This window comes from Arachis ipaensis, chromosome B8 (genome assembly GCF_059453495.1).
Source record: "Arachis ipaensis isolate K30076 ecotype BB chromosome B8, ASM5945349v1, whole genome shotgun sequence".
NCBI classification, from domain to species: domain Eukaryota; kingdom Viridiplantae; phylum Streptophyta; class Magnoliopsida; order Fabales; family Fabaceae; genus Arachis; species Arachis ipaensis.
In genome coordinates, this window is record NC_142443.1 from 30,228,915 (window position 1) to 30,300,000 (window position 71,086).

The window sequence follows — 71,086 nt, forward strand, 5'->3', positions numbered from 1 at the left end:
CATGGTGGCATGTGTGGCTCCTTCCAACGTTAGTGACAATGTTGGGTGTCACTAACGTTGGCGATCACCTTCTTTCTTCACGTTAGCTTCCACGTTAACTAGGTTAACGTGGGAGTCAACGTGGCTCATTGGGGGCTTGTGTTCTTCCAACGTTAGTGACAATGTTGGGTGTCACTAACGTTGTCGACCACTTTGTTCCTTCACGTTAGCTTCCACGTTAACTAGGTTAACGTGGGAGTTAACGTGGCTTAATGTGCTTTGGCCAACGTTAGTGACAATGTTGAGTGTCACTAACGTTGGCTCCCCCCCCCCTTTCTTCTTAACGTTAGAGGTCATGTTAACTAAGTTAACGTGGACTCTAACGTGGCCACTCATGATCTTGGTTCAACGTTAGTGATAATGTTAAGTGTCACTAACGTTGGCTCCATTTCTTTACTTTCACGTTAAGAGTCACGTTAACTAAGTTCACGTTAACTTAGTTAACGTGACTCTTAACGTGGGCAATGATGGCTTCGAGAGCGTTATTGACAATCACTTTTTTTATTAACTTTGTAAGTTACTCCCATTCCACGTTAGTGTTAACGTTAGTGTAACTAACGTAGCCACTAATGTGGTTCTTCTTTGCTTCCTTTGTCCTGAAATCAGGCAATAACATGCATCAAAGTTCTAGTCCAAGTCATGGGAAATGCAACATCCAATTTTGTCCTTAAATTCATACAAAATCCTCATGAAATCATGTAAAGTGCATAATATATGCTTGAATCAAGATGTAAGTGAATATCTACCCAAAACTAGCTTATTTCCTAAGAAAATGCATGAAACTACCCTAAAAACAGTAAAGAAAAGGTCAGTGAAACTGATCAAAATGCCCTGGCATCACCTAGAAAGCATTTGACAAGAGATATACTGACTTTTCTGCTGATCCATATAATGTTCGCTTAGCCTTGGCCAATGATGACTAAATACAAACTCACTTTTACATAAAAATAATTTTTATAAAATTATGATAATTCAAACTTTAATGTGACAAACAATTAACAATCCAAATACACACTAATATGAAATGTTTTAGCAAAAAATATTTTGCTATTAAGCAAAGTAGAGTGTATTGACTCTCTACATTGTCTTTAGTGTAAGCGTCATTTTAACATTTTTAGATATATTAGAATTTTTATATTTAAATAAATAAATACATTAAAACTGCGAGAGTATTTTTCTCTTTTTAAAATTGTCTATTTTTTATGACCTCAATGGTTGAGATTATCTAATTTCATAACTAATGAATCATAAAAGACTGAATTTTTGGGTGAAATACAGTTGAGAAAGAACTCCACTGACACGTGTTAAGTTAGTCTTGTACACGTGTCACTAATTAGTAGTGGTTTAAGCAAAAAAATAAAAAATAAAAACTAACACGTGTTAAGTTGGTCTTGTACACGTGTCACTAATGAGTAGCAGTGGTTTAAGCAAAAAAACAAAAATAAAAAAATATACGTGTTAAGTTGGTCTTGTACACGAGTCACTAATTAGTAGCAGTGGTTTAAGCAAAAAAACAAAAGTAAAAACTCTGATGATCTAATGAATTACATAAAATTTTGAGCTTTTCAGTAGAATACAGTTCACAAAGAACTGGATATAGATACATGTATAAACTTGGTCTTGTACATGTGTCATTAATTAGCTGTAAAAATAAAAATAAAAATTCAAATCTAATATATCATACAAGGACTTTGAGATTTTCAGTAGAATACAGTTCCAAGAGAACTTGACTAACATATGTGTCAACTTGGTGTCACTAATTAATCGTAGTAATTTAAGTAAAAGAACAAAAATAAAAATTCTAATGATCTAATGAATCACTAAAAAAATACATTCAGATCCTTCAAAAGTTTTAATCTTTAATTTGGTCACTTTTTCTGGTGATCGTAAATATGATTTTGTGTTTAAATTTACGGTTCATAGTAAACAATAAATTTTAATTTTTGTTTTCACTAGTTAACGTTCAGTCATTAAATTCTAAAAGTTTTTTTCTTCTATCAATTCTATCTTTTTAATTATTTACTGTTCTATATCTTTTTAGTTTGATATTGTACATTTTTATAATTGTAGTTCTTGTGTATTATATTTTTTATTATTTTTTTTATAATATGATTTATAATTTTATTAGATAGAATAAATTAAAAAAATAATCATAAATAATAATACTAGTAAAAAAATTCAGCATATTAAAAAAATAGTACACAGAATATTAAAAAATATATTATATAAAAAATATTAGAAAAATATCAAAAATTAAACATGTATAAAAAATAACATTATAATTTAATGTCATATTTCTTTTAATAATTATCTATCTAATAGTGATTTTAACTGATATTATTATTCAAATAATATTTATTTTATTAAAATTAATTTTAGTATAGAATTGTCAAATATAAATTATGTTAATACAAATTCACTTTTACATAAAAATAATTTTTATAAGATTATGATAATTCAAACTATGACAAACAAGTGAACAACTAACAATCCAAATACACATTAATATGAAATATTTTAGTAAAAAATATTTTACTATTAAGCAAAGTAGAGTGTATTAACTCTCTACAGTGTCTTTAGTGTAAGTGTCATTTTAACATTTTTAGATATATTAAAATTTTTATATTTAAATAAATAAATACATTAAAACTGTGAGAGTATTTTTTTTTCTTTAAAAATTGTCTATTTTTATGACTTCAATGGTGAGATTATCCATTTTTGTAACTAATGAATCCTAAAAGACTGAATTTTTGGGTGAAATACAGTTGAGGTCCACTAACACGTATTAAGTTGGTCTTTTACACGTGTCACTAATTAGTAGTGGTTTAAGCAAAAAAATAAAAATAAAAATTGACACGTGTTAAGTTGGTCTTGTACACGTGTCAATAATGAGTAGCAGTGGTTTAAGAAAAAAAAACAAAAATAAAAATTTATACGTGTTAAGTTGATCTTGTACACGTGTCACTAATTAGTAACGGTGGTTTAAGAAAAAAAAACAAAAATAAAAATTCTGAAGATCTAATGAATTACATAAAATTTTGAGCTTTTCGATAGAATACAGTTCACAAAGATATGGATACATGTATTAACTTAGTCTTGTACAGGTGTCATTAATTAGTTGTAAAAATAAAAACTCAAATATAATATATCATACAAGGACTTTGAGCTTTTCAATAGAATACAATTTCAGGAGAACTTGACCAACACATGTGTCAACTTGGTGCCAGTAGTTAATCGTAATAGTTTAAGTAAAAGAACAAAAATAAAAACTCTAATGATCTAATGAATCACTAAAAAAATATGTTCAAATCCCTTAAAAGTTTTAATTTTTAATTTATTTGGTCACTTTTTCTGGTGATTGTAAATATGATTTTGTGTTTAAATTTACGGTTCATAGTAAACAATAAATTTTAGCTTTTGTTTTCACTAGTTAATGTTCTGTCATTAAATTCTAAATTTTTTTTTCTTCTATCAATTCTATCTTTTTTATTATTTACTCTTTTATATCTTTTTAGTTTGATATTATATATTTTTATAATTGTAATTCTTGTGTATTATATTTTTTATTATTTTTTTATAATATGATTTACTAAATTTATTAGATAGAATTAATTAAATAAAAAATTAATCATAAATAATAATACTGGTAAAAATTTTCAGCATATTAAAAAAAATAGTACTAAGAATATTAAAAAAATATTATATAAAAAATTCTAGAATAATATCAAAAAATTAAACATGTATGAAAAGATATTATAATTTAATATCATATTTCTTTTAGTAATTTTCTATCTAAAAGTGATTTTAACTGATATTATTATTTAAATAATATTTATTTTATTAAAATTAATTTTAGTATATTATTGTCAAATATAAATTGTTAATACAAACTCACTTTTACATAAAAATAATTTTTATAAAATTATGATAATTCAAACTCTAATGTGACAAACAACTAACAATCTAAATACACACTAATATGAAATGTTTTAGCAAAAAATATTTTACTATTAAGTAAAGTAGAGTATATTGATTCTCTACATTGTCTTTAGTGTAAGTGTCATTTTAACATTTTTAGATATATTAAAATTTTCATATTTAAATAAATAAATACATTAAAACTGTGGGAGTATTTTTTTCTTTTTAAAATTGTCTATTTTTTATGATCTCAATGGTTGAGATTATCCAATTTCATAACTAATGAATCATAAAAGACTGAATTTTTGGGTGAAATACAGTTGAAGAAGAACTCCACTGGCACGTGTTAAGTTGGTTTGTACATGTGTCACTAATTAGTAGTGGTCTAAACAAAAAAAAAAAACAAAAATAAAAACTTACACGTGTTAAGTTGGTCTTGTACACGTGTCACTAATGGATAGCAGTTGTAACACCCTCTCTATCAGAAATCACGCTTCCGGCTGCGCTACTCTGATAGCAAGAAGTATATTGCGACTACTTTACATACTAAATATTAAAATAGGAGCCTGTGATTCGACACTGTATCGTTGATTTTTTTTTTAATACCGGAAATAAATACTTTATCTTAAGAAAAATACAAGCAGGCATAGATTCATATACAAGACTCCTTATATAATATCTCATAATATAATATACATATAAAACATACAACTCTTATCCCTCTTACAAACTTGTAATAACAAAGACGATGGAAGAAAATAATCTAATTAACACAACAACATATAAACCAAACGCAGTACAACTCTTCTTAATGCTTCTTCATCCGATTCCTGAAAAGGTAAAGTTGTAGGGGGGTGAGAACCTAACCACACGGTCTCACCACGAAGTTTCAAAGTTGTCATAAGAAGATATTTAATAAGAAAACTATTTTCAAACTCAGTGATTATCGTAGCCTTATGGATCTTTTAAAAACCTATAGGTAATCGATCAAAACCTTTTCAAAGAAACAATGTTTAATCAATTAGAAATCCGAAACATTTCCTTTCTTATAAGAAAATCTCAATCAAAAACCAACCACGCAATCAAACAACACAATCATTAATTCAGCACCAAAGTTCAATCTCAAATGTAGCACGTCAGGACAAACACAGGCAAGGCAGACAAGGAAAGCACAAGTAGGTAGCAGTTACAGCAATTAGTTCAAGTAGCAGTTAAGAACAGTTTAGCAATTAGGCAAACCAAAACAAGTTCAAACCCAAGCAAAGCATACAAATTCATATGATGCATGCCTGTCCTATGGCTGATGAGGCTCATCTGTCGGTTATCCAGCTAACCCGACAAGTCTGAATTGTCCTTAGACTGTCCCCCGACGTGCATCCCCAAGAGCCTATGCATAGCTTTTTCTCAAATAATCAATATTGCTCAATGGGGGTAACATTCCCAGGAATTTATATAGTGCCCGGTCACACTTACGTCGTAGGGCCAACAGAGTATCAAGTTTTCAACCTGGTACACGTGGTGGCAAGCCACGGCACTTAATCCAGGAACCTCGTATCTCAGATATTTCAAATTCATAAGTCATATGAATAATTCAAAGATCATATCTCAACATTCTCAACATCATAATCATTCATCAATCCAAATATCATTTCCAAATTCATTCAAAAACCATATTTCAAAGAAAATTCTCATCAATCCTCATCATCCTTCTTTCCATCCCGTTCATTAACAATCCCTATTCAAAACACAATTCTTTCTTTGATAAATAAATCAATCTTAAAACATATAATGTTTAAAAACAAATATTTCTGATTAGTTACTTCAAATAAAACTTCCAATTTTTATAAAATTTTGGTAGCATCTCCTCTAAAACTTGGACACTATCACCCTTTTCGGGTCCCAACCAAACCAAACCAAACCAAACACCTGTTACTCACTCAAATCATTTCCAATAACCATTATCACAACACTCAATCCAAGAAAATTGCAAAATCCAGAATTCAATTAACCAATCCTATAAATCGCAATTTAAACCGACTTCAACCAACAGCATCAATCAATAGTTAAGAATTCTCAATCTTCTCAAACAGTTTCAAACTAAACCATTCCTCAAACACTTTTTGAATCATTTCCAAAATAGCAAATCATTCTCAATAAATAACCCGTTTTCAAATATCAAGTCCTTTTCAAATTTATTTTAAAATCAAATTCCGATATCAAATCGGGTTTAATATCAAATCAAATTTCAATATTAAATCTTTTTTAATAATTCAAGAAAAACCACTTTAACAACATCAATCAACTAATCCAAATATCCAACTTTCTCAATTGATCAATTTATCAATCAAACTAATAATCTCATTCAACCAAAACAACTCAATTCAATTCATAAGACTCACAAAATCACAAAAATATATTTTACACGTTAATATCAATTTATAACAACCCTGTAATGTAAAATAGATTTAAGAAAAACCCTACCTCAAAGTCGAAACTCGCAAAACCAAACTGCGTCAAAAATCACTTTTCCTCGGCCAGCGACAGCAGCAGCCGTAATTTCATCTTTATCCACTATCCGTAGCAGCAACCGCAACTCTAAGCGCGACACACAACAACTGGAACTCGAACCTACGTTACCAACATCTCAGAATCTTTATCAAATTCATAACAAAGCGGATATATACTAGCGGTGAAGGTTTTGAAAAAGATATGCTTACTTAACAAAGGAGAAACATGGAGACGAAGCAATGGCAGCAATTCCAAACTGTCCCCACAGCGGCTCCAGTGATGGTGGAAAACCTCAGTGGCAGCTGCAATAACATTGCAGTGATAACCATATCCCTAGAAATTGAAAGGATGGGAACCGAAAGCAAGAATACTCTTTACCAATGGCAGTGGCGGCAGCTAAGAACTCCGACAATGGCTGCGGCAGCTCAGAAGTGACTCTGTCGGTTCAGCAGCAGCAGCAACTCTAATAGCTCGTTAATACCATTAATATTATCACCTATGATAATTCCATTAGCAAATAGGGAAGGCAGAGCAGCAGTGTTAAACAGAAGCATTGGTTTTCCTTACTCAGAACAGAAAAGACTATGAAACAAAAATGGGAGCAGAGTAAGGGTTAAAGCTTACAGGTTCAAGAACAAGAGAATCGAAACCAGAAGAAGAAGGTTGGTGCTATCTTCGACTCTGATGGTGGTGCATGACTCACCGGTAACCGTGGCGGCAACGGCAAGGACGGTGGCTCCTCTGGCTTGCACGGTTCTGTCTCCTTCTCTCCCTCGCGTCGTTCTTTTCTCCACGGTGGAATCCAACAGGGACCGGCAGCGATGAAAACCCCTTCTCCTGCGTCACTCTCGCTTGTTTTCCCCTTTTCTGGCGACGGCGACGACTTCCAACAACAACAGCAGCAGCAAATTGACGGCGGTTGAGGCACAGCAGTGACAGCTCAACCCTTCTCCGTGACGGTCCTGCCCTCCAACAGCAGCAATGGATGCAAACTCTCCCTCTCTTCCCGATCCCCCTCTTCGTGGCAACCTAGCGACAGCGACCATGGAGGCTGGAAGACAAAGCAACTCGGCGATGAAGATGCTTCCAGCGGCGGCGTGCAGTTCTGACGGCGATAGAAGCGCGAACGGCGGCGGAGCAGCGTCGTGGCACCGCGGTGATGACTGGATGTGGTCCCCTCTCTCTATATATATATTATATATATATTTTTTTTTTTTCTTTCTTTCTATCCTATTGCTGTTAGGTTTGGTCAGAGAAGGGAAACACTGGCGGTGGTTAGGGTTAAGTTAGAAGGGGTTAGGGTCTTTGGGGTTTAATTTGGGAATTAGGGTTTAATTTGGGACAAAAAGTAAAATTAAGAATTTTGGGTAAATTGGGGTTTGGTCAATTTTAATAAAATTAAAGTATATTATATAAATTTAAAATCTAATTTGATCTCTTAAAATTACTTTAAAAAAATACTATTTAATTATCAATTTACTAATTAACTTTTAATCAAATATTCTAATTTAAAATTAGAAATAATATAATTTATTTTCTGTTTATAAAATTAAAATATTAAATTCTAGAATCTCTATTATTTAACTAAATTGTATAAAATTCTTATTCTTTTACAACTGTTAAGCTGTATAATTTAAATATAGAAAATTATTCAATAACTTTAAAATTAAGTAAAATTTCTAATTTAATTGTCCAAACTTTATTTAATTACTTTTAATAAAATAATTTCTAAAAATAAAGTCTTTAATGAATAAATAAATTGAAATTAACTCATAATAATATTTTTTCGAAAATTATGGGTCTTACAGCAATGGTTTAAGAAAAAAGACAAAAATAAAAACTGACACGTGTTATGTTGGTCTTGTACACATATCACTAATTAATGACAGTGGTTTTAGAATAAAAAATAAAAATAAAAACTCTGATAATCTAATGAATTACATAAATTTTTGAACTTTTTCGTTAGAATACAAATTTTTGAACTTTTTCGTTAGAATACAGTTCACAAAGAACTGGATATGGATACATATATTAACTTGGTCTTGTACAGGTGTCATTAATTAGTTGTAAAAATAAAAAATCAAATCTAATATATCATACCAGAACTTTTAGCTTTTTAGTAGAATACAGATCCAAAAAAACATGACCAACACATGTGTCAACTTGGTGTCACTAATTAATTCGTAGTAGTTTAAGTAAAAGAACAAAAATAAAAATTCTAATGATCTAATAAATTACTAAAAAAAATACGTTTAGATCCCTCAAAATTTTAATTTTTTATTTGATCACATTTTTTGGTGATAGTAAATTTGATTTTGTGCTTAAATTTACAGTTTACGGTAAGCAATAAATTTTAGCTTTTGTTTTCATAGTCATTAAACTTTAAAAAAAATTCTACCAATTCTATCATTTTTATTATTTACTGTTTTATATTTTTTTAGTTTTATATTATACATTTTTTTAATAGTAATTTTTTTATATTATATTTATTATTATATTTTTTTATAATATGGTTTACTAATTTTATTAGATAGAATAAATTAAATAAAAAATTAATCATAAATAACAATTATAATACAAAATTTTAATATGTTAAAAAATAGTACTAAGAATACTAAAAAAATATTATATAAAAAATACTAAAAAATATCAAAAAATTAAATATGCATGAAAAGATAACATTATAATTTAATATCATAATTTTTTTTAATAATTATCTATTTAAAAGTGATTTTAACTAATATTATTATTTAAATAATATTTATTTTATCAAAATTAATTTTAGTATAAAATTATCAAATATAAATTATGTTGACACAAACTAATTTTTACACTAAAATAATTTTTATAAAATTATAATAATCCAAATTCTAATGTGACAAACAACTAACAATCCAAATACACACTAATATGAAATGTTTTAGCCAAAAAAAATTTTCTATTGAACAAAAAAAAGTGTATTGACTCTCTACAATATATTTAGTGTAATTATCATTTTAACATTTTTAGATATATTAAAATTTTTTATATTTAAATAAATAAATACATTAAAATTGTGACAGTATTTTTATCCTTTTAAAATTGTTTATGTTTTATGACCTCAATAGTTGAGATTATCCAATTTCATAACTAATGAATCATAAAAGACTGAATTTTTCGAGAAAATACAATTGAGGGAGAACTCCACTAGCATATATAAAACAAAAATAATTAGTAACAGTGATTTAAGCAAAAAAACAAAAATAAAAACTCTAATGATCTAATGAATTACATACAATTTTAAACTTTTTGGTAGAATACAATTTAAGCAAAAAAAAACAAAAATAAAAATTTTGATGATTTAATGAATTACATAAAATTTTGATTTTTTCCGTAAAATACAATTTAAAAAGAACTGAATATATGTATTAACTTGGTCTTATATAAATGTCATTAATTAGTTGTAAAAACAAAAATTCGAATATAATAAATTATAAGAAGACTTTGAGTTTTTCAGTAGAATACAATTTTAAAAACATTTAGACTATCACATATGTCAATTTAGTGTCATTAATTAATCATAATAATTTAAATAAAAAATAAAAATAAAAATTTTGATAATCTAATGAATTATAAAAAAACTTTGAACTTTTTGGTGGAATACAATTTCGAAAAAACTCGATATATGTATTAATTTAGTCTTGCATAAGTTCATGAATTAGTCGTAATGTTTTCTACAAAAGAATCAAAATAAAACCCTGAAAATTGAACTAGGAATTTCAAAAACAATAGCATATACTTTGAGCTACGTGGATTACAGTTTTCTTTTAGTCCTTTTCATTTGCAGTCCATATATTAAAAATCCGTAAATGGTTATCTTCAAAAATGTCATTTAATTTTGGTGGGTTACTTAGTTCTTATTTGTTTCTGATCTCTAGTTATCATAATTTAATTGAAAAAAATATATATTAGAATAATCTAAAATTATTTTTAAAAATTTGTGAGTTTAATAATCAAATTAATATCATATATATTATCTTTTAAAGGTTAATTTGATTATATGCTGATATTTTTTTATGCAAATTAATTTGTGGCGAGTTAAAATATTACATTTGCTTTGTGAAAAATTTGATATGATATAAATTTGTGATTATATTCTTTTGTATTGCATGGAATATGATTTAATTATTATATCCATATTTTTTGGAGGGTTAAAATAACAAATTATTATTTATAGTACACTACTACATTTTGAAGATTTAGTAACATTTCTCTTTTAACATTTGTTAAAGTATTAGTAATGGTCATAAAATTAAATATTAAGTAACATTTATTTATAAATATTAGTAAATATATTTAATTTTTTAAAAAATGTTACCTTTTCCTAATCACGTATTCACATTTATAGAAACAAGCAAAACTCACTGCTCACAAAATCAAAATCTATCACTCCTCAGATCCAAATCTTGCTCACAAAATCAAAATCTCTCACTCCTCAGATCCAAATCTTGCTCACAAAATCAAAATCTCTCACTCCTCAGATCCAAATCTCGCTCACTGTTCAATCTAATCACCTATTCCTTCGTGCGTTTGCTTCAATATCGATTTCACTGAATTTCAATCTCAATCTGGCTCTTGTTCGATCTGCTCTTGCTCTCTTCTCAATCTCGTTCTAACCCGATTTCGATTCTTGATATCTCTCTGGTGAGGCTGCAATCTTTGAACTCTCTTGATTCTCCTAAGTCATCACTGCTCTTCTGTCCTCCTCGTTGTAAGTGTCTCTGATTGTCGCTTGCAGTCGTTGTCGCCGTCGTCCTGCAGGTAGGTCATTCTTCGATCCTCAATGTGTTAATTTATGTTACGAATTCGTGGTCAACCCCTAATTTAGTGCTTTTTAATTCTAGAATATGTTAATATATGCATTGATTTTGATTATAAATTATGATTACTACAGTTGATTTTCAGGAAATTAAATTCCCTATGTTTAGCACTATAGAATTCAGACAAATTTTAGTCTAAGACTTCTGATCTCTCCGTTTTTCATTCCTCAATTCTTTCAAGGACTTCGATTCACTTTTTTTGGGAGAGATTTTCTAGGGCTTCTTACTCTGAAACTATTGGAAGATGTGGTTTCGATTCTTCGAATAAAGTTAAAAGAATTGTTTCTTCGAATAAATTAATTTATGCATTAACATTTGGGAATCTTTGACGAGCCTTGCAGGAGATACAGAGAGTGCAAAAACTACTTCTAAAGGTGGTTGTAGTCATTGACAATTTTGTTGACAATTTTGCATTTTTTTCTGAATATTTCAGAATTTATTTGATTTATGTATACTACTATGAAGTTTAAATTTTAGCTCGTCTTTTCTTCTAAATCTTGAAAATTGTCAGTGTTCTTATTCTGTTAATTGGTTTTTAAATGAGAGGTATGGTTTAAAATAATTGTTGCTTCACAATTTTCACTAGTTTTGTGCCCTTGCATAGTTTTTGAATGGTAAACCAATGTAAACTCTTGCTTTGAGCAACCCTGGGGACTTTTTATGCTTGCTACTTTCTTAGAAGCATCAGTTTTTAGCTCTCAATTATTTCTTTCTAAATTTTTTAAAACTGGAAGACTGTTGAAATTTGATTAACTTGTTTTGACTGAAAGAAAAAATTTGGAGTTTCATGTTTAAATAGGCCAAATATATCAGATAGTTAAATTTGTTAGCTCTAATGTAACACCTTCACTACCAGAATGTCATGCTTCCGGCTGCGCCACTCTGATTGGAAGAAGTATTATGACTACTTTATATACTTAATATTAAAATAGGAGCCCTTTGACTCGATACCGTATCGCTGAATTCTTTGAAAATCGGAAATAAATACTTTATCTTAAAAAAACAAACAAGCATAGATTCATATACAAGACTTCTTACATAATAGCTTATAATGTGATATACACATACAAAACAAACAACTTCTATCCCTCTTACAAGACTGTAATAACAAAGACAAGGGAAAAAAAATTATCTAATCAATACAATATCATATAATTCAAAACGCAGTATAACTCTTCATAATGCTCCTTTATCCGATTCCTGAAAAGGTAAAGCTGTAGGGGGTGAGAACCTAACTACACGTCTCACCACGGAGTTTTAGAATTGTCATAAGATACTTAATAAGAGAACTATTTTCAAGCTCAGTGATTATCATTGCCTTATGAATCCATTTAAAAACCAATAACTAATCGTTCAAAACCTTTTCAATGAAACAATGGTTAACCTTTCAGAAATCCAAAACCTTTCTTTTCTTATAAGAAAATCTCAATCAGAAACCAACCACGCAATCAATCAACACAATCATCAATTCAGCACCAAAGTTCATTCTCGAATGTAGCACACCAGGACAAACACAGGCATGACAGACAAGGAAAGCACATGTTTAGGTAGCAGTTACAGCAAATAGTTCAGGTAGCAGTTAAGAACAGTTTAACAATTAGACAACCAAAACAGAATTCAAACCCAAGCAAAGCATACAAATGCATATGATGTATGCCTGTCCTATGGCTAATGAGCTCATCTGTCGGTTATCCATCCAACCCGACAAGTCTGAAAACCTTAGACTGTCTCCCGTCGCGCATCCCCATGAGTCTATGCATAGCTTTTTCTCATATTCAAATATCAATTGCTCAATGGGGGTACCATTCCCGGGAATTTATACGTGCGCGGTCACCCTTACGACGTAGGGTCAACAGAGTATCGAATCTCAACCTGGAGCAAGTTGTGGCAAGCCACTACGTCTACCCAGGAAAACTCGTGTCTCAGATAATTCGAATTCATAAGCCACATGAATAATTCAAAGATCATATCTCAACATTCTCAATCCATATCTCAATATTCTCAACATTCTCAACATCATCATCATTCATCAATTCATATCTCGTTTCCAAATTCATTCAAAAATCATATTTCAAAGAAAATCCATATCATCCTTCTTTCCATTCTGTTCATTATAAATCAAACTTAAAACATATAATGTTTAAAATCAAATCTTTTTAAATAATTACTTCAAATGAAACTTCCAATTTTATAAAATTTCGGCAGCATTTCCTCTAAAACTCGGACGCCGCCACCCTTTCTAGGTCCCAACAAAACCATCTCTCAAACTCCTTTCAACTCAATTTCAAAATCAGAACAGTTTCAATATCTCAAACCATTTTTAATTTAAATTCTTTTTTTTTCAACAAATCAAGCTCATTTCCAATATTATAACCCTTTCCAAAGTCCAATTTATTTCCAACAAAGTCAACTAACATTTTCTCAAACTCTTTCCAACGATTTCAAACCCAAGTCACTTACAAATCTCAAATCGTTTTCCGAAGCCAAACTAATTCTAACATCAAATTATTTTCCAATTCTCAAATTATACTTGATAAACATTCGAATTAGATTTTCAAACTATTCTTTCATTCATTATCTCAATACCAACTCAATATTCAGAACTAGCCACAGTCAAGCAAGCAATCACATTCATTCAAAGCAATTCAGTTCAATTCATAAGACTCCATAATCACCAAAAATATTTATTTGCTTAAATATCAATTTATAACAATTCTTAAGAATAAAAATGAGTTTAATGAAAATGCCCCTACCTCGAAAAGTCGAAACCCGAAAGCCAAACACATCAACTGAACTCTTTTCTCTCAGTCTGAAATCTGCGGCAGCCGCAATTACAGCAACTCTAATCACGGCAAGTAAGGACCGAAACTCAAACCTAAAGCATTAATGTTGCAAGGACTTAGAAACATATAACCGAGCAACGACTGAGAGAATTTGGAATAGGAAGCAGCTTACCGAACTTACGAATAGCCGAGAAAACTGAATGGCGGTGACTCCGTTGGCGACGCGGCAGCTCGATGTCGCATGCACGACTACTAGACTCAGCATGCGAGAACCACAACTCGGCCCTACGTTACCATCATCAGAGTTACTATAATAGGATATGACGGAAAACTAATTTCAAAGGTTTCAAAGACAATAACGCTTACCAAGGGAGAAAGGGACTTCAGTGACAGTTTCCGGCGGTGATGTGGCGTGGTGCGACGCGACGGACGATGGCGGATCTGCCGCGGTGAAAGGCAGTGGAGGCACGGCCGCGTGAACAGTAACCCCCTCCGTCAATCTCTCTCTCTCCTCGAGCTTCTCTCTCTTCGAATCTTGCCGGCGGCAGCCATGGGAGCTCGGCGATGGCAACAGCACGTGGCGGCGCAGTTTCGCGCAGCGGGTCACTCTCCTCCTCGCAGCACCAGCCCGCGTCTTCCTCCCTCAGCATCGCACGGTCTTTCTCTCTTTTGAGCTCCTTCCTCGGCAACGGCGATGGCGGCTACAGCACAGGCTCCTCACACGCAACAGTTCGGCGGCAACTCCATAGGACGGCGGCGACACGGTTGGGCAGCGGCAGCAGCGCAGTCTCCTTCCCTCTGTTCCTGTTTAGCTCTCTCTCGGGTCTCACTCTCTCTTCCCCTCTTCCCCGATCAGCTTCCCCCTTTCTCTCTTCCCTTTCTTTTCTTTTCTGTTCCTGAAGTGGGTATGTGAATGGCAGTGGTAAGGAGGGCAAAAGTGAGGGTTTTGGGTTGGGATGAGTGGCGGTGATGGTTAGGATAAAAATTAGGGTTTTGTTTTATTAGAATTAGGATTGGATTTGGGAATTTTGAATAAAATTAGAGTTTGGTAATTTTAATAAAATTAGGGTATATTATATTAATTTAAAATTTAATTTAATTTTTTAAAATTATTTTAAAAATATTATTTATTATATTAAATTACTAATTGGTCTTCAATAAAGTACTCTAATTTAAAATATACAATAACATAATTAATTTTTTATTAACAAGATTTAAAATTTAAAATATTAAATTTCAAAATCTCAATTACCTAAATCAAATCATATAAAATTCTTACTATTTTACAACTACTAAACTTTATAGTTTAAATGTAAAAAATTATCCAGTAATTATAAAATTAAATAAAATTTTTAATTTAATTATCGAAACTTGATTTAATTATTTTTAATAAAATAATTTCTAAAAATAAAGTCTTTAATGAATAAATAAATTAAAATTGACTGATAATAAACATTTATAAAAAAATCATGGATCTTACAAATCTAAATTAAATCGCTCATTCAATTTAATTCAAACAAAAAATCAATTAAAATCGCACTAATTCGAATTTGATTGGATTCTATTTTTGTAAACTGTTGGATCGAATCGGATTTTGGATCTATTTTTCATAATCCGATATAATCTAATCTAAACCCCACAATGTGCTATAATATTATTACTTTATTATATTTATAATTATACTTATAAGTTATAACATGTTCAATTTGTTATATATTTTTATATTATTCATACATTATAATTATTTAATAAATATTTTATGTTCAAAATGTAATTTATTTATTTATTTTAACTAACCTATAATTTTATTTTTATTATTATGTTATTATTGGCTTTTTAAGATATTATTGAGATTTATTATATCATTAATGATTATTTAAATTTGACATTGAGACTTGTTATATGTATTTAATTTTTTTAAGTGGCCTGCTACACATACAAGTAAAAAGGCCGTACAAGTTTTACAAGTTATCAGCCCAAACTTCATTAATACGCGCATTAACTCATTTTGAATGGAGCGTAACTACACGCGCCCCACTCAAACGGTTCCTCTTCGTCTTCTTCTTCTTCTTCTTCTTCTCTTCTTCTTCTTCTTCTTCTTCGTCTTCCTCTTCCTCTTCCTCTTCCTCTTCCTCTTCTTCTTCTTCATTTTTTTTTCGATTTTCATGGTTTCTAAAATTCTTTTTCTTCTTCTTGCTGCACGTTCTTCTTCCTCTTACTCTTCTTCTTCTCCTTTTCTTTCGTTTCTGCACGTTCTTCTTCCTCGTTTTCCTCTTTTTCTTCTTCTTCATTTACGTCTTTTCTCTCTGTTTTCTCTTTTTTTTCGATTTTTCATGGTAAAATCGTTTTTGAAGAAGAAGAAGAAGCAGCAGAAGATGAGGAGGAGAAAGAGAAAGAGTTCTGAATTATGCATAATCGTTTGGGTGAATTCTTGTAACCGTTTGGGTGTATTTTCTGTAATCCTTTGGGTGTATTTCTGTAATCATTTGGGTGTATTTGAGTGATATCTGACTGATATCTATGGGTGTATCTTACTGATATCTATGGGTGTATTTTTCATTTCAGAAAAAATGACAGGCAGAAACCAAGCTGAAAAAAATGTAAGAACAAATATATGTCTTCGATCAAATCAGTTTTTCATAATAGAAATATATCTAACTCTAATTTTGCTTTGTTTACAGCAAATCAAGGACCTAAAGTGTGCAACCCATCTGTTGAGTGAGAAATTCAGAAATATGAGCGAGGAGAAGTGATGCAATAAGACTGTCCAGGCCATCCTCATTGTTATTGAGTCCATTTTGTCAGATAGATTCTAATGATATTGTCACTGATTAATGTAACTGTTATATACTCTTGTAAGAAATTGAACACATGGTGTAAATATATTTGATCCAATTATAAGTAAATTTTTTTTTCCATAATTAAACTCTCTCTGGTGTATTCAAAATGTCTGATTTACAGGTACTATAATATGAAGTGGTGATCCAGATAGATTGGAACCCATATATGACGGTCTGCATAGAGATCTGCATAATACACCCAAACACAGACTATAAATACACCCGATAAAAAATTAAATTTACACCTCTACTGCAGATTTTAACCCAACACTACCTGAAAGCCACTTGTTGTCCAGAAGACCAAAATTAATTAAACTCTCTCTGGTGTATTCAAAATGTCTGATTTACAGGTACTATAATATGAAGTGGTGATCCAGATAGATTGGAACCCATATATGACGGTCTGCATAGAGATCTGCATAATACACCCAAACACAGACTATAAATACACCCGATAAAAAATTAAATTTACACCTCTGCTGCAGATTTTAATCCAACACTACCAGAAAGCCACTTGTTGTCCACAAGACCAAAATTAATTAAACTCTCTCTGGTGTATTCAAAATGTCTGATTTATAGATACTATAATATGAAGTGGTGATCCAGATAGATTGGAACCCATATATGACGGTCTGCATAGAGATCTGCATAATACACCCAAACACAGACTATAAATACACCCGATAAAAAATTAAATTTACACCTCTGCTGCAGATTTTAACCCAACACTACCTGAAAGCCACTTGTTGTCCACAAGACCAAAATTAATTAAACTCTCTCTGGTGTATTCAAAATGTCTGATTTACAGGTACTATAATATGAAGTGGTGATCCAGAATTCCAAATAGATTGGAACCCATATATGACGGTCTGCATAGAGATCTGCATAATACACCCAAACACAGACTATAAATACACCCGATAAAAAATTAAATTTATACCTCTGCTGCAGATTTTAACCCAACACTACCTGAAAGCCACTTGCTGTCCACAAGACCAAATTTTAGCAGAAAATCATTCCAATTCCTATCAAATGAGTCTTTGCTATGAGGGTTTTATTTTTCCTCTTTGCTACATGTAATCAATTGATTCTTAATCTCGTTTTCCTTCCTATTTGTGCTCCACTTCGCCCTGATTCAACTGACAATCTGAGGTTGAATCATCTATTATCTTCAAAACGAGTTCAAACTTTGATTTCAGAAACCAGAAAATCGAAAAGAAAACGAAGCTGGAGTTACAGAGAGAAGAACTAACGTCAATGACGAAGAACAAACCAATGAGAAAGGAGAAGAAAAGAACGATCGAAAAACCAGGGGAAGACGCGCGAGAAGAAGAACGATGAAATTTGGAAAGAAGGAAAACAAAGAAGGAAACAAATCTTTTAAATTTGGTAGTTATACAAACGCGGGATCTTTGTATAGCGCGTGTAAGTGACGTAGGAGTTGCAACGCGTTTTAGTGGATTAGGCGTTAATGAACTTGTAATAGTTACAAGCCCTAATCGCTTGTATACTGAGCTTTTCCCATTTTTTAATTCACAAAACCGCAAATTTAATCCAATCCAAACCGTTTGAAATTGAATCGAATCGGATCGGATCGGATTTTTTAAAAAAATATATCTAATTTAAACTGCCACGGTGTCCATGGTGGGGGAATCGCTTCGAAACATGATTGAAAACGGTATCACCTCACCATCTTCTTCCTCTACTTCTACCCCACCACCAAGTGCCTACAATTCTGAGGGCAACAACGACGATGTCTCCTAAGACCACTACTACAACATTTCATTCTACATATACCTGTGGCTTATACCAATGTTTTTGCTGGTTGAGCAAACCACACTTTTATTTTGTTTTCTCTTTTATTTTATAAAATTAATGGTCTTGTTAAGTTTTTATATAAACAGGTCCTGCTGGAACTCTGCTAGTTTAGTTTGTCTTTGTATATTTTAGAAATAGATCGAGGACCTAGCATCTTCTATATTATCTTTGGTATACCCTTGCTGTAATCCTTCTTCTTTTCCCTTTAAGATTTAACGTCATCATATATGTGTTTTACCTTGTATATGAAATATGATATACTACTACAGTTTGTGTTGTTATATGATCCAAAAGAATAAACTATTTTTGTTGGTTCTTTATTCTAATAATCTCGCTGTTCTGATCAATTTTGAATATACATAAACAGTAGTGTAATCTTCAAAATTGTTTGGAAAATTTAAGAAGGTATGATATATCTTATTATGATTCGATTTTCTGTATGTAGTCTTCAATTGATAATTGCAAGTTAATTCGGTACGTAGTATATATATATATATGGACACAGAATAATCCATCGGTTGAAAATAAAAATTGACCCATCGTCATTCATGAATCATTACTAGGTTGATTATTGGGGAAAATTTTAATTAAATATAAAATAAGAATGGACATTATATATCTTGCGTTAATCAACTAATAATAAGCTTTTCATATAGAAGGTGATATAGAATATATTTTCTTTGTCTATAATTGTAGATTAATTTTGACAAAGAAAATATTGAATACTTAACATGTAATTATATATAGTTGACAAGAGAAGAGAATAACCTAAAATGTTGGACATGAGAGGATTATTACCACCAGTAATCTTGAAATCAATTCACCTTTATTTAAATGATGGTTGACTTTCTGTATTTATCCTTGTATTAGTGTCAGTGAGAACGAGGACCACAGTATGACGGTATGAAGTAGCATTTATTCTATCAAATGCTCATGTACCCTAGACCCGTTCTCTCTTTCATGTGTCACTGTGCAAGCCGACAATTTATACAACAACACGAGCTAAAAAAAATACACTATTTATTTTGTGGTTATTTGTTTAAAGATGCCAAATTAGACTATTTTATAATTTGAAAATATTATTGGTGTTTTTAATAAAAATAAGTGTATTTGGTGTATTTATATATTAGTGGACATAGGGAAGGTGTACTAATTCAGCATGTGGGGGCGGGGATGTCTATGTATCTATTTTGATTTGTTGGTGATGCAACATGTGATCTACGAGTTGAGTGCTTTTCTTTTTTTTAACCAAAATAGGAGATTTGAACTCGCAACCTCTTAATTGAGTATGGAGAGACTATGCCATTTGAGCTATTATTCATTGGTTTAAAATTTGAAAAGATAGGAGACTCGAATCCGCAACCTCTTAATTGAGTATGGGGAGTTTATGCCATTTGAGCTATTACTCATTGGCTTAAAAATTTGGAAAGATAGGAGACTCGAACCCGCAACCTCTTAAAAATTAGACTATTTTTTTATTAATGTTGTAAGTGTGATTTATTAATGTTGTAAGTGTGAAGAGTGCATAAAGTTAGTTTCACATCAAATAAAACAAGAAAAAATGAGAAATTTATAAGATAAGAGACTCATTCACTTAACAATTGAATGTTGATGTCATACATGTATTGTATATAATTTATAATTTTTTTCTTTTTTTTTTAATTTCTGTTAAACGTCTTTTAAGATGTATTTTTTTTATTAGACATTCCGTTTAATTATAAACTTTTTTGTTATTTTAAATAATTTAAAAAGAAGTATATGATTTGAAGTAAAATTAAACCTATAATATATATAACATAACAAACTTTATTTTTCACGGTTAACAACATTGTATGTTAAAAAATTTCAACAAAATTCTTACTTGCCTGTGCAGATCAATAAGGGCTTACTTGTTTTGTTTTTGTGAATTTAGTGATCCATTTGATTATATGTTTGTAAATTATAAGATCTTATGTTCTTCTTTTTTTTAAAAAAATAAAGCTTTTTCGTTAAACAAAGAGGTTTATATGCTTTATTCTAGTAGTAATTACAAATAATTAATGAAAGAGTTTATATATATAAAAAGAGTTCATATATATATATATATATATATATATATATATATATATATATATATAGTAACCACTATACACATCAACGAAATTATAGATATAGAAATTTAGACATAGATTAACTTAATCTCAATTGTTAAGGTGATAATATATAGTACCAATAATATATTTTTGAATTGTAATATGTTGTAGTATTTTTCTAAAATGTGAGATGATTTAATTTAGAGAGTACAAATCGGATCGTCCAATTTTTAAGAGATACAAAAATTGAACTGTTCGATTTTTATATTTAGACTCTCCTATTTGTATTTAAAAATTTTTAAAATTTGGAGTGTCTAATTTGTGTACTCCAAATTTTTTCAATTTTTTAAACACAAATCAGAGGGTCTAATTTGTATATCTCTCATAATTTTAAAAAATATCAAAAATTACAATAATAAAATATATCACTCATCTTCCTTTCATATCTAAATTTTTTAATTTTTAAGATAACACCGAATAAAATTATTTTAATTTTTCCATATATAAGAATGTAAACGAATCTAGCAGCAACCATTCAAAGGAATTTTGGGTGTGACAAGTGACTAAGTAAAGTTCGTTCATTATTCGTCAGAAGGTTAACTCCCAACACAACTGATTGTAACATAGGGTTCAGTGTAGGGATGGCAACGGGTCTCCATGGGAGCGGGGACATGCCCCCGCCCCCCGCCTCCGCCACCCAGAATCCGTCCTCGTCCCCGCCCATCCCCGCGACGGGTAACGGGGACCCATATCCGTCGGGGATCGGAGTCTCCGCGGGTCTCCACGGATTAAAAAAAAATAAAAAAATTCAGAAAAAAATAAAAATTAAAAAAAAAGAAAGATCAAAGATAATCTACAAATTATCATTACAATTTACAAGCATACTCTTTATAGCCTTCACAGACTTAAACAGCAACAACTAATATTGTCTCAATTCAATCATCAAACATATTAATAAAATAACTAAAATAAATCTAAATACTAAACTTATTCATCACATTCCAAAAACATAAATCTTAAGCCTTTCTATAATGGCAGTGACAATAGCTTTTGAGTTGTTTGAATCTGCATAAAAAAAATCCAAGGTTACGTAATTTTAAACATTCAATCCCAGTTTCTTCTAGCTACTACATTATTAAAAAACAGAGGCCCATATATGAGGCACAATCACAAGATACTTCTATGAAATTCAAAGAAAATCACAGAAATCACAAGATAATTAATGAAAAATGCTTCAAGGTAAATAAAATCTAAGGCTGACTTACCGGAAAAAAGAACGGCGAACGTAAAAAAGGATCTTGCTAGATGCATGCTAAGATGGAGACCGGACTGCCTCTGTTGAAGACAAAGACGACGACGGGGAACAATGCCCCTACCGTAGACGAAGATGGCGACGGCGAAGAACGATTGTGCCTCTGCCGAAGATGAAGATGACGACTGTTGGAGATAAGTGTGTATGTCCAACAAAATACTATTGTGAATTATTATTATTATTATTATTTCTTTTTATAAGAATAAACTTTTATAATTTATGATAGTGTCCTTAATTAAAATTAGAAACGAATAATTACGATAGGGATTGTAATAATGAGATATACGTTTTTTTAGTACTTTTAATTTAAATTGTTCTTAATCGTAGAATCACTAAAAATGGGACATTAGTGATTCGGATAGATTAATATATATATATATATATAATAGTCTTCATTGGATGAAGATTAATAGATCTCATTTATTAAATTATATATATAAATGGTATATATAGAGATATAACCATTGAACTGACTCACTCTAAGAATTCCTAATGGTTATAGTTACCGTATATTTGTCAATAGGATATTCTTATGATGAACATAATATTAGAATTTTCCTTTGACCTGCGACTATCATAGTAATTGATAATGTATTTGTTATACTTTGATTCCGGACACCTAACACCCTACGGTGTTAGTTGAATGGACATTGGGTATGATTTAAATACTTGTAGAATTAATGATTAGTCAAAATGGAATCCATCAACTATGGTAATGAGTTTGAGCTCTACGATTATAATGAATGAAATAAACAATGCCTTGGCCAACGGGGTTTGAATGAATTAAGAAATGAGTTTCTTAAGTCATTCATAATTCATTATAATAATGGTAACAAGTTAGAGTTTGACAATTAAACCGTACTCTAAAAGTTAGCCAAGAGCTGAAAAGATGGAATGAGTTGTATTTTTTGTTCATCTTGGGTTCTTAGTAAAAATATTATTACTTCATACTATCGGGTCGTCAAGGAGCGTTGCTAGACGCCAACCTTGATTAGTAAATTTAGTATGACTAATTTACTACCCGCTTAGTATTGAACCTATGGGGTCACACACTAATGAGTGTTCTAATCCTTGGTAAATAATCGTTTAATTATTATTTTGATAAGATCAAATAAATAATTATATTAATTCAAATAGAATATTAAATAATTAATTATTTATTCTATGATGAGTTTTAATTATGGATAAGATCCCAACTGATTCTGTTTCAAATTAAATTGTAATTTGATTCACAAATCAGTCACCAATCTCATACTATATATATATATATATATATATATATATATATGTGTGTGTGTGTGTATATGATAAAAGAAAGAACCAACAAGTTTTTCTTTTACCTCCACATACACAAATATTCCAATTCTTAGTGAAGAATTGCTGGTGCAAGGAGCTGCAAGAAATTTTTCAATTAAATCCATTGGTCAACGAGTTGACAACAAGGATCCATTCACTAGGGTACTCAGGTATTGGCATCTAACCCATCTTATTTCAATAAAGTTTTAAGCACAAAATAGATCAATAGGATTACTTTATTACTTCCGCTGCGTGTTAAGAACACTTGTAATCCTACAGTGGTATCAGAGCCATGGCCCTTTTGTGTTTAAAATTTTATTGCAAAAATTTACAGAATTAATAGAATTAATTTAAATTTTGTTATTATAGTGAATGTGATTCCTAATAATGGCATGGGATGCTATTATTAAAATTATAAATTTATAAAGGATAAAATTTATATATATGTATTTGATACATGGAATGAATTAATTTTTACTTGAACCTACACAATCAGGAGATTCGTACTCAAGGTATAAAATATAATTCAATTAAATAATAACCTGACAACCAGGTAATTATTTGGGATTAAAATTGTATGTGATACATTTAATCATCTGTTTAAAAATGTATGAGTAATAACTTGATAACCAAGATACTCATTCATGATTTTAAATATTTTTTTTTAACACTTAATTTAAGAAATAAAGATTTCTTAATTTTCTATAATAATAATTATTGTAGAAAGTGTTATTTGTATGTGTGAATACGTACTTATATTTATTTTTTTCCTTTTAGATTCATGAATAATATGTCTACTCTATCACTGCGTGGCATACTTGAAAATAACAAATTGGCTGGAGCCAATTATGATGATTGGCATCGCAATTTGAGAATTGTTCTCATGCATGAAAGGCTAATTGATATAATCGATAAGCCTGCTGTAATGGCCCCAGTTCCTAAAGAGGATGGAAGTATTGATAATGAGGCAACCAAGGCTTATGAGAAGTACTTGGAAAATTGTCTTACTGCCAAATGCATCATTCTGGCATCCATGGGTTCTGATCTTCAAAGGCAACATCAGGATATGGATCCACCAACTATTGTTGAACATCTTAAGAAGATGTATGGTGCACAAAGTAAGACGGCCCGATATCAATTGTCCAAAACTTTGTTTAGATCTACACTTGATGTGGACTCTCCTGTTGGACCCCATGTTCTTAAGATGATTGATCTTATTGAACAACTTGAGAAGTTGGGATGCAAATTGGGCAAAGAACTTTCACAAGATTTGATCTTGCAATCTCTTCCAGAAACCTTTTCACAATTTATTGTTAGCTTTAATATGATTAAAGTAAGCTGTGATCTTTATGAAATGCTCAACATGCTAATTGATTATGAGAATCAAATTGCATCTAAGAAAAAGAAAGGAGTTGCTGTGGTAGTTGGCAGCTCTTCTAAGAAGAAAGGAAAGTGGAAAGCAAAAGGAAATGGAAAGAATAATTTTAAAAGAGAACCCATGGCACCTAAAGGTGGTGTGACCAAACCCAAGGAAAAACAAGAAAAGGCTGACAAAAATAATGCTGAATGCTTTTATTGTAAAGGCAAAGGTCATTGGAAAAGAAACTGCAAGGAGTACCTTGCTTCTTTGAAAACCAAAGAGGAAGGTAAGACATGCTTGAAAACAGTTTTCATGATTTCTTTAGCTACTATTAATTCTTCTATATGGGTATTAGATACCAGAAGTACTCATAATATTTGCAATTCGTTGCAGGGACTACGAGTAAGTAGATGGCTGAAGAAGGGAGAAACTTACCTTCAAGTCGGGAACAGAGCAAATGTTGCTGCTGTAGCTATAGGATCTATTTCTTTAGCAATGCCTACGGGTAAGACATTAATATTGGAGAATTGTCATTATGTTCCTAATTTTGTTGCAAATGTTATTTCTGTTTCTATGTTGGACAAACGTGGTTTTTATTTTAATATTAAAAATGGCATTTGTTCTACTTATTATGGTGATGACTTATACGTAAATGGCTATCTCCAATATGGCATTTATATTCTTCCCGATTTAAATGGTAATTCTGTCATGCATGTTTCTACTCTCAAAAGAGAGAGGAATAATCAAGTAAATGAATCATATCTTTGGCATTGTAGACTTGGTCATATAAAGGAAAAAAGGATTTCTAAGTTACATAAAGAAGGTTACCTTAACAAATATGATTATGAATTATATGTAACTGGTGAATCCTGTCTCAAAGGAAAAATGACCAAAACTCCATTTATGGGACATGGAGAAAGGGCTACAGAATTATTGGGACTAATACATACAGATGTTTGTGGACCAATGAGAATTCAAGCCAAAGGAGGATATTCCTATTTTATCACTTTCACTAATGATATGTCTAGATATGGCTTTGTGTATCTTATGAAACACAAATCTGAGTCATTTGAAATGTTCAAAATTTTTCGCAGTGAAGTTGAAAATCAAACAGGTAAAAGCATTAAGGTGCTTAGATCTGATAGAGGAAGAGAATATCTAAATGATAATTTTCTTGAGTACTTAAAGAAAAATGGGATTCTTTCTCAATTGACACCTCCTGGTACTCCACAACACAATGGTGTTTCAGAGAGGAGGAATCGAACTTTATTAGATATGGTTCGATCCATGATGGATTTTACTGATCTTCCATTGAATTTATGGGGCTATGCTTTAGAAACAGCAGCATATCTGCTAAATAAAGTACCCACTAAAGCCGTTTCTTCAACACCATATGAGATATGGAAAGGACGAAAACCAAATCTCAAGCACATTAGAGTTTGGGGATGTCCAGCATATGTTAAAAAATTGCAAAGTAATAAACTTGATGCTAGGTCCGATAAATGTAGATTCATTGGTTACCCTAAAGAAACAATAGGTTATTATTTCTATCACCCTTCTGATCACAAAGTGTTTGTGGCAAGAGGTGGAACCTTTTTAGAAAAGGAATTTCTTTCCGAAGGAAGACAAGGTGAAGAAATAGAACTTGATGAAGTTCAAGAAACCAATGAAATAGTACAAGCTCAAGAACATGAAATTCAAGTTGAGCAACCAACTTTGGATGTACTCAAACTAACACCAAATTTATCATCTTCAAGAGTTGAGGATAACGAACCAATAGTAGTTCAAAGAGAGATTAATGAACCAATCCTTGAACTACCTTTGGTACAAGAACTACCTCTTCGACGATCTACAAGAGAACATCGTCCATCACTAAGGCTAAACCTAATGGTGCAAGATGATGTGAAAAATGGGATCGATTATGATGATAATGATCCTAAGACTTATGAAGAGGCAATGCAAAGTTCCGAAAGTCTAAAATGGCAGAGTGCCATGGAATCCAAAATAGAATCTATGAGGATCAACAATGTTTGGACTTTGGTTGAACCCTCAAAAGACATAAAACCTATTGGTTGCAAATGGGTTTACAAGAAAAAGATTGGAGCAGATGGTAAGGTAGAGACCTATAAAGCCCGTCTAGTTGCCAAGGGATACCGTCAAAAGGAGGGAATAGATTATGAAGAAACATTTTCTCCTGTGGCAATGCTCAAATCTATTCGAATTCTACTTGCTATAGCAGCTTACTATGATTATGAAATATGGCAAATGGATGTGAAAACAGCTTTTCTCAATGGAGAACTCAAAGAGGAAGTGTACATGACACAACCTGAAGGTTTCACACTTCAGTCTGATCATAGTAAAGTTTGTAAGCTGCAACGCGCCATTTATGGGCTAAAGCAAGCTTCTAGAAATTGGAACATTTGCTTTAATAAGACAATCGAAAAGTTTGATTTTATCCGGTGTGAAGAGGATCCTTGCATATACAAAAAATTTAGTGGGAGTACAGTCATTTTCTTAGTACTCTATGTTGATGACATATTACTAATAGGAAATGATGTACCAGCATTGCAAAATACCAAAACTTGGCTATCTCAACAATTCTCCATGAAAGATTTGGGAGAAGCAGCCTATATTCTAGGAGTAAAGATCTATAGAGATAGATCTAAAAGATTGCTCGGACTCTCACAATCTATGTACATTGATACCATATTGAAAAGGTATAACATGGAAAACTCCAAAAAGGGCTATTTACCAATAGGCACTGGAATTACTCTCAGTAGAAAGGATTGTCCTAAAACTTCTGAAGAGAGAGTACGCATGAGTAGAATACCATATGCTAGTGCAGTGGGAGCTATCATGTATACCATGACATGTACACGTCCTGATGTCGCATATACGCAAGGAGTAGCCAGTCAATATCAGGCAAATCCAGGTGAGGAACATTGGAAGGTGGTTAAATCCATTCTTAAATATTTAAGAAGAACCAAAGACCAATTCCTCATCTATGGAGATTCTGAACTTATACCAAAAGGGTTCACTGACGCAAGTTTTGCCTCAGACAAAGATGATAGCAAATCTACTTCAGGTTATGTTTTCACCTTAAACGGTGGTGCAGTGAGTTGGAAAAGTTCCAAACAAGCTACTGTAGCTGATTCAACAACTGAAGCTGAGTACATAGCAGCAAGTGAGGCTGCTAAAGAAGCTGTGTGGATGAAGAAGTTCATAAACGAGCTTGATGTGGTGCCTTCAATTAAAGAACCACTTCCATTACTGTGCGACAATAATGGAGCCATTGCACAAGCAAAAGAGCCAAGATCACATCAAAAATCTAAGCATATCTTGAGAAGGTATCATTTGATAAGAGAGATCGTTGAACGTGGAGACGTTGAAATTCAAAAGGTTGCTGGGAAGGATAATGCAGCAGACCCATTCACTAAGGCACTTGGATCAAAAGAGTTTGATAAGCACATGTGGGAATTGGGATTGAAATATATGACTGATTGGCTCTAGTGCAAGTGGGAGATTTTGTTGGAAATACATGTATGCCCTAGGCCCAATCTGTCATTGGCTCTAGTGCAAGTGGGAGATTGTTGGAGATAAGTGTGTATGTCCAACAAAATAATATTGTGAATTATTATTATTATTATTTCTTTTTATAAGAATAAACTTTTATAATTTATGATAGTGTCCTTAATTAAAATTAGAAACGAATAATTACGATAGGGATCGTAATAATGAGATATACGTTTTTTGAGTACTTTTAATTTAAATTGTTCTTAATCGTAGAATCACTAAAAATGGGACATTAGTGATTCGAATAGATTAATATATATATATAATAGTCTTTATTGGATGAAGATTAATAGATCTCATTTATTAAATTATATATATAAATGGTATATATAGAGATATAACCATTGAACTGACTCACTCTAAGAATTCCTAATGGTTATATTTGTCAATAGGATATTCTTATGATGAACATAATATTAGAATTTTCCTTTGACCTGCGACTATCATAGTAATTGACAATGTATTTGTTATACTTTGATTCCGGACACCTAACACCCTACGGTGTTAGTTGAATGGACATTGGGTATGATTTAAATACTTGTAGAATTAATGATTAGTCAAAATGGAATCCATCAACTATGGTAATGAGTTTGAGCTCTACGATTATAATGAATGAAATAAACAATGCCTTGGCCAAGGGGGTTTGAATGAATTAAGAAATGAGTTTCTTAAGTCATTCATAATTCATTATAATAATGGTAACAAGTTAGAGTTTGACAATTAAATCATACTCTAAAAGTTAGCCAAGAGCTGAAAAGATGGAAGGAGTTGTATTTTTTGTTCATCTTGGGTTCTTAGTAAAAATATTATTACTTCATACTATCGGGTCATCAAGGAGCGTTGCTAGACGCCAACCTTGATTAGTAAATTTAGTATGACTAATTTACTACCCGCTTACTATTGAACCTATGGGGTCACACACTAACGAGTGTTCTAATCATTGGTAAATAATCATTTAATTATTATTTTGATTAGATCAAATAAATAATTATATTAATTCAAATGGAATATTATTTTATTCTTTGCTAGCACCATGAATATAATAATATGATAATTGAGAATATTAAATAATTAATTATTTATTCTATGATGAGTTTTAATTATGGATAAGATCCCAACTGATTCTGTTTCAAATTAAATTGTAATTTGATTCACAAATCAGTCACCAATCTCATACTATATATATATATATATATATATATATGTGTGTGTGTGTGTGTGTGTGTGTATATGATAAAAGAAAGAACCAACAAGTTTTTCTTTTACCTCCACATACACAAATATTCCAATTCTTAGTGAAGAATTGCTGGTGCAAGGAGTTGCAAGAAATTTCTCAATTAAATCCATTGGTCAAGGAGTTGACAACAAGGATCAGTCTCGGTGTGGATACACATAGTACCTTTGTACTATCGAAGGAGAAAGTTTTTCATTCACTAGGGTACTCAGGTATTGGCATCTAACCCATCTTATTTCAATAAAGTTTTAAGCACAAAATAGATCAATAGGATTACTTTATTACTTCCGCTGCGTGTTATGAACACTTGTAATCCTACAACGAAAATCGGATTAACTTCAATCGCACCACAAGTGAAGACATCATTATAACCGATAGAATTTAGGATTGAGTGGAAGGGAGTACTAGAAGAGGGAATCACCTAACCAACTATTTCTTTGTGGGAAGCATCGGTTATGCTGGAGAAGAAGGAAGAGAACGGTAGGAAACCTTATGCAGAGAGAGTGTGCTAACGAACCTTCGCGACTCGATCTAATCCTTCTTTTGAAACCTACATTGACATTCGATCCGGAGCTCTTCCTAAATAGCTTGACTACCTTTCTAACTTTACTCCTTGTGCACATGAATATTATTTCTTCCAGGATGAGTCTGAGCTTGTCTTGGTATAAGCGCGTAATCCTTGAATCTTGTGTGCTCGCTATTACTAGAGTTGCCCCTATTCGCAAACCATGTTCTTCAGAGTCAGCTGAGACTTCTTTGACTCTGTACGCTCTATTCTTCCTACCAAAGGTCTCTAATTTGAACTCTTTTCTTGAGATGCACCTAGGTTCCTCTCCTTGTGTATTCCATCATTTCGGTATAATCCTGAACAACCGTGTACAAAATTTCCTTTTTGACTCATTACGAACACCGTTTGTATTGCTCATTCATTTTTCGAGCTTAATGTCCTTTTGAAAATCAACTCGAGCCTATATTAGTATCAGGTATAAAATATAGTTGTGGCTGTGGAGATGTTGATTCCTTAAGAGCATGACTTTTGGATACGGAAGATGAAGCAGGTAAGCGTGCACCGTCAAAAAGAGTTTTGGAGTTTTAAATTCTTGTCGACCACAAAGCCTATGATTAGTTTAATGCGCTAGAAATACACCGGTTACATAGATACCCGAATAGAGCTTTCAAACTCCAAGAGAAGGATTAACCCCAAATCCAGTAATTAGAATACCCGAACTTATTTAACAACTCGGAATTAGTGCGATACATTACCAGAAGGGTTTAGGATACGTGTAAATACAACATCGTGAAGTGGTAACGGATGCCCTGAGTAAGAAGTTTCTGGAGAAATGCTTGGATATAAATTTCGGAGAAAGGAAAGCTAGATAAGTTGGAACTTTAAATTGAATATTAAGGATATAGCTAAAGGAGTCAAACTAAATCTATTGCGGTTTTAAAACATAGCAAAGACAAAATGCAGGAAGCGTGAGGGGACGATAAAGACCTACCGAGGATGTCGAAGTCTGGCAAACGAAAGGGAACTAAGAAAAGATTTATATGTTTAATGTCGAAATAGAGATTGTAAAGTCAAAGACTTAAGGAGTGCAATAACGGTGATAAGGGGCTACTAAGAGTACTGAAACCGGTTGAATCCAGAAGACACCAAGAGAAGGTTATGTGTTGAGGTCGGAAGTTGAAATAAGAAACTGTTGTTCGAAGCTTACAGGAGAAAATTTTTGAAGTTACCTTGAGATTTCTAAAACCTACCACGAATCAAAGAAGATATTTTGAGCAGACAGAAATGAAGAACGAGGTGGAAATCTATGTGATTACAAGTTTGACGTATGAGAAAGAAATGAAAGACCACCAGAAATTGTTCGAAATGCCACAACCGTTGAAGGTTCTACAGTAAAGAAAAAAGGGAATAGCCATTGATTTCATAATAGGTTACCGAAGACTAGAACAAAAGGTGATACTGTTAGGGAACTGTGGATCAAGCGACCAGGCCCGTTTTGCCCATCGGAGTAAACCACTTATTGGGGATATCAAAGAGACTATACATCAGGGAGAAGGTGAGACTTCACAGTATGCTAAACACCTTTGAATTAACCGAAAACTGGAATATCAAACGTCTTAGTTCCTGAATTTGACAGCCGAAACAACAGAGGAAGAGTTACGCAAATCTAAGTTAGAATTCTCACTATGAAAGCCGACAAAAGAGTTAGGAGGATCTAAGAAGAAGACTTCTCAAGTTGGAAGGAAGGGGATACCTATTTCTGAAGATCACTTCAATGAACTAGAATCGGATAATCAATCAAACACTAAAAAGCTAAATGCCTATCACATCGGACAAGTGGCGTATAGGATCGCTTTACTACCACATTGTTCGAACCTGCATGACGTGTTTCATGTATCGCAGCTTCGTAAATACAATTTTGATCCTAGTCATGTCCTAAAGCCGGAATTAATTCAAGTGAGAGAAGATCTGACGTTTCCAATAACTCTCGTTAGAATTGATGATACCAGCATTAAGCGTTTACACGGGAAAGAGACTTTCTTAGTGAAAGTAGCTTGGTGTTGGGCTGGTATTGAAGAATATACCTAGGAGCTTGAGATAGAGATGCGGAAGGACTACCCACACCTCCATTCAGGTAACGCACTCTGAATTTTGAGGACAAAATTCCTAATTAGGTGGGTAGGATGTAAACCCCGCTAAAATCGGTATATAATTAGTCAATAAATTGAATTTTTGATAGGAAAATTAAATATGCAAAACTAATATCAAAATAGGATAGAGCTCGGCAAAACGAGAATTTTGATATCACTTTCGAAAAATTTGGCCCAAAATCGGACCGGAAGGACCGAACCGGTTGAACCGGGCCCCGAACCGAGCCCGTGGGTTCAACCGGACCCAAACACTTAAAGAAGACAGCAGCTCCTTCTTCCCCCATTTGCATGCAACGCAGGAAAACAGATTTGGGGAGGAAGAAGAGCCCCAAACCCTTAACCTCCTTTGATCCACCATAACTCTTCCGTCCGGGCTCCGATCGCCGCACCGTTCGCGGCCACGCGCTCAGCGCGTCGAGCTCTACCTTTCTATCCGAACAATTTCACTGGTAAGCCTCCTATTAAGTTCAGAATTCCTATCCCTCTTTCTTTGGTAAACTTGGAAACCTATGGTGAATCTTGTCCAATTTCTATGTTCTAGGTTCAAGTTAGCTTCCGGAACTTGTGGGCTCAAGCTATTGAGCATATGGGTATGGTAAGAATACCCTAACCCTAGCTCAATCTTGTTTTTGGTAATAGAAAACTGAATTGGAACATATATATGTGTATTAGGTGTAGTTTAAGAGGGTGTTTATGCATTGGACTTGAATTTGGATTACTTGGAGCTTTGTTGGTGACAAGGCTTACTTTGGGGCTGTTTGATTGAGCTTGGAGGGGCTGTGATTTTGTGTTGAGAGGCTGCCTTGGGTGAATTAAGTGATCGGCCAAGGTATGGTTTAAGTTTCGCACGTTTAATATTTACGGTGTTGTGAAAACTTAGGTTAGAGGAACCATAGAATAAGTTGGATTGTTTGTTGTATTTAATGATTAGCCTTGTAATATTGTTAGAATAGATTTGTTAGTGAATTTATATATTATAATTATGAGGTGTGAAAGTTATTAATGGTGTGCTCTTATATTTATTTATGATGGATTAGAATTGGTGTTTGTTAATAAGGATGTAGAGTTGTGTTGTGGTGGTATTGTATATACTGTAACTAATTATGTAATGATCGGAATTGTATGAGACCAAGTTTGGGCTAAACTTGGAAATATAAGGAACTAAACTGAAAAATTTGGGACCTTTTTGTTAAATATACAATTTATGGCAATTTTTTAAAGTTAGGTTGTTAAATCTGTCCAGCAGCAGAAAAGATCAAACAGGGCAGCAACTTATTTGTCTTGCTGCGACTTCTACGAGTTGAGTTTTGGAGCGAAACCAATTTTGTTATAAAATTTGATTAACTTGCTTTATTTCTCTAAAATTTCAGAATTTTAAGAGTTGAGGATTGGGAGCTGTGAATTTTTGAATATTGGTGGTCAAAACTGAAAAGAAACAGATTTCAGCAAGCTATGCATCAACTTCCAATGCTTGTAACTCTTAGAATTAAATAAAAATTGGGTTGCAACCAAGACACACTTGTTTTTGGATGAGCTAGGGGTTCTCAAAACAAAATTTAGCTTAATTGGAATTTTGTAATAAAAGTTATTCCAATTGAAAGGTACTAAGCTTGTTGGTTTTTAAAACAGATTTTGTCTCATTTTTACTTAACTTCCAGGTAATGTAACTTTTTCATTAAAAATGGTATTGACTCAGAACCAATTGAGAAAGAAACCTGGATGAGTAAAGTTTAACTACATTAATTTTCAAAGTCATTGGATTTAACTTGGATTTTATATTAAATTTTGAATATCACATGCTGCTGCTGTTTTTCTGGTTTTATGCACTGCAGAGCAGTCACGGTTTCTCCTTTATTCCTGAGGCTAGAAAAATCAGAAAATTATGATATTTAGTTTTTTAGAAAGCTTATTTCAATATGAACGCCTGGACATAAAGTTTGTGCAATTCCGAGTTCATTTGCTATATTAGAAACAGAAAAGAAAATAGAGTGTCAAGGATGTCTTAGTGATAGTCATGAGTTCGAGAAGTTAAAGTTCAATCCTCGTGTGATGTGATTGATTTAATGTTAGAGTTGAGTTGATTTTAAGAGTATTCGATATTAAGAAGGATGAGAAGATTTTGATAAAAAGTTTGGTCAGGACCCGGAAAGGGTAAACGTAATGAATTATAAGGGAATGATGATGAAAAATGTGAAAGGGAAGTTGTTGATAAAAGAAGTTAACCTACCATGGCTTGATGAATGATTAAATAATGATTATGATTATGAAATGGCTTATGAATGATGATATCTGAGATACGAGTTTCCCTGGGTAAAAACCGTGGCTCGCCATCACGTGTTCCAGGTTGAATCTCGATACTCTGTTGACCCTACGTCGTAAGGGTGACCGGGCACGTATAAATTCCCGGGTATGGATAGCCCCCATTGAGTGATTTTATGAAATATGAATGTGAACTCTATGCATAGACTCTTGGGGATGCGCGACGGGGGACAGTCTAAGGTTTTCGGACTTGTCGGGTTGGCTGGATAACCGACAGATGGGCCCCATCAGCCATAGGACAGGCATGCATCATATGCATTTGTTTGTATTGATTGCTATGCATTTTTTGGGTATGCCTAATTGATATATATTACCTGCTATTTGTTATACTTGCTATTTGTACTATTTGATCATTACTTGTGCGTGAACTTGTTTGGTTGCTTGTTTCTGTTACATTCTGAATGATGAAAGGATGGAGAAAACGGAGGAAATGGTTTGATGTTAGGTTAAGCTTGAACTTGAGTAAGTTAGGCAGATTTAGAATACCTACCCCTGTTTATGGCTTCTGTTTAGTACTTAAGTTGGATAATTGAATAACGGAGTTCTAGGATTGCCTATGGCATTCTCAGGACCGTATTTCTTATACGCGTGGCACTTTTACCATGCTGAGAACCTCCGGTTCTCATTCCATATTGTATTGTTGTTTTTCAGATGCAGGTCGAGAGGCTCCTCGCTAGGCGTCTGGATTCTGGAAAGCGAAGTAGTCCTTGGGTATATTTTGGTTTCTATTTGTATATATGTATGTATATGTGTAGCTTACTCTCCAAGTAACTTATGTATGCTGCTCCTCTTAGAGGTTGAGGGAGAGATAGGAGTTTACTTTGGTATTTTGGTATATTTTGGGGACACTTATGTATGTTTATATGTATATATGTATCCTCCGGCCAGCCTTAGCTTCGCAGGCTGAGTCAGAGGCTAGTTATGTTGTTCCTTGGCTTTTCTTTATCCCTTCGTTTATTGTTTTATCATGTTCCTATTAGGTTTCTTAGCACACAAGTAATCCTATTCCTTGAGCGTTGCGCTTTTTATTTTGCGATTTTTGTTTACCCGCTCTGTTTCAAGGCTCCTAGTATATTATTTCTTTCAGTATTATATGTATATCCTTACTATTAAAGGTCTGTAATACCACACTACCTCTGTTCTATGACTTAAGCATAAAACACTGTGTAGTAGGGTGTTAAATTATGGTATCAGAGCAGTTCGTTCCTATAGAGCCTGAGGGACGGACTGATTATGCCTCTGGGCATACTCTAGGTGTCTATACATGCTATTTAGGGTATCTAACTGATATATGAGGCATGAATGTTCATGAGCATGCATTTGGGACTTTGAAATGCTAAACTAGAGATATTGAGACTGATCACCTTGATATCACTTGTTTGGTGTGAACAGGAACCAAATGGCATCTCGTGGGCGCAGTCGTGAGCGTAATCGGGATCAAGGACGGAGAGCTAATGAGGTAACCATACCAATAGATAGTTTGACCGATATCGTGACCGCAATGACGAGTGTTGCTGCTGCCATTGGTACAGTTGCGGCTGCGACCATCCGAGTAATGGGTGGAATGGAACCACAAGCTGGAACTGGCAACAATGATGATAATGAATATGAAGGTGGACATAATGCTCCGAATACAGGGGTACCACTTAGTTATCTCGAGCAGGTTAATGTGGGTCAGACAATGGGAGAAAGCTCAAGGAGGGCTGAGGTAGCAAGAAGTAATCACCGAGAACCCTTCACAAAGAAAAAGGGAAAGATTACACCGAGGAGCTAAACTTTCAAAAAGAATCGCTTTGTCGCTTCACATTCTCAGTACTGGAGCAATGACCGAAGGAACGATAACCGTTCGGATCCGAATGCTAAAGGGAAAACTAGTACTCAACTGGATAATTTAAGGTGCCCAAGGTGCAAGAAGTACCATCCAAACAGACCGTGCAGGGCCGGATTAGGCGTATGTTACAAGTACGAGAAGTCGAGGCATATAGCTCGAGACTGTCCACACAAGAAACGCCAGGATGCAGTCGAATCCGATCTTCAGACCCGAGGTAATCATAAGCTAGCAGTTGAGTTTTTAACTACCTTGCGTATCATTAATATATGTATGATCCATTTGTGAAGCACGACAAGTTTTGATGATCGTGGAGTCCGAACCGATGGTTAGTCGAAGACTACTAGTTGTTAAGATAGAGCGATACTTAACTAACTTAGATGAGTGACTAGGTTCTTAAAGGATGAGAGTCAAAATGACGCAGTGGAATCAGGGTGGTTAGACTTTTGAAGGTTAAGGATTAAGTGACGTAGTGGAAGCAGGTTGGACCATATCTAAGGAATCAGGAGTGTTGAGGGTTACGCGGAGTTATTGTTTGGAATTTAGTGACGGTGAAACTTTGAGGAAGAGGAGTAGAGCGAACACAACCTTTAGATGTTAATTGTTCAGAGGTAAGTGGAGATGAAACCAAATCTCTATACGAGAGAGTTTCTAAGACAATTCTTGAAGGTGTGTCAAAACTTCCATTCCAGAGAGAAGCGGGTTTGCGATAGGCTTAGTACCGAAAATCGGATTAACTTCAATCGCACCACAAGTGAAGACATCATTATAACCGATAGAATTTAGGATTGAGTGGAAGGGAGTACTAGAAGAGGGAATCACCTAACCAACTATTTCTTTGTGGGAAGCATCGGTTATGCTGGAGAAGAAGGAAGAGAACGGTAGGAAACCTTATGCAGAGAGAGTGTGCTAACGAACCTTCGCGACTCGATCTAATCCTTCTTTTGAAACCTACATTGACATTCGATCCGGAGCTCTTCCTAAATAGCTTGACTACCTTTCTAACTTTACTCCTTGTGCACATGAATATTATTTCTTCCAGGATGAGTCTGAGCTTGTCTTGGTATAAGCGCGTAATCCTTGAATCTTGTGTGCTCGCTATTACTAGAGTTGCCCCTATTCGCAAACCATGTTCTTCAGAGTCAGCTGAGACTTCTTTGACTCTGTACGCTCTATTCTTCCTACCAAAGGTCTCTAATTTGAACTCTTTTCTTGAGATGCACCTAGGTTCCTCTCCTTGTGTATTCCATCATTTCGGTATAATCCTGAACAACCGTGTACAAAATTTCCTTTTTGACTCATTACGAACACCGTTTGTATTGCTCATTCATTTTTCGAGCTTAATGTCCTTTTGAAAATCAACTCGAGCCTATATTAGTATCAGGTATAAAATATAGTTGTGGCTGTGGAGATGTTGATTCCTTAAGAGCATGACTTTTGGATACGGAAGATGAAGCAGGTAAGCGTGCACCGTCAAAAAGAGTTTTGGAGTTTTAAATTCTTGTCGACCACAAAGCCTATGATTAGTTTAATGCGCTAGAAATACACCGGTTACATAGATACCCGAATAGAGCTTTCAAACTCCAAGAGAAGGATTAACCCCAAATCCAGTAATTAGAATACCCGAACTTATTTAACAACTCGGAATTAGTGCGATACATTACCAGAAGGGTTTAGGATACGTGTAAATACAACATCGTGAAGTGGTAACGGATGCCCTGAGTAAGAAGTTTCTGGAGAAATGCTTGGATATAAATTTCGGAGAAAGGAAAGCTAGATAAGTTGGAACTTTAAATTGAATATTAAGGATATAGCTAAAGGAGTCAAACTAAATCTATTGCGGTTTTAAAACATAGCAAAGACAAAATGCAGGAAGCGTGAGGGGACGATAAAGACCTACCGAGGATGTCGAAGTCTGGCAAACGAAAGGGAACTAAGAAAAGATTTATATGTTTAATGTCGAAATAGAGATTGTAAAGTCAAAGACTTAAGGAGTGCAATAACGGTGATAAGGGGCTACTAAGAGTACTGAAACCGGTTGAATCCAGAAGACACCAAGAGAAGGTTATGTGTTGAGGTCGGAAGTTGAAATAAGAAACTGTTGTTCGAAGCTTACAGGAGAAAATTTTTGAAGTTACCTTGAGATTTCTAAAACCTACCACGAATCAAAGAAGATATTTTGAGCAGACAGAAATGAAGAACGAGGTGGAAATCTATGTGATTACAAGTTTGACGTATGAGAAAGAAATGAAAGACCACCAGAAATTGTTCGAAATGCCACAACCGTTGAAGGTTCTACAGTAAAGAAAAAAGGGAATAGCCATTGATTTCATAATAGGTTACCGAAGACTAGAACAAAAGGTGATACTGTTAGGGAACTGTGGATCAAGCGACCAGGCCCGTTTTGCCCATCGGAGTAAACCACTTATTGGGGATATCAAAGAGACTATACATCAGGGAGAAGGTGAGACTTCACAGTATGCTAAACACCTTTGAATTAACCGAAAACTGGAATATCAAACGTCTTAGTTCCTGAATTTGACAGCCGAAACAACAGAGGAAGAGTTACGCAAATCTAAGTTAGAATTCTCACTATGAAAGCCGACAAAAGAGTTAGGAGGATCTAAGAAGAAGACTTCTCAAGTTGGAAGGAAGGGGATACCTATTTCTGAAGATCACTTCAATGAACTAGAATCGGATAATCAATCAAACACTAAAAAGCTAAATGCCTATCACATCGGACAAGTGGCGTATAGGATCGCTTTACTACCACATTGTTCGAACCTGCATGACGTGTTTCATGTATCGCAGCTTCGTAAATACAATTTTGATCCTAGTCATGTCCTAAAGCCGGAATTAATTCAAGTGAGAGAAGATCTGACGTTTCCAATAACTCTCGTTAGAATTGATGATACCAGCATTAAGCGTTTACACGGGAAAGAGACTTTCTTAGTGAAAGTAGCTTGGTGTTGGGCTGGTATTGAAGAATATACCTAGGAGCTTGAGATAGAGATGCGGAAGGACTACCCACACCTCCATTCAGGTAACGCACTCTGAATTTTGAGGACAAAATTCCTAATTAGGTGGGTAGGATGTAAACCCCGCTAAAATCGGTATATAATTAGTCAATAAATTGAATTTTTGATAGGAAAATTAAATATGCAAAACTAATATCAAAATAGGATAGAGCTCGGCAAAACGAGAATTTTGATATCACTTTCGAAAAATTTGGCCCAAAATCGGACCGGAAGGACCGAACCGGTTGAACCGGGCCCCGAACCGAGCCCGTGGGTTCAACCGGACCCAAACACTTAAAGAAGACAGCAGCTCCTTCTTCCCCCATTTGCATGCAACGCAGGAAAACAGATTTGGGGAGGAAGAAGAGCCCCAAACCCTTAACCTCCTTTGATCCACCATAACTCTTCCGTCCGGGCTCCGATCGCCGCACCGTTCGCGGCCACGCGCTCAGCGCGTCGAGCTCTACCTTTCTATCCGAACAATTTCACTGGTAAGCCTCCTATTAAGTTCAGAATTCCTATCCCTCTTTCTTTGGTAAACTTGGAAACCTATGGTGAATCTTGTCCAATTTCTATGTTCTAGGTTCAAGTTAGCTTCCGGAACTTGTGGGCTCAAGCTATTGAGCATATGGGTATGGTAAGAATACCCTAACCCTAGCTCAATCTTGTTTTTGGTAATAGAAAACTGAATTGGAACATATATATGTGTATTAGGTGTAGTTTAAGAGGGTGTTTATGCATTGGACTTGAATTTGGATTACTTGGAGCTTTGTTGGTGACAAGGCTTACTTTGGGGCTGTTTGATTGAGCTTGGAGGGGCTGTGATTTTGTGTTGAGAGGCTGCCTTGGGTGAATTAAGTGATCGGCCAAGGTATGGTTTAAGTTTCGCACGTTTAATATTTACGGTGTTGTGAAAACTTAGGTTAGAGGAACCATAGAATAAGTTGGATTGTTTGTTGTATTTAATGATTAGCCTTGTAATATTGTTAGAATAGATTTGTTAGTGAATTTATATATTATAATTATGAGGTGTGAAAGTTATTAATGGTGTGCTCTTATATTTATTTATGATGGATTAGAATTGGTGTTTGTTAATAAGGATGTAGAGTTGTGTTGTGGTGGTATTGTATATACTGTAACTAATTATGTAATGATCGGAATTGTATGAGACCAAGTTTGGGCTAAACTTGGAAATATAAGGAACTAAACTGAAAAATTTGGGACCTTTTTGTTAAATATACAATTTATGGCAATTTTTTAAAGTTAGGTTGTTAAATCTGTCCAGCAGCAGAAAAGATCAAACAGGGCAGCAACTTATTTGTCTTGCTGCGACTTCTACGAGTTGAGTTTTGGAGCGAAACCAATTTTGTTATAAAATTTGATTAACTTGCTTTATTTCTCTAAAATTTCAGAATTTTAAGAGTTGAGGATTGGGAGCTGTGAATTTTTGAATATTGGTGGTCAAAACTGAAAAGAAACAGATTTCAGCAAGCTATGCATCAACTTCCAATGCTTGTAACTCTTAGAATTAAATAAAAATTGGGTTGCAACCAAGACACACTTGTTTTTGGATGAGCTAGGGGTTCTCAAAACAAAATTTAGCTTAATTGGAATTTTGTAATAAAAGTTATTCCAATTGAAAGGTACTAAGCTTGTTGGTTTTTAAAACAGATTTTGTCTCATTTTTACTTAACTTCCAGGTAATGTAACTTTTTCATTAAAAATGGTATTGACTCAGAACCAATTGAGAAAGAAACCTGGATGAGTAAAGTTTAACTACATTAATTTTCAAAGTCATTGGATTTAACTTGGATTTTATATTAAATTTTGAATATCACATGCTGCTGCTGTTTTTCTGGTTTTATGCACTGCAGAGCAGTCACGGTTTCTCCTTTATTCCTGAGGCTAGAAAAATCAGAAAATTATGATATTTAGTTTTTTAGAAAGCTTATTTCAATATGAACGCCTGGACATAAAGTTTGTGCAATTCCGAGTTCATTTGCTATATTAGAAACAGAAAAGAAAATAGAGTGTCAAGGATGTCTTAGTGATAGTCATGAGTTCGAGAAGTTAAAGTTCAATCCTCGTGTGATGTGATTGATTTAATGTTAGAGTTGAGTTGATTTTAAGAGTATTCGATATTAAGAAGGATGAGAAGATTTTGATAAAAAGTTTGGTCAGGACCCGGAAAGGGTAAACGTAATGAATTATAAGGGAATGATGATGAAAAATGTGAAAGGGAAGTTGTTGATAAAAGAAGTTAACCTACCATGGCTTGATGAATGATTAAATAATGATTATGATTATGAAATGGCTTATGAATGATGATATCTGAGATACGAGTTTCCCTGGGTAAAAACCGTGGCTCGCCATCACGTGTTCCAGGTTGAATCTCGATACTCTGTTGACCCTACGTCGTAAGGGTGACCGGGCACGTATAAATTCCCGGGTATGGATAGCCCCCATTGAGTGATTTTATGAAATATGAATGTGAACTCTATGCATAGACTCTTGGGGATGCGCGACGGGGGACAGTCTAAGGTTTTCGGACTTGTCGGGTTGGCTGGATAACCGACAGATGGGCCCCATCAGCCATAGGACAGGCATGCATCATATGCATTTGTTTGTATTGATTGCTATGCATTTTTTGGGTATGCCTAATTGATATATATTACCTGCTATTTGTTATACTTGCTATTTGTACTATTTGATCATTACTTGTGCGTGAACTTGTTTGGTTGCTTGTTTCTGTTACATTCTGAATGATGAAAGGATGGAGAAAACGGAGGAAATGGTTTGATGTTAGGTTAAGCTTGAACTTGAGTAAGTTAGGCAGATTTAGAATACCTACCCCTGTTTATGGCTTCTGTTTAGTACTTAAGTTGGATAATTGAATAACGGAGTTCTAGGATTGCCTATGGCATTCTCAGGACCGTATTTCTTATACGCGTGGCACTTTTACCATGCTGAGAACCTCCGGTTCTCATTCCATATTGTATTGTTGTTTTTCAGATGCAGGTCGAGAGGCTCCTCGCTAGGCGTCTGGATTCTGGAAAGCGAAGTAGTCCTTGGGTATATTTTGGTTTCTATTTGTATATATGTATGTATATGTGTAGCTTACTCTCCAAGTAACTTATGTATGCTGCTCCTCTTAGAGGTTGAGGGAGAGATAGGAGTTTACTTTGGTATTTTGGTATATTTTGGGGACACTTATGTATGTTTATATGTATATATGTATCCTCCGGCCAGCCTTAGCTTCGCAGGCTGAGTCAGAGGCTAGTTATGTTGTTCCTTGGCTTTTCTTTATCCCTTCGTTTATTGTTTTATCATGTTCCTATTAGGTTTCTTAGCACACAAGTAATCCTATTCCTTGAGCGTTGCGCTTTTTATTTTGCGATTTTTGTTTACCCGCTCTGTTTCAAGGCTCCTAGTATATTATTTCTTTCAGTATTATATGTATATCCTTACTATTAAAGGTCTGTAATACCACACTACCTCTGTTCTATGACTTAAGCATAAAACACTGTGTAGTAGGGTGTTACAATTTGCATATGAATTTTCAAGTTCAAAATTCAGTTTCATAGCTTCTAGATTTGTTGTGTTTATCAGTTTTTTCTCTAGTAGAATGAATGTTATTGTAATGTCTTATAAACATAAAATTATACCCCAATAAAAAAGCGTCACATCGTGTGTCACTTATCCTACACAGGAGTGTTCATTTCAAGAAATACTATGGAACATTCTTTGTAAAATATGTCACTGTCCGTATTTTCATATTTTGCTCCTCTTGTATTTTGGAGGTTTGGTATTTTGGAGAGTTGTATAAAGTTAGTAATATCAAAGGTATTGTTTGATGAGATTGTTTTTTTATATTTTTTTTGGGTATTTATTAAAAAAATTTAAAATTTATATTTGTATTCTAAATAATTTTACAAATTTTCCATTTTTGTGTTCTATTCTGTGTTTCCTTTAAATATTCCAACAAAATTTTTGAAAACTAATAAAAAGTAAGTAAAATTATTTAATTTATGTTTTTAATTATTATTTTTTCTTATTTTATATTATGTAGTTACTGTTAGAATAAATAAATAATTTTAAATATTAAATTAAATAAAATTACTTTGTTATTGTCTTGCATTTTCATATTTAAATATTATCCCAAGATAACATTTTTTTGTTTGGTATCTTTTTATATAGCTTTTATGGATTTCATTAATTCAAACACAATTTTTATATATTTCATATTAGATAGAACTCTTTTATAGTTTATGAAAACTAAATATAATTGTGAATATATAAGAAAAACAAAAGTAATAAGGTAAGTATATTTTCAAAAAAATATATATATATATAAGAAACTTATAAAATTTAGATAAAAAATAAAATAAGTTTATGAAAATTTTTTAAATAAACTATTAAATTTCTAAAGGAAAATTAAGTTTCTCGAAAACTGTAATGTTTATATTTTTATTTTTATATTAGTCTATTCTTTTAGACGAATGCTCATGTAAAAAATAGAAATTTAGATCCTCTAAATTTTGAATTTCAGTTTAGAAGATAAAGTGTGATTTTTTACCATTTATTTCATAGAATCATATGTAGGATCAAGAGAAAATATGATAGAAAAACTATTCAAGGATGAAAAAATCATACTTTACTCTCTAAAATAAAAGTTCAAAATTTAAAGAATTCAAATTTAAAAAGTAGAGTACAGTACTCATTAAAACATGATCTGCTAATAAAAATAATAAATAAAATACATTTTAATTTTTTTTATTATTTATACATAAAAAATAATAAAATTAACTAGTATGTAATTTGTATAAATAATTATATTATTTTGTATATTTTTAATTAAATCATCAAATTTCAGAATAATTAAATCTGCCACAACAAAATAATTAAATCTGTAATAACTGAATAATAAAATTTATTTATAATAATTTTTTTATAAAAGATCAAATACATATTTCAATATGCAATTTAATGATTGATTTTTGTGAATGTATAAGATGATTGATTAAAAATATAAGTCTAGCATTATAAGGTTTTAAATACTTATTGGATTTCCAAAAACTTAAGTTGTAATTTTTTATGAGGAAGTATAGGGAGCCAATAGAATAGTTGTATAATGTGTACAATGGAGGCTTAGGGATGTCCGATTCAGTATTAGAGATATAACCATTAGTGTTACCTTTTCCCATTAGCTTAAGCTTTTGGAATGAGTGGTTTCATGACATGAGATGTTTATTATCCCTATACCCGGATGATTATTCTGATAGTATGGGTGATGTTCATTTTTTAACTCGGGCCAAATAAATATCCTCGGACTCATTTTTTATAGGGTGATGTTCATTTTTTAACTCGGGCCAAATAAATAACCGGGACTCATTTTTTATATATTTTTAGAATCTATTAAAAAAAATTAAAGACCCTACAATGAACACGTGAAAATGGAGAAACTTAAATAGCAAGGCCACTGCAGTAACTCTCTTATCCCTTTATAACACAGCTCTCACTCCAATTCACACTTAACTCTTATCACATTTCACAATTCACAACCAAAACAAAAGACTTGTTTCTCTTTTCGCTCTTCATTCTTATTCAATGGCTATGCACATGCCAAACGAATAACCACACCGACAGAGACACACATTGCCGCCAAAAAGGGGGCCGAGTGATTAGAATATTCAAGAGCATAGTGGCTGCTCCGGCCGTTACAAGGAGCGGGAAGACAGCGTAGAAGGCAGCTACTACTACGATTTTTCTGCTCCTGATCGTCCTCTTAGCTCCACATCCACAACTCCGCCGGTGTTGAATGGCTACCCTTCCAACAAGTAACACCACGATGATAATGATTATTTTCAAGATGCTCTGTTATTGTTTTTTTTTTTCTTTCTTTTTGGTATAGAATAGTGCTGTTTGTATATTACTACCTTTTTATGTTTTAATTAATTAATTAATGTATATATGTATATATATCTATGGTTGTAGACTTGTAGCTGTTAATTATGTATATCACCATTTTTTGTTACATTGCTCTTAATTTCGAGAACAACAGTGTTAAAATTTTTAGAATGATTGATTGTTCTTTCGGGGCTTGGACTCTATGGACTACGAAATTGTTGAATTGGGTCATGCCATTATGTATAGGCTTATATGGAATCATTTTTATTCATAAAAATTTAGTCTTAATAAATTTATTCCCAAATAAAAATATAAAATTAATGTTAAACTATTTTATCGCACATAGACCAATTTTTTGCAAGTGAAAATGTTAATTCCATTTGTTGCATCTTTCTTTTTCTCTGTTCTACCTTCTTATATGTTATCAGGTAGCCATATAAAAATTGGGTAGAATATTTTTTTAGAAAAATCAGAGTTTAGTAAGTTATAGTAAAAACTATAGAAAAGGAACAATTCGATGTTTCAATATTCAAGATTGATGTCTGATAGTTTTGTTAAGGATAATTAATAAAAAATTAAAAGAGTACATAAAAATAAAAAAAATATTTTGTTATATATATTTTTTAATTTTTTTATTATGGTATCAGAACTCTTCTTGAACTCTCCTGACATTTATGAATAAATCAACCAATTTAAATTTTAAAACTCTTTTAACTTTCTTCAATTTTTTATTAATAATATTGTAGAAAATAAAATACCAAATGATTAATTTACCTTATAGAAAAGGCCAAGAAAAATGGGTCGTACGAATCGATCGCATGAAACCTTTTATGATATTGGCATTCACATCCACGTGGATATGTGATATAACATGAGTATGTGACAGAAAGAATTTAATGATTAAATTTATCATTAAAATGTTATTTAGTTAAAATCTGCCTCTTTCTCTTTACAATGTGATGTATTTTAAGGGTTTTTTCCTCTTCTTAACCATTAAAAAACATTTTAATATATAGAAATAAAAGATTTAATTCCTCTAAAGTTATATTGTCACTTTAGAAAAAAAAGTATACCATTAATTACTTTTGGATTAAGATAGTGAAACTTACAAATAATAAATATTATAAATTCAAAAGTAATTAAAGTATCACTTTATCATTTTATTAGTATTATTAATTTAAAAGATCTTTTTTCAAAAATAAAAACTTATGTATATATTTATATTTGTGTGAAATTAATAACTAAAAACTATTAAATAATAATTTATTTAAATATATTAAATTATTTAACATGGAGTGGGTTCCTGTATTTACATGAAACAAACCAACTATATTCTCTCCATGATTATTTCCGATCCTGAAATGCCTGGCAATGAGATAGATGTCTACCTACAGCCCTGATTGATGAGTTGAAGTAGTTGTGGGCTGGGGTTGATACGTACGACACTAGCGAGAAGAAAACCTTCACGATATATGCTGTGTTGCTGTGGACAATCAACGATTTTTCAGACTAGAAAAAATTATCTGGCTAGAATACATATGATGGGAGAGCTTGTCCCACGTGCAATTTGGATGCTGAGACTAAGCGACTCACCTTCAGTCAGAAATTGTGTTTCATGGGCCATCGTCGCTTTTTGAATCACGATCACATATATAAATAGTACCAGAGTAGATTTGATGGTAGGTAGATAATAGATCTCCACTTGTCAAATTGACTGGCATGGATATCTTGAGACAGTTGGAGGGTGTGAACGTCTCACTTGGCAAGGTACAAGCAGTGGCTGGGAAAAGAAGGCGCAGACAGCAAACCGTCGTGCAAGACGAGTCTCCTTGGAAAAAGAGGAGTATGATCTTTGATCTCTCATACGGGGAGAACAATGAATTACATCACAACCTTGATGTGATACACATAGAGAAGAATGTGTGCGACAACATTGTTTGCACCATGTTGAACGAGAATGGTAAATCCAAGGACCACCTAAAAGTTCGAAAAGATCTCTAGTTGATGGGAATCAGCCATGATATATGGCCACTTGAAGGTGGAAAGTATCCCTCTGCAATCTTTACCATGTCCAATCCATAGAAGGATATCTTTCTTAGGACCATCCAGAATGTGGTGTTTCCATACGGGTACTCTAGCAACATCTCTCGCTGTGTTGATTTAAAACAACGCAAGTTGTCGGGCTTAAAGAGTCATGACTGCCACATTCTAATGGAACATCTATTGTCAATTGCGTCAACAAATGTATTGCCCACCCCAGTGACCACCGTCTTGGCAGAGTTATCAACTTTTTTTCCAACAAATATGCAGTAAATCCATGGATCCTCAGCAACTTCCTCTCCTTTAAGATCGTGTGGTCTATACTCTGTGCCACATGGAGATGATTTTTTCACCTTCTTTCTTCACAGTCATGGTTCATCTAATGGTGCATCTAGTCATAGAGGTATGCCTTGGTGGCCCAGTGCATTACCGTTAGATGTACCCCATCGAAAGGTAATCATATAAATAAGCCTTTTCGACCTATTTTATTCAGATAGCCTGAAACTAGTAATTTACTTGTTATGTTTTCGAAGTTACCTATGTCGTCTCAAGCAGTGCGTGCATAATAGAGCACAACCGGAAAGCTCAGTTACAGAGGACTACTTATCCGAGGAGATTCTCACATTTTGTTCAAGATACCTAAATAATGTCGAGAGTAGGATCAACCAACTGACGCGCGTTGATGATCGGCCGAGCAAAGCTGCATCGAACGAGATTGCCAGCATGTTCCCATAGGTTGGAAAGACGGTCAGGGATGCTTTATTTTTTACTCTAATAGCAACTGAAAACCTTCAAGCACATCGTCATGTACTGGTCAATTGCATTACTGTAGAGAAATTCTTGGAGTAAGTATAGAGTGTGAGTTCTAAAAGTATGAAGTGAGCCAATATAGTATTGAGAGTATTGACCTTGAATCAACTTTTTGTATGCACAGTGAGATCAGAGCCATCACAAAGAGAAGGCTGCAAAATAAAACAAGGTCCCAATCCCACATAGATAGTGTTGTGCATAGAGAATTTTTCAATTGGTTTAGGCATGAGGTAATCCTTTATATCTTAGGATCCTACTACCCTTTGATGCTATCTTGCGTCTAATTGTTCCAGGCCAGGTCCCATTTGAAAGCACTAGACATTCGAACGAGTTGTAGTGGCTTGCCTATGGTCCCATTGCTCAGGCTAGATGCTTCAAGACTTACAACGTCAATGGATTTAAATTTAGAACCCTGTCGAGGGAGGAAAGGATGAAAACACAAAATATCGGGGTTTATGTCACTTCCAATACTAGAAGTTATGCAAGCAAACGGGATAGCAATGTTGCTGTTGGCGGTGTCTCGTATTATGGGAGATTAGTGGACATCATTGATGTACACCCCGTTACCCTAAGTCTTACCTCTAGTTGTAAAGCAAAGGATAACAAAATGCCACGACAGTTCTCAAGCTTATAATATAACATATATATATCCAAGAATTTATATAAGTAAAAGCCCGATGAAGGAATAAAGCTCAAAGGCGCATAAAGCGGAATTACAAAGCGTGAAGTGTTCACACAATTGACTAAAAGCGTAAAGGCACAAGATACAACATAGGACATAATACCATAATAGTCGAGATATATATATATATATATATATATATATATATATATATATATATATATATATATATATATATATATATAGTCAAAAGAACTTTAGTCGTAGCCCGCGGAGTTTAGGCCGACTAGTTACAAATAGACAATACAGAGTTTTTAAGTTAAAACAACTTATACAATTTATCTCTCAAGTAAGCCTCTAAGGCAATAAAATATAAAATACAAAAGGTGAGAGAATAACTACAACAAAAGTAAAGTAAAATAAAGCATAAGAAAGATCATCCTTCGCTTTGTTACCATATCCGCAAACTCATTGAGGTGGTTTGCGACCTGAATCTGAAAAATAACAACAACATATGGTATGAGAATCGGTGGTTCTCAGTATGGTAACATTGCCCAATATATAAGATATAAGGTTCCGGGATGCCAAAGGCAATCCTAGAACTTCACATTGAAAACAGATATTCAAGCTTAACAAAATAAATAACTTAAACCATAAACCATAAACAGGGTTATCTAAACTTAGGGGATTTCTAACTAATACTAATCACACCGCTGTATCCCACAACCTTCACCATCCTAACCTCCTTGCGATCCCATCACCACCACCTACCTAACCTCCTTAGCACTAGACAATCACAGATAATCCAAGCAAGTAAAACACAAGTAGTATACATGTACGGCAAGTAAGCATATTTTACATTTAGGCAAAAGATACAATTAGGCAGAGCAAACAAAACACATAGAAGATGCACATGATGAATGCCTATCCTATTAGCTCGTGATATCACTGGTCGGTCCATAAATGCCAACCCGACACATCCTTTCGGATGTCACCTTTCTGCCACGTCCGAGGATATAGCACCTGGCACGCTTTTGTTCCGAGGATATAGTGCCTGGCACACTTGCATGCATCATTCCGAGGATATAGTGCTTGGCACACTCTTGTGGCAGAGAAGGAAAACAACAACAATATTTGTTTCATCATAAATCATTCCAGGGATATAGTGTCTGGTACACTATCATTCCAAGGATATAGTGCCTGGTACACTTTCAACATCCAACAAGTCCATCAACCTCAAATCATTGTCAATCACCACCATTTCCTCCTCTCAATCCATTTTCAACTCTCAAGTCTCAACATTCCAGGGATATAGTGCCTGACACACTATCAATCCAAGGATATAGTACCTGGCACACTATCTTTCAATATCCATCAAGCTCATCATTTCTTTCCAAGTTCTCAACTCATCATAACCATCATCAATTTCCAATTCTCAAATTTATTATCAATTATCGTCACCTCTTAAGTTCTCTGAGTCATCACCAATATAGTACTCCACCCGCTCACCCACAACTTTAGAAGTCTAAGCCTCCGTCTTCTAAAGTCATACAAAAATTTACTCATTTAGTTTACTAACCCATCTCTATTAGTCTTAAGGCCTAATTACTAGTTAGCAATCTTGAACAGTAGATAAAGAAGTTTGGAAAGTTACAGAACCCTTGAAAAATGAAGAAAAATAATTTTTTTAGCAAAACAGGGGTTGTGCGTACGCACGCCCCTGCTGTGCATATGCATGCGTTGAAAAAGTGAGGGTCGCGTATGCGACTCCTCTCTCGTGTACGCTAGATTCCTAACCCGAGAGGAATCCCCGCGTCGCATGTTAAAACTCGCGTACGCATAGCCAAAATCTACATGCTCGCATACAGAACCTAGTGCCCGCGTACGCGAGACTCCCAGGCAGTGGAGAATGCGCGCATCGCGTGCACAGGTTCGCGTATGCATGCTACATCAGACTTAGAAAATTAAATGCTGCAGAATTTCAGTTTTAAACACCAAACTTTAAATACTCATAACTTCCTCTACAAAACTCCATTTTCCTCAAACTTTATATCATTTTAAAGATCTTTAAATGGTCTTCAATTTAAAATAAATTTCAATCAATTTTGAAAATTGAATCTCAAGTTATGATCCGTCAAAATTCACCAAAAATATATTTTTACCTAAAATTACAATTCTCTAGTTTTCCAAAACTTCCTAAACCTAAACAATTCAAAACATATCCAAACATCATAAAACACTACCTCATACATTAATTTACTATTTCATAGAATTTTCATCTATTTTCACACCTATTTCTCTCAATCTTTCCGCCTCTTTCTACCATAATTCATCAAAACCACAATCTTCCAAATCAAGATATCAATATCAACAATTTTGCACAATATAACCAATCATAGACATGATTCATTCGATCTCATCTTCAATCCTCACAATTATCATTAATCAACCCCAATATCACTACTCAACATCATTCATTAACAACAACATCATAATCTCATCAAAATCATCACATTCATCGAAATCATTATACATCATCAATCTAACAATTATCAACAACAAATCCAATCCTATCCTAAGGTCCACTAGCCTAAGTGTCCAAAAACATTACATATTACATAGAGAAAACCGAAATCATACTTTGGCTGATTCCCAATATGCACAAACACTCAAAGCTTGATTCTAACAAGATCAACAAGTCTCAAGTACCAACACCACTTTCAAAACTCACCAATTATCAAGTTATACACATATAACATACCAAGAATCAACACTATGGCTAACCAAAATATCAAACCACAAGAGTTTGAAGAGACTTACCTTACCCAATGATATTAGGGGCAAAATCCAACAATAATCTAATGCTAGATCACCCCTAAACAAACAAAATCACAAAATCTACTCAAAACCAAACGTAAAAACACAAAATATTTAGGACTAGAAATTGGAGATTGAATTTCAATTTTTTACCAATAATGCCTAGCTAGAAATGAAGATCTCAATGAGAGCTTCTCGTGGCCATAAACAGCTCGTCAATCGGAGCTCCGTAGCTCAAGATATGGCCAAAAGAAGGAGGAGATGAATAGTGCACTCTCTTGTTCCTCTCTTCTCTCAACTCAGCGCCCCTCACTCTCTCTTTAGGTCAAAATGAGCTAAAATGCTCATTAATTGGCACTTATATATGCTGGACTTGGGCCCTATTTAGGCCCAGTCCAACCCGTTAGCGTTTTAGGTCAGTTTGGTCTAACTTTGAGCAAAAACCTTTAAGATTAGTGCCCTATTTTCAATTCTAAATTATTTTTGCCCTTTCAAAATAATAAATTTAATTTTCAAAATCTTATTTTTTCTCAATACACAGTACAGGACAGACTAGAGTTGGTACTGCCGGCTTAAGCACCGGTACACATTTTTACAAAAATTTTCTGGAAAAGATACATTTTCCCACTCAGAAAAATTCATTGAATTCAAATTTCACCTTTATATTTTCAAATTATTATTTCTAAATTTTTGAACCTATTCTGGGCAGTTAAATTATTATTTTATTAAAGCGGTTATTCCAGTTCTTACAATTGAGCTAAATTACAGTGGTCAATTCACGGTAGTCTTGTTCAAGTGTCTTTGGGCAGACAGGCAGAGGCATACAACAAGATATTTTGGGCCACACCTATGTCAACTTTGCGACTCTGATTCACACTAGTGATCGAGAAGACGACAATCCATACATCTTAGCATCTGAGGCGCGTCTTATGTTCTAAGTGGATGATGAAGTTGACAACAGATGGAGTGTAGTAATCCATGTGAAGTCAAGAGATTTGTTTGACATGGGTGAAGATTATGAACATTGTAAGGTCGACTTTCATCCCCAACCTTGTATGACTAGCTTGCCTGAATTTGATGTCGAAGGCCTATGGTTGACAAGAGATGGCGATTTAGAAGAATCTACTAATGATGGCTTTGAAGATTGTGATGAGGCCACCAATTCATAAATAGAATTCTCCAACATGCATGTAGATCAATAGATAGGAGATTCTGTATATGTATTACTATAATGCTTCAACAATAAGTTATTAGCTCAAGTGAACCATTGCACTGAAGCACCTTTTCCTTCCTCAAGCCTTTTATTGTAATTTTCATGCATTATTGTGTCTTTAATGAAAAACCAGTGAATAATCATTTCTGCAATATTCAATTAATTTATAATGGAATGTATTTTAGTTATATCATTAAACAATAGATTGAATTGATCGATATATTTTAGTAATTTAAAATTTTTTTCTGTCATAGAAAGCTCTTTTATATAAATTTTGGTAACAAGTATAATTTTAAGAGAGTGATGGACGTAAGAACATTTAGAGAGTTATAGTACAATAATCTAATATCAGTTACAAATTTCTTTATGTTATCATGCATCTCCTCAATCTTAGGCTAAATCAGACCAAGAATCTGAATTTAGAATAGTAGAGTGTTGCAGACATAAGTGGAGTACTTAATTTCTGGGTTGACTTGCTAAAAAGATGGAATTAATGAACTTCTCGAGGCATCTATTGTAGACACATGGCCGCTCTAGATGAACTATGTGACCAACTTTCTTTATTCCTTCTAATGTGCTGCTATCTCCCAGTTGTAAACTTAATACTCAGGGCTATACAAAAAAATTATGTTAATGTATCACTTTTTAGTAAGTGCCAAAGTTTTATTGGGACAATGTGAGATCATGATTTCCCAAATATAAATTAAAAGAAAAATTATTACGACTTATAGTATACGTATTAAAGAAGTTCAATTCATGTTCATTTCTCTTGTTGGTTTTTCACAATGCTATGATTTTTATTCAAGTCTTCTTGCAACCACATTTTTTTCTATCCTTGTACATTATTTTTATATCTGTGGCCTATCAGGGAAATTGGAGAGCCGAGACTTCTTTTTAGTTTGCACCAGCATCTGGTTTGCAGAGGCGATGATAAATGCATCTCCGTTTTCTTCGCTGGACCACGCAACATCCTTTGCAAGACAGTTGTGGTTTAAAGAGTCTTGTATACAATCATGGCTAAATGTCTTCTCTAGACACCTTCATCTCACTGATGCCATTGGTCATGCACCTGCTTTAATGAAGAAGGTTTGATCTCTACTGCCCAACAAATTTTGATATGTGTTTCATATTTTTGGATGAAACCCGACAGAGATTTCAGGTGGTTATGTTAAAATTTTAGGACTTGCTTCAATGGGACCAAATGTACAAAGCTAAATTTGGATTTGCGTTTATAACAAGTACGGACACGTGGTTCTCACAGAAAATACTTAATGAAATGAAGGTAAATATTCAGGTGTTTACTTTTGTATTTATCTATGTCTGACATATATAAAAACTCTTTATTAGCAATAAGGAGCATACAGTAGTCTATATATATGTATAAGTAAATCTCTTCATATTTATTTTTTATATTCACGTAATTTAAACCTGAGATCTTATTAGAAATTAAATTCTAACAAGAATAATGTTCCTATTTATTTATATATTTGCCATGTATAATAGGAACCAAAAGGATCAGGTTCTACGAGTGCATAATATTAAAGCATAGATATCCTTAGGTGAAATACCCTTATCCATCCATCCATTCATCAATTCTGTACAAATCCATAATCTCATAATCAGAGTACTTTGATCTATATCCAGGAGATGCATAAAATTCATTGTTTGTGTCCATGATTTGTTTTATGTCAAAATTTGGATGTGAGTGAACCAAATTAGAGAATACTTTGGTCTTTCAAACTTCTTTATTTTATTCGAAAGCTAAATGTCGAAATCTTGTATTAGAGAACTTATCAGATGAGCTCAGATATATCAAATTAATATAAGACATGTCACTAGGAGAATACTTTATTCAAAAGTCACACAAATAAGAGTGAGGTTAGCAAATTCTGTTTCATATATCAGCCTAACATAGTTAAAATTGTGAAGCTACCACTAGAAACAAATGAGTATCTCTTCACTTCTAAATAAATCCACCAAAAACAACTAACTATATGAATATATATAGAAGACTTCTTTTTTTATTCAATTAGCTTATAAATGTGCAACTTTAATACTCCTATATATTGTGTTCTAGTCTCAATCTAATATATTGACTTCTTTTTTCCTTCTTATTCTATACTATATGTGTGCATCCGGTTTCTAGTTTCAACTATTTGAATGTTTTGACATGTTTTACTTAAAGAAATAGGCAAACTGGTTATGCTATTGTAATTGTAAGTGTTTCAGGCAATGTTCTAAAAACCAGACCGGACCGGCCGGTGCGACCGGTTTAATCGTAAACCGTTAGCTAAAACGGTTCGATTTGCTATGCAAAACCGTTAATTTGAAAACCGGATTTAAATCGTTGAACCGGCCAAGAACCGGTCGGTCGGATCGGATTGGGACTTGGCCGGTTCTCATCAAACGATGCCGTTTCGCGTAAAAACCAAACAGAAGCACGCGTGAAGCCAGCAGTCAAGTCACAACCAACCCAATCTCCAATTCTTCCATCTTATTCCTCCTCTCCAAAGAAACGGAAACCCTAGCCTCACCGTCGCAAGCTATAAGAAGTGAGCCACCGCCGCTGTCCATCACAATCAGGGGCAGGTGTGAAGCACAGAAGCCTCGCCTCCCAACCCTAGAGCCCCTTCTCTGGTTTATTTTATCTGCTTCCTTCTCCCCAAACAAAAACGGAAACTCTAGCATCATCACCGTCCGTCACAGTCAGGGGCTCCTCTCTTCATTCCGTTGGCGTCTTCCAAAGAAGAACCCCTGTTGGCTCTCAGTCTTCGTACTCTACTGTCGACGTTGTTTGCTCGCAATCGTCCTTCGAAGTCTTTGTTCTCTTCTGCACCCTCCGTCGTCCCGCTCGTCGCCTGGTCTCCGTCTCCGCCGCGCTTCTGCCCCTCGGCTCAGACTGCTCAGAACGAAGGCAAAGGCTTCATTTTTTTTAATTTTCGTTCTCTGTTCTTCATTCTTTACTCAAAACATTGTTTATTTTTGGATTCTACTAATGCTACTATATTCAAATGTGAATCTAGCTGTATTATACTTTGTTTTCTTGTTTGGATTGAATCATTAAATGATTAGTTGATTTATTTTGCTAGTTAATCTTTGTTAGAATTGTGCTGCTTCAGTTGATTTAGTTCACTACTTAATCTTGTTAATCTTCATTAAAATTGTGTGCTATCTTTTGTTTTGTGTCGTGACTCAATTGTGCTTAGATTGTGACTGACTTAAACTTGTGCTTAGATTGAATGATTAATTGATTATTGATTAGCTATGGCCGTTTTGATGTGTTGCCGTTTTGTGTTTTGTAATTTTTATATACAGTGATGTGCTGTTGTCTTGTGTTTTGTGACTTAATTGTGCTTAAATTGAATGATTATTAATTGATTAATTGATTATTACAATAGCAAAAAAGAAATCGTTCTTACAACTATATGGTCAGTATCATTTTATCTTGGAGATATTGTAGCTATGTTGGTTTACTCTCCTTCGGTATATATGTTCAGCTGAAAAATTGTTAGTTCAGAATAGTTGCAGAGCTTGAGATCTTTGAATCTGCTGCAAGCGTGCTGGAATTATTGTGATTTTTATATAGGATAGTTGTTCTGCCATGCTATTGCTGCCTATATAAGTGTGTAGTTTGTAACCCTCATTAAATTACCTCAGCTATACCATCAATTAAATATCCTGAATACTAATATGCAGTTGCTATTTCAATCTGCATTCTGCATAATACTGTCTAAATATGCTGCTGCTACTTCAATCAGCATTCTGCAATATGCTTTAAATCTGTTTCTTATGATCTCAAATCTATGTTTTGATGTTTTTTGAGGTTGATCACTGCCTTTTCCTTCGTTGTCTTGTCTTTTTGCTCCTTTACTACTCTCCGATACTCTATATTTTTGCAGTGTAACCTTTGCTCATTCTTTCTCTCTAAAAAGGCGATTATTTATTCAGGATTTGATACTTGATGTTAGTTTAGAAGAAGCCATTTTAGAATGAAATCAGGTATACATCTTATTAGTTTGGTGTTTGTTGACTGAACCAGATTAGTTAAGATTTTACCAAATTTTTTTTTGTATATTTCTAATAAGAACAATTATTATTATTCTAATTTCAAAAATAAAAAAAAATTATTTATAAGTTTAGCTATTTTAATATTTTTATTCTTTAGATTTCTATTACAATAATCATTCCTGTTATTATACTATTATTATGACAACATATATTCATTATAATAAATATTATTATACTTACTATTATTATTATTCATATTATTATTGCTATTGTGATTATTATTATTATTAAGACCTATACCCCTTAATTTTTAGTACGGAGTTCATTATTGTTGTCTCTATTATTATTATTATTATTATTATTATTATTATTATTATTATTATTATTATTATTAAAAATAAAAAAATTATTAATAAGTTTAGCTATTTTATTATTTTTATTCTTCAGATTTCTATTACAATAATCATTCCTGTTTTTATATTATTATTATGGCAACATATACTCATTATAATAAATATTATTATACTTATTATTATTATTGTTCACATTATTATTATTGCCATTGTGATTATTATTATTAAGACCTATACCTCTTAGTTTTTAGTACGGTGTCCAGTATTATTGTCTCTATTATTATTATTATTATTATTATTATTATTATTATTATTATAACACAATTTTAAACACCTACCTTATTGTTATTTGTCTTTTGAAAGCAGCCTCCGCGCCCCCAATCCTTCTTCTTCATTTTTATACACTGTACTTCACTCCAGTTCTAATTTACAGCCTTGAATCCAGTGAACCAAGTCCTCATCCAAAAAAACTCTCACCTCTCACACTCTTGCCTCTCGCATCTGTTGCCGATGAGTACTGTTCATTTCGCGTTGCCGTTTTGATCTCTAAGAGCTGCCTATTACGTCGCCGTCTCTACCCGCGTGGTCGTCATTGATTCAAGCCTGCTACTGGCTCGTCTTCTCTTCTCCAGTAAGCACCAATATTTCTTCTTATTTGAGATGTTAATTAGTGATAATGGTATGTGTTTTATAGTCAATAATGACGAAGTGTGTGTGAAAGGTGCAACTCCTTGATTTCATTGTTTTCTGTTTACGTGAAACATGTACAATATAAAATTGGTTTGGAATGAAGATGACAACATGTTTGACTCTGATTTATGGTTTTGTAATAAATTTTTATATGTAAATACTAGGTAATTAAGCAATTAACTAACTACATGTTATATGAAGGATAATCCAAAATGGTGAGTTAAGAATGACCTTGAATTTTGTATATAATTTTTTGCTCTTATAATTTCTTAAATATTTTTTACCGAAAGCTCAATTTTTTAAGATAAAGAGCTAATAACATGATATTTGAGTCTTTATGATGATCAATTCAATTTAAAAAAATAGATTTTTTAATCTTCATGTTCCAATTCTTTTAAATAAAAGTTAAATTTCAACACAAAACAAGATAAACTTATTCATTCTTTTACACCAACCATATGGTCTATGTATTCTTAACTACGGATTATATAAAGGACAATCCAAAACAATGAGCTAAGAATGTCTTTGAATTTTGAGTGTTATTGTATTAGATTGCAATATATTTTGATTAGGTTGGAATTTTGCTTATTTAACTAGTATTTAAAAAATTTTAAATGCTCCATCTTCATAATTTGATATGACTTACTATCTAAGCTACAGAGATATAAGTGCCAACTAGAGCAATAAGTGACCTTGTAAACAAAATTCCTATTATGATAACCAATTCTATTTCGAACTTTTCAATTAATCATGTCTCATTTTTTATGAAATTCTACTCCTACAACTTCACTAACACACAAATAATTTTGATGAAATACTACTCCAATTAATCATCTCCTTTGTATCCGAAAACAACCTCACCTATCTAATAATTTGATTTGAGTATTTGACCGATTTGTGATTACTTATCTTTCTTTTATTTTTTTAAATCATATTAATTAGGATTCTAACCCAAATCACTTGTGGGGAAGATTAGGGATAGTGGGGGGAAATTTTGAGGTGCCCACTGCCCACCATAAAAAAATGCATGACAATTAAAAACTAACTATCAAAACGGACTCTACAAGATCCTAAAAAAATAGTTTAATCATGAATTAATTTATACACGGTTATATGCTTATTTTGGTTGATATGCTTCTTTTTCCTCCTGGTTTAATTTTGGTTTCCTTTAAAAATAACATAAAGAGTCTACATAGTTATAACTATGTGTTGTGTTGGTTAACTCCTTGCATTGTATAATTATATTTTTTTGGTTAATTTATATAAACATAACTTATCAGCATCATGTGTTGTTGAAGAGAATGTGATGTTTTTTTTTTCTGCATCCTTGTATTAGGAATTTAAGATGGTTAGGATGTAAAATCCGGCTAATTAATGACTAATTAGCCCATATATAAAAATTTATTTTAGAAAGCCAAAAATGTGATTTTATGGCTTAATATGATAGAGGAGATTGAAACGAGAATTTCGATATCAATTATGTAAAAATCGGCCCAAGATTGGACCGAACGGGCCAAACCGGACCAACCGGACCCATATTGGGCCCTTGGCCCAACCAAACTAAACCTAAAACCCTTATTTCAGCACTCTCTCTCCTCTCTAAACATCAAATACGCTGGAAATGGTATGAGAAAGGGGAAGAACACTCTTCCATGGTTCTATCTCTCACTTGATCTTTAAACCACCGTAACTTTTGATCCGGAGCTCCGATTGCCACACCGTTTGTGGCCACGCATTCACCGTGACGAGCTCTATAAAATCCACTACTTTATTCTTAAGGTAAGCCACGATTTTGGTCCAGTTTTCTCAGCCTTAAATTCGAATTTATTGGAAAAAAGTGTTGAGATTTTGGGCTCTTTCATGTCATAGGACCCAACTAGCTTGAAGGAGAAGAGAAATCTTATCTTCTTGATCCTTGGGTGTGGTAAGATTCTCAACTCTAGTGAAATTATTGGTTTATGATGTTTGGGTATTGAGTTGTTGTGTTAATGTGTTTGAATATGATAATTGTGGCTTAGGTAGTGCGTATGTGAATATTGAAGCTTGATTGAGATTTTGGAAAGCTTGGAAAAGGGCTTTGGTGTGATAAAAATCTGTTCTTAGAGGTGTTGAAGCTTGGCGAGCTTGTGAAAAAGTGATTTGGAGGTATTCCAAATTAAGCGAAAAAGTGGCTAAGGTATGGTCTCGGTTTCCTGTATCTAAAATGTAAGGTGTGAAAACTTAGGCTAGAGGCCCTAAGAGAGGATTTGAATGGTTGATGTTATTGAATGGTTAAAATCAATTGTATGGTCATATATGTGATTATGAATATTGATAATTTGGTGGCGTGATGCATGAGAGATATGCATGCTTTGATATATGATTGATGATTGGTTGAGGTTAAAATGTGGGTGAAACCATGGTTGAGAATGAGGGTGGTGATGATTGTATGTATTGATGATTGATTGGAAATGGTGTTGTTGGAAATTGGAATGAGGGAAAATATATATGACATGGTATTGTGTTTTAAATTGGATTATATGATGAGGTTGGTTGATATAGGGGGTTGATGGTTATGATTTTGATAAAAATGTTAACATTTGAGTTGAGGAGGCTTGAAGTTGATTTTTGGTATATTTTGGTTGATTTCAAAAGGGGTTGGAATTGGTTTCTTTTGAAAATGGCATTTTGTGGTTTTGTATGAAAGTGTGGTTTTTGGGCATACTTTGACGGAGCATAACTTGGACTCCCGATCCCTGATTTGTGCAAAATTTGTTTAAAAATAAAATTAGATCCGGGATGTTTATGCCGTTTGAAGAACGGGCGAAAAATGATTTAAAACGGAGAAGTTATGCCCGTCGGAAGATTGGGGTTTGAATCTGTGAAATTCTGCAGCTTTTTAACTTCGTAAAATTTTTGGCAGAAAGCACTCCCACACGTAGGCGTAGCAGACGCGCACACGTCGTTTTCAAAGTTTCACTACCCAGGCGTGCACGTGGTCCACGCGTACGCGTCGATGAGCGAATTCAATTGGCACAGCCAAATTCCAGAGAGTTGTGCCTGAGTTGTGCCAGTTTTGTGCCTGGGGCACAAAACGCACCCACGCGTACGCGTGGCTGATGCGTAGGTGTCACTTGGTTTTTTCTCTCCCATCCACGCGTGCACGTGGAGGGATGCGTACGCGTCGCTGTATCTTGATGCATTCTACGTGTGCGCGTGGGCGACGCGCACGCCTGATCCTATTTCCATCCCAAAGTTAATTTTTGAGTTTTTAAAGCCAAATTTCAGACTTCTAAGCCTTCGATCTCACCCCTTATGTCTTAAAACTGATGATATACCTAGCAATGAGAAGGGCTAGCAAATGTGGTAACTTATGGGTGAAGAAAGGGGAGAATTAATGATGAATGATGATCAAAGATCATTGTATGAGATACGGAGGATGAATGTGGAAGTGCTTGATATGCATTGAGCCGAAGGGATGTGATTGTTAATGAATTGGCTGGTTATGGATTGTATTTTGAGCCGAATGGCTGAGATGTTGCCGAGTTATGGCTGAGCTATTATTGAATTATGGCTGAGTATGATTGCATATATGCTTATTGAATGAAATGTGAAATGATGCACTTCCACTATCTGAGATACGAGTTTCCCTGGGAGAAAGCAATGGCTAGCCACCATGTGCTCCAGGTGGAGACTCGATACTCTGCTGACCCTATGTCGTAAGTGTGGCCAGACACTGTGAAAATTCCGGATGAGCTCGCCCCCATGAATATACACCAGTGAGGGTGTTGGATATGAATTATGATTTATGATTGAGTATAAATCGAGTTGGGGATGCACGACAGAGGGACAGTCCAATGGTTAGCTACCAGGACTTGTCGGGTTGGCTATATAACCGACAGATGATATCATCAGCCATTAGGACAGGCATTCATCATATGCATATTATGTGAATTGTTTGGAATTGCCTAATTGACTGCATATTACCTGCTAATTATCTAAATGCCATATCTGCTTCCTATCTGCATACCTCCTTGTCTGATATAATTGTGTTTGTCATATTATATTACTGTTGGTAGTTGTGAGGTCTGAAGGATTTGGAAAGGGAGGTATTAGCTTGACTGAAGATCTTTAGTCAGTTGCCATTTATGGTTTAGTCTATTTATAAGCTTTGATTTATCTGGCGGAAGTTCTAGGATTGAATTCGGCTTTCCCAGGACATTACATGTTAGATATGTGGGTACTGTTACCATACTGAGAACCTCCGGTTCTCACCCATGCGGATTTTATGGTTTTCAGATGCAGGACGTGAGGCTTCTCGCTGAGGCATGCTGGAGACTTTTGGATTAGCGAAGATCCTTGATTCTCGGGACTTTACTTTGGTTTCATGTTTTCACTTAGATACTATTATCTCCACTAAATAATGTATATAAATATACTGTTTCGACTTCTCTTAGAGGTTGTTTTGGAGAATATGTTTTGTATTTCACCCTCTGGGTTTCCTTTGGGTTTCTTGCTATATATATATATATATATACTTGTATATACTTCTATGCTCGGGCCAGCTTTCTTCGCAACCGGATCTTGAGATTTTGGATATTTGTGTTCTTGGCACTCTTTATATATATTCTCAAGTTGGTTTACCCTTTATGTGTTTCGTTACGTTATCGATCGGAGTGTTGCGCTTTTCGAGTTACGATTTTGTTTTACCATTTTTCTTCAAAGGCTCCTAGTTATAAACATTTTTCACAATACTATATGTACTAAATTTTACTTCTAGAGGTCGTAATACCTCACCACCTCTGTCTTATGACTTAAGCATAAGGCTCTGTGTGGTAGGGTGTTACATTATGGTATCAGAGTAGTTCGTTCCTATAGAGCCTAAGGGACGGACTGACTATGCTTCTATGCATTATCTGTATGTGTGTTATGTGCTATTAGGATATCTAATTGATATAACTGGCATAAACGTTCATGAGCATGTATTTGGGACTTTGAAGCACTAGACTTTTGATATTGAGACTGATCAACTTAATATCGATTGTTTGGTGTGTATAGGAACTAGATGGCGCCTCGTGGATGCAGTCGAGGTCACGAGAGAGGTCATACTAGTACTCAGGGACCGAGAGCTAACCCAAATAACCCAGTAGATTTTATGGCGGCGTTAGAGAATATGGCTGCTGCTATGCAGGCCACTGCTGCAACCATTGGACAACAGATGAACAACCATGGCAATGATGGAAGTGGAGCTCAGGGCCCGATGACACTAGCAACCTTCTTGAAGGTTAATCCACCTAAGTTCAAGGGAACCACTAGCCCGACTGAAGCCGATACCTGGTTTCAGGCTATGGAGCAAGCACTGCAAGCGCAGGTGGTACCTAAAGGGCAATGTATTGAATTTGCTACCTATTTGCTCACTGGAGAAGCATCGCATTGGTGGCAAGGAGTCCGATATCTCCTGCAGCAGGGTGATGACCCTATCACTTGGGATGCCTTCTAGGAAGAGTTCTATAAAAAGTACTTTCCAAATTCTGCTAGGACGGCCAAGGAACTGGAGTTACTGCAGCTGAAGCAGGGTGCTATGTCCGTATCTGAGTATACAGACAAGTTTGAGGAGCTATTCAGGTTTTCTTTATGTGTCAAAGAGCTTCGGGAGACTTTGAGGAATGGAAGTACATTAAGTATGAAGGAGCACTCCGGAGCGATATCTTTAGTTCAGTGGGGCCAATGGAGATCAGAACTTTCTCAGAGTTGGTGAACAAGAGCAGGGTTGCTGAAGAGTGTGTGAAGAAGGCGGTTGCGGAGAGAGGAAGCCATAAGGGACCATTCCCACAGAACCGAGGGAAGAGCTTTGATCCTAGAGGTCCGTCTTTCAAGTGGGGAGGCTCTTTTAGGAGGCCTAACAACAACAACTCCCAAGGGAAAAGGTTTGGGAAGTAGCCTCAGAATGAGCAAGCTTGTGCTAGGTGTGGAAGTCACCATCCGGGAGTCCCGTGCAAGGCCAGGTGGGGCTTGTGCTATTCTTATGGTAAGGCAGGACATAAAGCTGCCAACTGTCCAGAAAGCAGAAGCAAGGTACAGGGAGAGCACAGCAGCCTGGTCGGGTGTTCACCACCTCAGTTGTTGGTGCCGAGGGATCTGAGACACTTATCCGAGGTAACTGTGAAATGGCTGGTCAAGTTTTAAATGCTTTATTTGATTCGGGAGCAACACATTTATTCATTACATTCAAAAAAGCTAGTGAGCTAGGATTGAAGGTTGTAGTTTTAGGTTATGACCTAAAGGTGTATAATGCCACCCATGAAGTCATGATAACTAGGCTAGGATGCCCACAAGTTTCATTTAGGGTCTAGCAACGTGATTTTGTTCATGATTTAATCTGTTTGCCGATGACCGGTCTTAATCTTATCTTGGGTTTGGACTGGTTATTTAAGAACCATGTTTTGCTCGACTGTTCTGCAAAATCGGTATACTTTATGCCGGAAGATACAGAAGGGCCGGTTATGTTGAATAGTTATTACTTGAACTCTATGCTGGTGAATTGTTCTGGGACCGAATGTCAGGGTATTCTATTGTTAACTGCGGGTGTTTCGGGTGATGATTAAAGATTGGAACAAATTTCAGTTGTGTGTGAGTTTCTGGAGGTGTTTTCTGACCATATTGATGAATTTCCACCTTACCGAGAGGTTGAGTTTACTATTGAGTTGGTGCCTGGGGCTGGACCAATCTTGAGTGCTCCTTATAGGATGTCACTGCTAAAGATGGCCGAGCTAAAGTCTCAACTAGAGGATCTGTTGGGTAAGAACTTTATCCGACCAAGTATTTCTCCGTGGGGTGCGCCAGTGTTACTGGTAAAGAAGAAAGACGAGAGTATACGACTCTGTGTGGATTACCGACAGCTGAACAAGGTCACAATAAAGAATAAGTACCCATTGCCGAGGATTGACGATCTCATGGATCAGTTACAAGGAGCTGGGGTTTTCTCCAAGATCGATTTGCGATTCGGTTATCACCAGATAAGGGTGAGGGGTGAGGACATCCCTAAGACCGCTTTCAAGACTCGTTATGGTCATTACGAGTACACTGTAATGTCTTTTGGGTTGACAAACACTCCGACAGTGTTTATGGATTATATGAATAGAGTTTTTTGTCCGTTTCTGGATAAGTTTGTTGTTGTCTTCATTGATGATATACTGATTTATTCCAAGACGGAAGAGGAGCATGCAGAGCACTTGAGGACCGTGTTTCAGATACTAAAGGAAAAGAAACTCTATGCAAAACTGTCTAAATGTAAATTCTGGAAGAGCGAGGTGAAGTTTTTGGGTCATGTAGTGAGTAAGCAGGGGATAGCAGTAGACCCATCTAAAGTGGAGGCAGTAATGAATTGGGGGCGACCAACCTCAGTAACTGAGATAAGGAGTTTTCTGGGCTTAGCTGCCTACTACCAAAGATTCATCAAGGGCTTTTCGCAAATAGCTTTGCTATTGATAAAGTTGACCCGCAAGGATGCACCGTTTGTTTGGACTCCTGAGTGTGAGAAAATTTTTCAAATGTTGAAGCAAAGGTTGACCACCACGCCTGTGTTGGTGTTACATGAGCTAAATGAATCATTTGAGGTGTACTGTGATGCCTCACTGAAGGGTCCAGGGTGCATGCTGATGCAGCATCGTAATATGGTGGCATATGCCTCACGACAGTTGAGACCTCATGAAGTTAACTACCCTACGCATGATTTGGAGCTTGCTACGGTTGTGTTTGAGCTAAAGGTGTGGAGGCATTACCTCTATGGGGTTAAGTTCCGAGTCTTTTCTGATCACAAGAGCTTGAAATACCTCTTTGATCAGAAAGAGCTCAATATGCGGTAGAGGAGGTGGATGGAGTTATTGAAGGACTACGACTTTAAGTTGCCATTCGGGGAAAGCAAATGTAGTGGCGGATGCGTTAAGTTGAAAGTCGTTGTATGCGGCTTGGATGATGCTTCGAGAAGAGGAGTTGCTCAAGGCATTCGAGAGTCTAAAGATTGATGTTCAAGAAGTTTCTGGAACTCTGTGTTTAAGTCGATTACAGATCTCAAGTGACTTTAAATCCGAACTCCTAAAGGCTCATGAAAATGATGACGTGTTACCGAAGGTGTTGCCAGCTATTGAGCAAGAAAAAGCGGTGGAGAGTGTCAGAGGATCAAGATGGACTATGGAGATTCAAGGATAGGATCATTGTGCCGGATGTTGGTACTTTGCGACAAGATATCTTAAAGGAAGCAAACAAAAGCGGGTTTTCTATTCTCCCGGGGATTACTAAGATGTACCATGATTTAAAGGCGATGTTTTGGTGGCCGGGTATGAAGAATGATGTGGCGGAATATGTTTCCAAGTGCTTAACTTGCTAGAAAGTAAAGATTGAACACCAGAGACCTTCCGAGACGTTGCAACCCTTAGAAGTTCCGCAATGGAAATGGGAGAGTATTGCGATGGACTTTGTGTCTGGATTGCCAAGGACTAGGGCCGGTGTTGATGCTGTCTGGGTGATTATGGACCGACTGCCGAAGTCGACTCATTTTCTACCCATTTGGATGAATTACACTCTTAAGAAGTTAGCACGGTTGTACATAAAGGAGATTGTGAGACTTCATGGTGTGCCTACCACTATAATTTCTGATAGAGATCCTCGTTTCACTTCAAGATTCTGGGGTGCATTTCAGAAGGCTTTCAGAACCCGATTAAGCTTGAGTATGGCTTAGCATCCTCAAACTGATGGTCAATATGAAAGGACGATCCAAACACTAGAGGATATATTGAGGGCTTGTGTTTTGGACCAACCGGCGAGTTGGGATCGGTATATGCCATTAGTAGAGTTTGCATACAATAATAGCTACCATGCGAGCATCGAAATGGCTCTGTATGAGGCTTTGTATGGGAAGAAATATCAATCTCCGCTATGTTGGCATGAAGCTGGGGAGAAAAGCTTGTTGGGGCCGGAGATGATAGCTGAGACCACCAAACAAGTCAAGAAAATCCGAGATAGGATACTCACTGCGTAGAGTCGTCAGAAAAGTTATGCCAATCAGAGGCGGAAGCCCTTGGAATTTGAGGCAGGAGACCATGTTTTCCTTAAAGTTACTCCAACCACAGGAGTAGGTAAGGCAATTAAAGCGAAGAAGTTGAAATCCTCGATACATCAGTCCATTTCAGATCCTAGAGAGGGTTGGACCGATAGCGTATCGGATGGCTCTACCACCCCACCTTTCAAACCTGCACGACGTATTTCACGTGTCGCAGCTTCGGAAGTATACTCGTGATGCTAGCCATGTGTTAGAACCTGAATCAGTTCAGTTAAAAGAAGATTTGACGCTTTCAGTGACTCCGGTCAGAATTGACGATACAAGTATCAAACGTTTGCGTGGAAAAGAGGTCCCGTTAGTCAAAGTGGCATTGAGTCGAGCCAGTGTTGAGGAGCACACTTGGGAGCTTAAGTCGGAGATGCGAACTAATTACCCACACTTATTCTCAGGTAATTGAATTTGAAATTTGTGAGCGAAATTCCCAATTAGGTGGGTAGAATGTAAAACACGGCTAATTAATGACTAATTATCCCATAAATGAGAATTTGTTTTGGAAAGCCAAAAATGTGATTTTTATGGCTTAATATGATTGAGGATATTGAAACGAGAATTTCGATACCAATTTTGTAGAAATCGGACCAAGATTGGACCGAACGGGCCAAACTGGGCCAACCAGACCTATATTGGGCCCTTGGCCCAACCAAACTAAACCTAAAACCCTCATTTCAGCACTCTCTCCTCTCTAAACATCAAACACGCTGGAAATGGTATGAGAGAGGGGAAGAACACTCTTCCATGGTTCTATTTCTCACTTGATCTTCAAACCACCGTAACTTTTGATCCGGAGTTCCGATTACCACACCGTTTGTGGCCACGCATTCACCGTGACGAGCTCTATAAAACCCACTACTTTGTTCTTGAGATAAGCCACGATTTTGGTCCAGTTTTCTCAGCCTTAAATTCAAGTTTATTGGGAAAAAGTGTTGAGATTTTGGGCTTTTTGATGTCATAGGACCCAACTTGCTTGAAGGAGAAGAGAAATCTTGTTTTCTTGATCCTTAGGTGTGGTAAGATTCTCAACCCTAGTGAAATTTTTGGTTTATGATGTTTGGGTATTGAGTTGTTGTGTTTGAATATGATAATTGTGGCTTAGGTAGTGTGTATGTGAATATTGAAGCTTGATTGAGATTTTGGAAAGCTTGGAAAAGGGCTTTGATGTGATAAAAATATGTTCTTGGAGGTGTTGAAGCTTGTTGAGCTTGTGAAAAAGTGATTTGGAGGTGTTCCGGATTAAGCAAAAAAGCGGCTAAGGTATGGTCTCGGTTTCCTGTATCTAAAATGTAATGTGGTGTGAAAACTTAGGCTAGAGGCCCTAAGATAGGATTTGAATGGTTGATGTTGTTGAATGGTTAAAATTAATTGTATGGTCATATATGTGATTATGAATATTGATAATTTGGTGGTGTGATGCATGAGAGATATGCAATCTTTGATATATGATTGATGATTGGTTGAGGTTGAAATGTGGGTGAAACCATGGTTGAGAATGAGGGTGGTGATGATTGTATGTATTGATGATTGATTGGAAATGGTGTTGCTGGAAATTGGAATGAGGAAAAATATATATGACATGGTATTGTGTTTTAAATTGGATTATGTGATGAGGTTGGTTGATATAGGGGGTTGATGGTTATGATTTTGATAAAAATGTTAACATTTGAGTTGAGGAGGCTTAAAGTTGATTTTTGGTATGTTTTGGTTGATTTCAAAAGGGGTTGGAATTGGTTTGTTTTGAAAATGGCACTTTGTGGTTTTGTATGAAAATGTGATTTTTGGGCATACTTTGACGGAGCATAACTTGGACTCCCAATTCCCGATTTGTGCAAAATTTGTTTAAAAATGAAATTAGATCCGGGATGTTTATGCCGTTCGAAAAACGGGCAAAAAATGATTTAAAACGGAGAAGTTATGCCCGTCGGAAGATTGGGGTTTGAAACTGTAAAATTCTGCCGCTTTTTAACTTCGTAAAATTTTTGGCAGAAAGCACTCCCACGCGTAGGCGTAGCCGACGCGCACGCATCGTTTTCAAAGTTTCATTACCCACGCGTGTGCGTGGCCCACGCATGTGCGTTGATGAGCGAATTCAATTTTCCCAGCCAAATTCCAGAGAGTTGTGCCTGAGTTGTGCCATTTTTGTGCCTGGGGTACAGAACGCACCCACGCGTACGCGTGGCTGACGCGTAGGCACCACTTGGTTTTTTTCTCCCATCCATGTGTACGCATGAAGGGATGCGTACGCTTCGCTGTATCTTGATGCATTCCACGCGTGCGTGTGGGCGACGTGCACGCGTGAACCTGTTTTCATCCCAAACTTTATTTTTGAGTTTTTAAAGCCAAATTTCAGACTTCTAAACCTCCGATCTCACCCCTTATGTCTTAAAACCTGATGATATGCCTAGCAATGAGAGGAGCTAGCAAATATGGTAACTTGTGGGTGAAGAAAGGGGAGAATTAGTGATGAATGATGATCAAGGATCATTGTATGAGATACAGAGGATGAATGTGGAAGTGCTTGATACACCATGAGCCGAAGGGATGTGATTGTTAATGAATTGGCTGGTTATGGATTGTGTTATGAGCTGAATGGCTGAGATGATGCCGAGTTACGGCTGAGCTATTATTGAATTATGGCTGAGTATGATTGCATATATGCTTATTGAATGAAATGTGAAATGATGCACTTCCACTATCTGAGATATGAGTTTTCGTGGGAGAAAGAAATGGCTAGCCACCATGTGCTCCAGATGGAGACTCGATACTCTGCTGTCCATATGTCGTAAGTGTGGCCGAACACTGTGAAAGTTCCGGATGAGCTCGCCCCCGTGAATATACACCAGTGAGGGTGTTGGATATGAATTATGATTTATGATTGAGTATAACTCGAGTTGGGGATGCACGACAGAGGGACAGTCCAATGGTTTGCTACTAGGACTTGTCGGGTTGGCTATATAACAAACAGATAATATCATCAGCCATTAGGACAGGCATTCATCATATGCATATTATGTGAATTGTTTGAAATTGCCTAATTGACTGCATATTACCTGCTAATTGTCTAAAAGCCATATCTACTTCCTATATGTATACCTTCTTGTCTGATATAATTGTGTTTACCATATTATATTACTGTTGGTGGTTGGGAGGTCTGAAGGATTTGAAAAGAGAGGTATTAGTTAGACTGAAGATCTTTAGTCAGTTGCCATTTATGGTTTAGTCTATTTATAAGCTTTGATTTATCTGGCGGATGTTCTAGGATTGCCTTCGGCTTTCCCAGGACATTACATGTTAGATATGTGGGTACTGTTACCATACTGAGAACCTCCGGTTCTCACCCATGTGGATTTTGTGATTTTCAGATGCAGGACGTGAGGCTTCTCGCTGAGGCATGCTGGAGACTTCTGGATTAGCGAAGATCCTTGATTCTCGGGATTTTACTTTGATTTCATGTTTTCACTTAGATACTTTTATCTCCACTAAATAATGTATATAAATATACTGTTTCGACTCCTCTTAGAGGTTGTTTTGGAGAATAGGTTTTGTATTTCACCCTCTGGGTTTCCTTTGGGTTCCTTGCTATATATATATATATATATACTTGTATATACTTCTATGCTCGGGCCGGCTTTCTTCGCAATCGGATCCTGAGATTTTGGATATTTGTGTTCTTGGCACTCTTTATATATATTCTCGAGTTGGTTTACCCTTTATGTGTTTTGTTACATTATCGATCGGAGCGTTGCGCTTTTCGAGTTACGATTTTGTTTTACTATTTTTCTTCAAAGGCTCCTAGTTATAAACATTTTTCACAATACTATATGTACTAAATTTTACTTCTAGAGGTCATAATACCTCGCCACCTCTGTCTTAGGACTTAAGCATAAGGCTCTGTGTGGTAGGGTGTTACATAGGACAGGTCGTTATATGAAAAAATCAAAATTAGGACCAGCATGTCAGCAACCTTAAACGAGAGCGCCTGTGGCTTCGGCTTCTCACCACGATGACTCTCAAATTCCCCCGGCCAGTGGTGATGGTGTCCCCCCAACTTCATGCCCATTCCATCTACCCCGCAGTAAACCAAGTCCTACTCCACAGACG

At 34.6% G+C, this 71,086-nt stretch overlaps 2 long non-coding RNA genes and 2 pseudogenes across 2 annotated transcripts; all 4 read left to right on the top strand.

Moving 5' to 3' along the window:
* The first annotated feature begins 27,622 nt into the window (after positions 1-27,622).
* Positions 27,623-28,148, top strand: LOC148547573 (secreted RxLR effector protein 161 pseudogene; annotated as a pseudogene).
* A 4,406-nt stretch (positions 28,149-32,554) lies between these two features.
* On the top strand, positions 32,555-35,519 carry LOC148547574 (uncharacterized). The gene is made up of 4 exons (XR_015896637.1): positions 32,555-32,719; positions 32,812-32,865; positions 32,943-33,099; positions 35,241-35,519. It is a non-coding gene; the product is annotated as an uncharacterized LOC148547574 (long non-coding RNA).
* A 157-nt stretch (positions 35,520-35,676) lies between these two features.
* Positions 35,677-37,095, top strand: LOC148547575 (uncharacterized; annotated as a pseudogene).
* A 2,665-nt stretch (positions 37,096-39,760) lies between these two features.
* Positions 39,761-42,725, top strand: LOC148547576 (uncharacterized). The gene is made up of 4 exons (XR_015896636.1): positions 39,761-39,925; positions 40,018-40,071; positions 40,149-40,305; positions 42,447-42,725. It is a non-coding gene; the product is annotated as an uncharacterized LOC148547576 (long non-coding RNA).
* Positions 42,726-71,086: the final 28,361 nt, after the last annotated feature.